This window comes from Brassica napus, chromosome C4 (assembly GCF_020379485.1).
Source record: "Brassica napus cultivar Da-Ae chromosome C4, Da-Ae, whole genome shotgun sequence".
Lineage (NCBI taxonomy): Eukaryota > Viridiplantae > Streptophyta > Magnoliopsida > Brassicales > Brassicaceae > Brassica > Brassica napus.
Genome location: NC_063447.1, coordinates 41,080,992 through 41,142,302, shown reverse-complemented (window position 1 = coordinate 41,142,302; position 61,311 = coordinate 41,080,992). Strand labels below are relative to the sequence as shown.

Here is a 61,311-nt window from a genome sequence, read left to right as displayed (position 1 = left end):
TAGTCAAGAAATTAACCGCATAATGTGTTCCATATATTTGTTCGAAATTGTTCTTTATTTTTTACTCAACAATAAACAATGTCTTCTTTTATCGCCAGTGTTTATGTGGCTGGAAATAGAGACGGTATTACACCCAAAATGATTTAATGCTTTACTGGCGGTGTGTTCATCTCCAAATCCACTCCAAACCCATATCGCCGCTATTATCGATATGGGTTCGGAGTGGATTTGGAGATGACCTCAGTGATACCCACCCCGCACCAACACCTAATCGGTATTCCCGCATTTCATATTCATCTCCGACCACCAGTCGAGGAAGATGAGATGGACATATTGCTCCATTGCTCTATAGGGGGTTTCGGGTTGAGAGAGAATGGGGCTGAGAGAGAATGGGGTTGAGAGAGAAATGGGGAAGAGAGAAAATGTGGTTGACAGATAATGGCGAAAACCCAAAAAAAGAGATTTAATGCTTCTCTTCAACGATTTTGGGGTGTGGGAGGAAAATTTTCAAAAAGTTGGGTGGGATAAATTTTGAATTTCTTTTAAGGGTTTTCGTGGTTGAAGTTTCACCAAGTTCGAACTTTTACAGAAATCATCAAAGTTTTACTTTACAAATTTTTACATTGATCTTAGTTTATACTGTACTTGAATGAGTGGTTTTATGGTTATGACAATAATAGTTTGTCTCTTAGATTCATTTCTCCTATCATCATGTAAAAATAGACTTCATTTCGTGACATATATAACTTTTGTAATGTAAGAAGGTGAATAAAAAAAAAGCTACACTAACACAATCTTTCTTATATGAATACAAAATTAAACAATGAGATGGAAAATTTAATAATTATGATTAAACCATAAAACTCATAAATAACTATCCTACTACTTTCATGACTTATTAACAAGTTTGGAATTTCGTATCTTCGAATTTGTATTTTAAGTCTTACTAAGTTTACATATCGTACTTATATCAGTAAAGCAAAAGTTTCACTAAGTCTTACGACGTTTCCCTTACAATAAAAACAAACATCAAAACTGAAAGGTTTACAACCTACTTCATCTTTTGTTTCTTATGTGGATGTTCTTTGTGTTCCTCAGCTTCTCCATATCCACTCTCACTCGCACTATGGTTCATACCGTATGAACTTTCTTTCTCAACTCTTGATAGTTGCTTGGTTATTGAAACTATTTTCAATTCTTTGATGTCCTTTTCATGCAAAATACTTCTTATTTGCTCTTTATCCACTGATGTTAAATAAACAAACACATCTTCATCATCCAAAATATATGATTGCCTCCTAGGTTTCACTATCAGTGGAATGTAACTAAATTTCAGCATCTTTGTATATGGATCTATGTCTATCTTCCTGCATATCCTCTCCTTCAACAACGGAAAAGTGATCTCCTCCAATGATGATGTCTTAAAAGATATAGCATACAAACGACTATCGGTTGGAATCCATTCATAATCAACTCCGGACTTTGAATAATTTCCATCATAATCAAAGTGTATGTTTGTAGAAGAAAATCACATTGTTTGTAATATAAAAACAAACCATTAAAGTTAAACATGGTTATACAGTTATACCATCAAAATTCTACTAAGTTGTACTAGTTATACAGTTATGCTACTAAAGTTATACTAAGTTATTCTTTGTTACACGGTTTTGTCTGTAACTAAGTTTTACAGTTTTACCATCTAATTTAACCAAGTCTTACCAAGTTTCTCAGTTCTAGATGTTTCTCCCTTTAATTCAAAATAATAATCAGCTTTGATTCCCGACATTCTATAATTTCCTTATGATTATTATACCAGTTATTGATTATCCGATTCCGGATTCCCCTAATAGACAGACCATCTACACTGATCCCTGATTAGTTGATTGTGAACACAAATATGAAATCCTATCTATCTAATATCACAACTAAAAATCTTGTAAATCATGTATGGTGGATTCAAAACATGAGGTGTTACAACGATTTAAGATACATACCAAGAGAATGACGAATTTACGTGAAGTTGAATTGAGTTGGAAATCAATAGCTCAATGATCCAAGCTAGGAAAGTATAAGTTGATTTGAACTCAATTCAATCGAGAATATTCTCTGATTCTCTCGATGAAAGCGAGGAGACCAAGTGATTTGAACTCAATTAAGTCGTGATTTCTCCAACTCTCTCGGTCAAAGCGAGTAAACCCAACAGAGTGATTTAAACTCAATTCAATCTAAAATCCTCCGAATCTCTCGATGAAAGCGAGTAAACCCGATGGAGTGAACTCTATTCAATCGAGATTGATTTCTCCGATTCTCTCGATGAAAGCGAGGAATCCCGACAGAGTGATTTGAATTCAATTCAATCGATCAGATTTCTCACGAATCTCGCGATGAAAGTGAGGAAGGAAACCCGACGGAGGAGTGAGAGAGACAAAGAAGGGGAATGAGCGGGCCCCATAGCTCGATTAATTTTGATGCGTGGCGAAAGAATCCTCGCGTGGCGAAGCCGAAGGATGATAGGGATACTTTCGACATTAACCATCAACATTAACCTCCAAATATTAGCCGACTCACTCTCGTATAAATACAATAGAGAGACCGCCTAAAAAACGATGCTCGCAATACACCCAAAATGACAAAGGAGATTATAATTTTTAGTAATCACTTTTGTAACCTATATTCTTGACGATTTGTTAATCTCTCCATTGATTTTAATATTATTTTTGTAAAGACCATTCATTTTGAATAAAAAAAATTTCAAATAACTTGTCTTTAAATTGGTGCCATCTTAGCATACATCGCACACATCGAACTTATACTAATAACTGGCACTGTCGGTGAAGTATTAGGAAGAAACAACAACATGAGATCAATGATGGCATGATCACCTATATGTGACGGAAATCAACAAGTTTGGGAAGATCCCACTCAATTTATCATTATGCCGCCTCAAACATGTGCCAAGATCAAACCGCGATTGGGGATCTGATGAAGGTAATTTTAGAACGTCTTGACCATCAAGATCTTGTGACGCGTGCAACCAATGATCGACTTAAATCCCTAAGAGCCGCACATGAGTTACCACCGCCTCTTCAAGAACTATGAGACGATCAACCCAATGGTGTTCCATGGAGAGCCTGGTTCAGGGATCCTGAAACCACTACGGGAATCGAACGACAGGCGGAATCAGACTGGTCAACTCAACTACTAATCGTGAGATAAAATAGATCAAAAGCTCCATACGTGGATTCTCGAAACCACTCCGGAAATGCAGTGACTTGGAGGAATCAGACAGGTCAACCCGACTGCTACTCATGAGATAGAATGGATCAAAAGCTCCAAATGGGACATCAACTCAAAGGTCCATTGAGAAACTAGATCTGCACTAGAGATAGAGTGTGTTATCATAAATACCTAGAAGACTCCATACAAAACGAAGATTACAGGAACATTAGTACACCACTAGGAGAACTCAGATCCCTAATATCACATGGCCAAATTTTCATAGCCATTCGACGCGCTCACTTCTCTTCCAGAAAATGCGACACCGGTTATTTCAAACTCTTTAGGGAAAACTTAAGTGGATTCGCCCTCACTAAATTCTCTAAGGCTATGAGCAAAATCGCTCGACAACTTCAATCAGTTGTCAACTGAGTTTATAAAACACTGTTCCATGTACATCCATGAAGGAGCATCAAACTGAGTTTATAAAACACTGTTCCATGTACATCCATGAAGGAGCATCAACCGCAAACCTCTAAGAATGGTTCAAAGGCCAAAAGAGTGTTGAGATTTATTAAATTCATGTCCAACTCTTATATTGTTCGACTAGATTAAGATCCGCGTCTTGCGATGTTGTATATACATACAATTTTATGTTTTATTATTTATTTGCGTTTTTTACTTATATTAAATTAATGAGAGGTTAATGACTATTACATATATAACTAAATTGGTGCAGACATATAAATCAAAATAATCATTGTTATTTACAATCATTTTATGGTAAATAAATCCAAATAATAATTTTTATCATTTATATTGTTTATAATTAAATTCAAATTATATGAACATTGATGTATAGTATATATTTTTAATATGACTATTTATTAAATAATTGTTTTCTATTCACATGGTTTTATGATCAATTGTATTTTTATATCAAAAAAATTGAAGCATTGATAGCAAAATTTTCAATATGGAACTTTTAAGATTTTTTTATTAATTTATAATAATTTTTAAAATCAATGAAAATTTTGAAACTAAAATATTAAATTCTTAGTATTTGTTCAAAAAAATGTTGAAATTTAAATATTTATGCATTTTATATAATATATAATTTAATTTAAACAATATTAATATATATATATAATCTTTTTTTTAACACCTTATTTTTATCTAATATTTATTAAATAAGACATCTTACTCATATAATTTTATGAACATTTGTATCTTGTTATAAATAAAAATTAAACCATTGATCACAATTTTTCAAAATGCGATTTTTAATTTTTTTATTAATTTATATTCATTTTTAAAAGTTCAAAATATCACACATATAGAAAAATCATATTTTTTATTATTTGGTTAATTTGGTTGTCTAATTTATTTTAATAATATTAATATAAAAAAATTATATAGGATGTATAAATTATTATCGAATCTTTATTATTTAAAATCATTAATTAACATAAATATTTTGATCAGATTAGATAGTTCCGTATGTTCTATTTAAGGATATACTAATGAATATTTTTATATTAATAATTAATTATATGACTAAGGTTAACAAAAAATATATTATATGTTTAGATGAACAAACTTATTTTTCTAAGAATTTTGAAATTGATTCTCATGATGACATGTATCATGGTTCAAAAGTTGTAATGTTCCTCTTTTAATATGTAGGAGATTAGTACGATATTGTCCACTTTGGACCTTAGGCAAGCCCGCGTGGTTTTAGTTTTGGTTTTCCTTCCCAAAAAAGTCTCATACTAATTAGAGTTGTATATCTCTTTATATATTAGACATTCATTCGTCTAACTTCCATTGTGGGACTTTGTTTGATATCTCACATTTTTCCCCTCAAACTAAGGACCACAATCATCTCGTGTGTTTCTTTCCTTTGAGAATGTGTCTCCCACAACATCTCGGTCCTTTGAGAATGTCATTAGAGATTCCATGATCTTGACATGTTTCTGCCACAAACCTCTTCTTCTATATTTAGGTCTTCTTACAGATCTTCGTCAACCTGGTGCTCTGATACCAATGTTTAGATTTATTAAATCCATGTCCAACTCTTATATTGTCCACTTTGATTAGTACGATATTGTCCAATTTGCGTCTTAGGCAAGTCTGCATGGTTTTACTTTTGTTTTTCTTCCCAAAAGACCTCGTACTAATTAGAGTTGGACATCTCTTTATATATTAGACATTTCTTCGTCTAACTTCCAATGTTGGACTTTGTTTGATATTTCACAAAGAGTGTCTATAAACTTTACGGAGAGACTTAAAAAGGTGGAAGGCAAAGTACCAGTACCTAATGGAACATAAGTGAAATCACTCCGTAACACATTATAGATCGACTCAGCACATCCACATAACCTCCACACAAATCGTTACGATTCATTGAAGGACGCTCTTCATCCTGCCATTACTTCATCGATATTGAAGAGGAGAGGACTAGGTTCTAAGCCAATCATACCACCATGAAAACACAAGATAACACCAAGTCGACTGAAACCTACCATGAGCCACACCAACATTACGTCATTCTGATTAAGCGGGTAATCATCCTATTATGATATCATCAGCACTTCAGTGAAACCAGCTACTATTTACACTCATATGAGGATTCTTGGAATTATTTCTTATAAGCATGATGGTTTAGTACTAAATAGGATAAGTATGAAGATAAATGGATATTTAATCTCAAAAGCTTTGTGATTTTTGGTTAAACAATAGAATTGAATATATGGTATTTCCACAATAAAAATTCAATAACTTTGAAAAAATATTATGGAAAAACAATGAGAGGACCATTATGAAAAACTATACACACACGCATGCGCCACCACCTTCACCGAGCTTGGTCGGACTTGGGTTTGTATCTTTGTTCTAGATGTTATTTTGGAACAAATAATTATCAACATTTTTGCATAATATTAAAGATAAATCTTAAAAATTATGGAAAAATAAATCTTAAAAATTGTATCCATAATTTTTTTGGAAAAATCTAAATTCATAGATTACATCGGGATACCTAAACAATATTTATATTTTTTGCATAAATCTTAGCATTTTGGATCAAAGAAGTTCTTTAAATAAAGGTATCACCTCTCAATTCAAGATACACTATTAAATAAGCAGAAAACTCCATTAAATCTCTGACACTTTTTTTAAAAAACATTGAAGATTTTTTGAAAATCTAATTTAGATAATAAATTAGCTACTATATTTATGTGTTCCAAAATAATCATAGCTAGTTGTATTTTGGAACATAAAAATTGCATAAAAATGTTACACATTACTTCTGGACTCCATATTTTCTCTTTTCAGAATTGTTTCAGTATCTTGTTTAATATGTGTTTCTTATATTATTGTTTGTATAAGTGATTTCATTGTTTCCATTCCTGATTTTTGTTGTAGATTTTTGTAATCATAAATTTACACACTATGAAAAATACTTTAATTGTGTGCAATTAAGCATCTACATATATCTAATACAATAAAGAAACAAGTTCACTTTGCTAAAGAGGTTGAAACTTTGAAACCAACTGAGAAAAAATGTTAATTATGTCAGTGATACTGGTTTTAAAGGTTATTATAATCAGAGATCTCAGTTTCGGAAACCTTTTCAGGCTAACATCAGTTTCACAAGGAATTATTGATCTTCTGCATATCAGAATTATCATGCAGTAACTCTAGAGAGTAGAGTAGAATCAATGGCCGATCAGATCCTTGAAGAACAGCATAAACAGGCTGTAGAGTTCAACCAAAAAAATCGATGCTATGTATACTGATCTCAATTGGAAGTTTGAAGCTTTGAACATTCATGTCAAGAAGCTAGACACTCAGGTTGCATAGACTGCTCAGGCTGTGAAAACGTAAGGTGGAATTTTCCGTCAGAAGTCTGATATCAATCAAAAACACTTTGTCAATGTTATTTTGGTAGAAGAGGAAGTACAACACAGATTTGGAGAACCAAATTAATTGAACGAAGGTGACTTTCCAGTCACGAGTTCAATGTCCATCGACATTCACTAGTGGTATTGATCAACACCCCATGAGAATCACAAATCTTCGAATTTTTTTCAGAAGAAAATCGACCATGAATTGGCAAATCGATTGTCACGAGTCGACACTTGAGAAAGTTTTGATCGACATCCTTCTTGTGTCGATTGACACCTTACGGAAAATAATCTGGAGAAATTTTGAGACAAGCTGAAACAGACCACGATCGACACAAAGGTGTCGACACCAAAGATTGGTGTCGATCGACGCTCATCTAGTTTCGGTCAACACTAGTTGGATGCATTACCCATTCTTTTTATCACGTCTAGGCTGGTTGATGAGAGGCTATACAAGCCTAAGGTCCGGTACCCTGTGGTATCAAAGCATCTTAAAGAGCCTATCTGCGCAAAGGAATTGACTGGATTCTACAAGAGTCTAATTTTAAAGATGCTTACAAAGAATTTTGCTTTACTCAGTTCTTCAAGAACACTAGAATAAAAATGGAAGAGATCAAAGCATTATATGATGAAGCTAGAAGTGCAACAATTGGGATCAAGAAGCTAGTACAACTATTAAACGTAGGAAAATTTGTGGTTTCCTGCACTATTTCATGAGTCGAATTTCCTATTGCTCTCTGCGATACTGTCTACAATTAGCATCATGTATAAAGAAATTGATATGTCATGAATTTTACCCATTTTCACCTATGATTTATATATGCTTTTAGAGTCTTTACCCATAAAGTACAACAAAAAACCTTGCAAAGTTGTGGAAGAAGGGAACTCCAAAAAAAAAAAGTGTTAAAAGTATGTAAAACGAAAGAAAACCAAAAGGGAAAAAAAAAATGAATTGAAAAGAGTCTGCTCTGAAACAAATTACAAAAAAAAAACTGTGTTCAGTTCTCCCAGTCTGTTGTCCATAAACAAGTAACCAATAAAACACCCTCGACGACCCAAATCTAAGTGAAGAATGCAAACATCATCTCACAGCACCAATACAAGTAAAAAAAAAGGAGAATATTTCTCCGATATTTATAGAAGGAACTAATTTCTAAAGCTTGGTTTTAAAGAACAGAGTACAAACCAATTACGAGGCTCTCACTTCCAATCTGCCAGGGACAAAGCTCACACGGGTACACTGTTTTAACCGAGCAACGGCATCTTCCGACCTACCCACCATGAGATCGATGTAGACCGCTGTAATCGTAGCTTGTACATTGCTCGGTAGGAGAGCTAAAGCGTGTTGAATGAAAGGTCTGGCCTGGTCATAATGCCCTTGTGTTGCAAAGAGGGCGGCAAGGTTTGCAAAAAGTGCTCCACGAGCTTCTTCTGGCTTGAGTGAATCCCGGGCATTTCCTGTGGAACAATCCGATGTCTCCTCACAGTCGGAACTCATGTTCATCCGCCACGGGTCAAAGTCTTCTTGCGCAAATGGTAGTTTAAAATCTTCCTGTCCGAGTAGATAGGCAGATAAATGCGCACCAGCTTCACCGGGTCTGTTGAGCAAGCAGAGAGCCTCCGCTGCGTAAATATGGCCTAAGAAAACATATATCTTTGAACAATCTGGAAGTTGCAGGAGTGAATTAGCAGCAGACAAGGCTTTGATAGGATTCTCCAACTCCAATTCAACGTAAGCCATATTGGCAAGAAGAGCCTGTTTGAGCAAATGATTCTCTCTTCTACGGATATCCTTGTAAGCGGAGAGGGAGTTTTGAATTATGTCCTGGTTCATTCCTCCTTTTGCCTCCTTCAATTCTGAGTTGGTATCAGCATCCCCATGATCAGACCATGATGCCTCCTTGGTCTCATTTATCATCACGGATAGTGGTGACTCAAGATCTGATTTAGAGTAGTCATTCATGAGAGACACATTGAGCAAGTACATGCTATTCGAGAGACACACCCGTGCTAGTGGCAATGAAAGCTTTGGCCATTGGGCACTTCCACCAAGTTCCACGAATCCATTCTCTTCCATCATAAGTTGTCTCCACTTCCCTTTCCCAATCACATGGACTCTGATTTCTGATCTATCCGAAGAAGTGTTTCCCTCTTCCAAAAGACCCTTTTGTAAAGCCAGTATACAGCATTCAGCTATACGGAGCCAGAGGAGGGGCTGTCTGCAGAAAACTAGGCTTGCCTTCTGGAAGCATTGAGCAGCAAGTAGAGGCTTTCCACAAGCTAAATAAAGCACACCGCAGTTGTAAGTGATCAACAGAGACTTATCCTGTGAGAGAGAAAACAACTTCACCGGATTATCCTTTCTTAGTGATGAACAATTCCTTAGAGCTTTCGAAAATAACACAGAGGCGGCTTGATACTTTCCAAGCTGATAGTATATGCAACCAAGGTTGTTGTTGAAGATTCCTGAAGTCCTCAATTCTTTTTGAATACCGGAGACCAACAAAAGCTTTATAGCCTTTCGATGATTCCCATGAGCATACTCAAGCTGAGATTTCAAGAGGAGAGCCATAGAGGAGTCCCTTTTTTGAGCAATGTTCATCGCATGTTTAACTTCACGCTTAGCCAGTTTTACGTTTCTCGTAAGAAGTAAGAACCGGACCTTGTAAAGCTGCAACTCAAGCTTCACATCAACAGTCAAGATGGACCTTTCTCCTATTGTCTTGAGAAGATTGTTTGCTGGAATATGGCCAACTGGCTTCATTCGTTTCTCGGCCTCAATTTCCGCTAGAACATTGTCATACTCTAGACCTTCCTCACACAAACCACTTTCAGCAGCTGCTAAATCAGACTTCAAAGCATCTGAGGCCGCCGAGCTGCTCAGGAGAGAAGATGTTTTTGACACCTGATTTGAAGAAAGTTGCATTGTGCTTCCAATTTCCTCATGAGTTCCAAAACCAACACCAAAAGATTTGTCCAGATGGCCAAACACCTCCTGTAAAAATAACTACTTGTCAGATACAGATAGAAAACGAAACATATACAGAGAGAATCCATGCAATGACAATACAAACTGATCAATGCATTGCAAAAAACTGATTTCCTATTTCTCATGGCATTTCATACTAGGCAAAACAACAAGTTCTGCCTAGAACATGTTTAAAAGTAACAATAGCAAGCAGAAGAAAGAAGCATGGATATTGGCTGAAGAAGCAGATTTGAAGTACAAACAATACTTACCAAAAATTTGACAGCATCATGACAAGCCAGCGCACTATCCAGCATCAAGAAGCAGATTTGAAGTGCAATAGTCTGCAAATAAGCTGCAATAAAGTTGGGTGCCCCCGTAGGAAGGAATTAACAGAAGAGATGGAAAGAATACCTCGTCTAGCGGCTCAATATTTAGAAACAGAGGATCTAGAATGGATAAACATTTTGCATACTGATGCAGATGAAACCAGGTAACTGCCTGCAGAAGACAAGTGAACATCATCAATACTTAACCTTGACAAATGTGGAAGGCATAGCTGAGACTAAGAAAGAAACATGGGGAATATTGCTGAGAACATACAATGTTGAGAGTTGTTATAGTACTATCAAACTGATGCTTGGACACAGAGACGTTAGATCCAGGGTTTACAGCTTCCAGTGGTTCTTTTGCAAATTCTTCACTCTGTTTCTGAAATAAAAAAAAAAAAAAAAAGGAAGAGAAGAAGAAACCATCTTATAGACATTATTAACATAAAGAGAGTAAATAACTTTTTCCTCTTCGAGTAGAGAGAACCCAAATAGAAGTTTACCTTGACAGTGTTAAGATCTTCGAGTAGTTTCTTGGAATTAGAGCAAGCATTTTTGAAGTACTCTGCAATTGCAATATTGTGAAGAACCTGCTCAATCAATTGAAACAATTCAAAAGACATGATTTGAAGGCTTTGTCTGATAAGCTACAAAGACCATTTCTACTTTGCAATTGAGTCAGTCAACTATCTAAGAAGAAACATAGAGAAATGATATCTAAACTGAATGATGGATCCCAAAGACTTAAGAAACAGTTTACTTCAATTTTCTTTTTCCTTCCCATTGAACAAAACACTCTATCACTTAAATACACAAAAGATGTCAAGCAAATAACTGCCAACTAAACAAAAATATGGAACATGGTAAACAAGTGGAGAACACAAGTCTTGTTATGATCTAAAAACGAGTGAGGATTAATATCAAAGGCAAATCAAGAGCTCAAGTGGGTGTCTTTCTTACTTTTGGTTTAAACTAAAAAAAAGAGTTCATCTTAGTGTTATTTTCATTGCTTACTTCATGTATTCAACTTTACCAAACTAAACTATGTGATCTAACAAATCACATCTTGTATCTTTGTCCCCTTTTTCATTAAAAAGAAAAGAAAAAAAAAAGCAGACCTTGGGATCGTTCCGTTTCTTGTGGTTGAGCTGAATCAGAATGTCGATACACTCGTGGAATTTGCCAGATTGGAAATAGGAGAGAGCGTCTTTAGCGAGTGCAGAAGTTACAGACAGAACGATGGCTTCGTCGCAGATTGACCCATCTCTAGCGGCGTCCGATGATATCGAATCCATCGAGGAGGAGGATTAAACCAATCCGAGATTTTGAAGACAAATCCCAGAACCCTAGAGAAAGTAATTGGTGGAGAAGAAGAAGAGCGATGCACAGGCGCAGTTAATTGCGATGGGGAAGAAAGAGGTTGACACAAACGGTTAATGGGCCAGATTGGGCTGCCAAGATCCGCTCAGACCTTTTTTATATATGTATATATTTTTGATTCTTCTTGTTGTGCTTTTTCTTTTTTGATCAAAATTCTCGTTGTTGTGTATAAAGAAACAAAAAAATGAAGAAGAAGAAGAAATTGTGTGCTTATTGTATTGCGTGACTAATAAGCATATACTAGATTAAAAAAAAAAATCTATTAGTGTCCGACATACGGGCATCTGGAAAATACATTTCGGCTAACCAAAGAAAAATCAATTCTGAAATACCGAAAAGAAGCAAAACATTCCAGCAATAGATCTCTCTAACCTCTTTCTAAAAGCTCTATGTATACAATTTCGCGTTCAGCGGCGGTTGTGTCTGTTGGGGTCGAAAACGGTTGCGACGAAGTTAACGTCCAAATCCCCGAAGAAGAAAACGTAGAAACCTTCTTCGACAAATACTTTTTCGAAATAGATTCTTCTTTACGAAAAGCTTTGCGGAGGAAACGCGAGTCATCGGAAAAGAGCTCGAAAAGGATCGCTACGCAGCGACCGAACACGTGCTTCGCTCGGTCACTACGTAGCGACCGAGCTCGAACCGAAGTTCAGTCGCTACGTAGCGATCGAGCGCTCGGTCGCTTCCGAAACATCGATACGACATTAGTCCATGCGTTCTCATCTACCCTTCGACGCTGTCTCCCGAAGACCGTAGCGAACCCATTTCACGATTCCCCGCCATTCTAAGTTATCGATCAAACTTTACCGTAAAAACCGCGGAAAGTTCGTTCTTTATCGAAAGAAGCCGTAATAAACACTTCGAGTCGGAAGACGGCCCAAAGGGACCTAAGACATGACTCGAGGCCCAACTTATGATTTCTTAACCAACAGCCCGTAAGCCGCATGACGTTTTACGCTTGGTTCGCGAGGAAAGATAAATATCAAGTTTCTGCGGATAAATACGAAATTTTGAAGATAATTACGAAGATCGGAAAAAATGGAATATTTCCATTTTTATGCCATGGCGGCTTAAGGGCAGAAGGGGAAAAGCGTAAACCGACCTTGGAGCCAGTATATAAGGAGTCCTAGGCGAGAGGCATGGGAGGGGACTTTTCACAGCAAACTTAGCACTTAGAGCAATTTTAGGCAATTTTCCGTTTTTGTTATTCGAGCTGCGACTCAATTAGGTTTTTACCGTCTTAGGGTTTTAGAACTAGGAATCTCGCCGACAGCTCTCGTAGCCCAGGCACTTACCTTGTTGTAAACGCTCAAACGCAGATTCGGAATAAGAACTATCTTGCTCTCTTTTTCGATTTCTTATTTTATTACTATTCTTGTTTCGTGTTCTGATTTCTTGGCGTGTGGTATTAGCAGATATCCGGGACCTCTGGGAAATTAGGGTTTTCCTAGTTTCCTTATTTAAACGGAAATCGACAGTGCGAATTTCGGTTCCCACAGTTTGGCGCAAGGAGGGGGGGGGGTACAGATCAATCTAACCCGGAAAAGCCACTCAAAGATCAGGAACGAAATGCAAGACTCAACGTGCGCGAACGTCATCTCGTTCAAGGGGGAGCAACGGTCGATCGAGCCAAACCTCGAAACGGTCTCCTTGTTATCGAACTGACGATCCGAGATATCGACGTCGCTAGGGTGCTAATCGACATCGGAAGTTCGGCCGATATCATCTTCAAAGATACTCTCGAGAAAATGGGGATCGATCAATCTGAAATCGTGAAATACCCTAGCCCACTATTGGGACTTTTGGGAGAAACGACCATGGCCTAAGGGTCGATTAATCTCGCAGTCAAAGTCGGAACTGTGACAAGAGTCACAGAGTTTCTAGTCTTTGACCGTCCCGCATCTTACAACGTTATCATGGGAACGCCATGCGTGCCATCCCATCAACGTACCATCTTTGCCTCAAGTTTCCAACCCCTAACAGAGTCGAGGTAATATGGGGAAACCCAAGAGTATCACAGGTGTGTTACGCCGCAGAACAAAAATGAAAAAGACCAGACCTCGAGACCACTCCAAGAAAAACGGAGAAAAAGGTCTCCGACCAGGGTTCGCGAAATCAAGATTCGGCTGAACTCTTCTGGCAGTCTCGTAACTTCACGGCCCTAGAGGAAAAACGCGAACCAACTTACGAACCTGTGGTCACAGTCTCTCTCGACGAAGCATCTCCGGAACGATACGTCGAGATCGGAGCCAATCTCCGCGAGCCTTTGAGGACAGAACTCATAACCTGTCTAAAAAAGAACGTCAATACTTTCGCATGGGCCACGGAAGATATGCCAGGGATTGATATTAACATAACGTGTCACGAATTAAATATCGATCCAACTTTCAAACCCGTCAAACAAAAAAGGCGGAAGCTAGGACCTGAACGGGCTTCCGCGGTCAACGATGAGGTCAAAAAATTGCTTAAAGTCGGGTCAATAACGGAAGTAAGGTATCCAGACTGGCTCGCTAACCCTGTAGTAGCCAGAAAGAAAAACGGAAAATGGCGAGTTTGCGTGGATTTTACCGACCTAAACAAGGCCTGTCCAAAAGATGGTTTCCCCCTGCCACAATCGATCGATTGGTAGAAGCAATGGCGGGAAACGAAATTCTGTCTTTCATGGACGCCTTCTCAGGTTACAACCAAATTATGATGAACCCTGACGATCGCGAGAAGACTGCGTTCATCACCGATCGCGGGACCTATTGCTACAAGGTAATGTCCTTCGGCCTCAAAAACGCTGGCGCAACTTACCAACGACTCGTGAACCGTATGTTCTCTAAACAACTCGGTAAAACGATGCAGGATTATATCGACGACATGCTCGTCAAATCCTTCCAAGCAAAGGATCACGTATCACATCTCGAGGAATGTTTCGTGCAGTTAAATTCCCATAACATGAAGCTCAACCCGACAAAATGCAGGTTTTGCCGTGGCGTCAGGGGAATTCCTCGGCTACCTAGTCCCATTCCACGGCATCAAAGCTAATCCAAAACAGATCAACGCACTGATCGAGATGGCTTCGCCAAAGAATAAGCTGGAAGTCCAAAGGCTGACCGGTAGAGTCGCGGCACTTAACCGGTTTATTTCACGATCAACAGACAAGTGCCTGCCTTTCTATGATGTCTTACGGGGGAAAAAAAAATTCGAATGGTCGGAAGAATGCGAAAACGCTTTCCAACAGCTGAAGCGGTATTTAGCTTCCCCTCCAGTCCTCGCAAAACCCGTGGAGGGGGAGCTTTTGTTCTTGTACATCGCTGTATCAGCAACAGTTGTGAGCGGCGTGCTGATCAGGGAAGAACGCGGCGAACAGAAACCTATTTTCTATATAAGCAAAACCTTGCTGGATGCCGAATCTAGGTACCCGCTAATGGAAAAATTAGCATGCGCGGTCGTAACATCGGCCCGAAAATTAAGACCGTATTTCCAACCTCACACGATCGTCGTCCTCATGACTTTTCCCCTATGAACGATTCTGCATAGCCCGAGTCAATCAGGCCGGTTGGCCAAATGGGCGGTGGAACTGAGCGAGTACGATATCGAGTACCGAAAGAGAGCAAGCGCAAAGTCACAAGTGCTTGCGGACTTCTTGGTCGAATTACCGACAGAGACAATAATCAACGAGGAACCAAATTCCACTTGGCTCCTTCACGTCGACGGATCCTCGTCCAAGCAAGGATCAGACATCGGAATTCGCCTCACATCTCCGACGGGCGAGATCTTAGAGCAATCATTCAGGCTGGAATTTCACGCCTCAAACAACGAAGCCGAATACAAAGCACTCGTCGCTGGACTGTGTTTGGCTCACGGCTTGAAAATACGAAACGTCCACGCTTACTGCGATTCCCAGTTAGTGGCAAGTCATTTCAGCGGAGAGTATGAAGCCAGGGACGAACGGATGGACGCGTACCTCAAATTGGTCCAAAAACTAGCATAAAAGTTTGACTGTTTTGCCCTTACGCGAATTCCTCGTTCCGAAAACATCCAGGCAGATGCCCTCGCGGCCTTAGCATCTAGTTCTGACCCAGGACTTAAAAGGGTAATTCCGGGCGAGTTCATCGAACATCCGAGCATCGGACCACAAATCGTCGCCAACCTCATAGAAGGCCAAAATGACGAAGAAGAAGAAGTTACGATACAACCGCAATCAGAGCAATCTGATAACGGCTGCGATACCCCATGGCTGCAGACAATTCGAGACTACATTATCAACGGACACCTGCCCATCGAGAAATGGTCAGCCCGCAAAGTCCGAACACAGGCTGCGCGCTACGTGCCTGGAAGGAGAAAAAGCGAGAAAAGTGATGGAAGAAGTACATTCCGGGTCCTGCGGCAATCATTCCGGCGGAAGATCATTGGCAGTGAAAATCAAGCGCCATGGATACTACTGGCCGACGATGATCGGAGATTGCGAGAAGTTCACACGAAAATGCGAAAAATGCCAGAGGCATGCTCCAACCATCCGACAACCAGCCGAAGTTCTCTCCTCCATCACATCGCCCTATCCTTTTATGCGCTGTGCCATGGACATCGTCGGTCCCCTTCATAATTCAAAGCAAAAGCGTTTCCTTTTAGTCCTCACCGATTTCTTTTCAAAATGGGTAGAGGCAGATTCGTACGCAAGTATAAAAGATATCCAAGTCGAAAGTTTCGTATGGAGAAACATCATCTGTAGGCATGGAGTTCCTTACGAAATCGTAACCGATAACGGATCTCAGTTTATCTCGACCCGGTTCGAGGCTTTCTGCGAAAAATGGAAGATACGGCTTAACAAATCAACGCCCAGGTACCCGTAGGGTAACAGACAAGCTGAAACGATTAATAAAACCATTCTCGACGGACTGAAAAACGCTTAGAGGCCAAAAAAGGCAGGTGGGCCGACGAACTCGAGGGAGTCCTCTGGTCCCACCGTACCACCCCGAGGCGAGCAACAGGAGAAACCCCTTTCGCCCTGGTGTACGGAACGGAATGCATGATTCCCGCAGAAGTAGAGTTCCCCGGTGTTCGAAGAAGATTACTTCCCGCAGGAGCTCAACAATGCAATGCTCCTCGACGATCTCGATCTCATAACGAACACCGAGATCGAGCGCTCATCCGGATCCAAAATTACCAACACGCAGCCGCAAAGTACTACAATTCCAACGTACGGAATCGCAGATTTAATCAGGGAGATCTAGTCCTTTGCAAAGTCTTCCAAAACACCGCTGAACGAAACGCGGGAAAACTCGGAGCAAACTGGGAAGGACCCTATAAAATCGAAAAAGTCGTCCGACCGGGCTCCTACGAAATAGCCAACATGCAAGGCATAAAAATTCCAAGGACCTGGAACGCGATGCATCTCAAATAATACTATCACTAAACAAACCAATTCACAATTACCGAACTACGAGACGGCTTGATCTCCATAAGGAGTACGTAGGCAGTTTGTCGAAAGGAAAATTCAGCAATATAAGCCTCTCCTCAATTTCCTGCTTTGTAATATGTTAGTATTTTAAAAAAATTTCAGAAAGTTGCATAGGTCTTAGTCGAGAAAACTCAATGGTATACCTGAGGTGCAGAGGTGATAACATATTCGTTTAGCTCCGCAAAAGTCAGTGGCTTTACCTTCGCAAAACAAACGCCGCCGAACGCGAAATTGTATACATAGAGCTTTTAGAAAGAGGTTAGAGAGATCTATTGCTGGAATGTTTGGATTATGTTATATTACTGAACCCATATAAGGTTTATGTTATAAATATTCTTATGATATTCGTCATCTGGTTCACATGTGTTAATAAACAATAGTTCAGGTTGTGCTTACTTAATTTTAGGAGTTCATAACAACAACCTCTCCAACTGGGGTTTCAAATCAGTTATTGTTTTTTTTTAAATTAGTCCTACTTATTTCAACAGGTTTAGAAAAAAGCAGCAATATAAAGCCATTGCAATGGATCGTACTACTGACTAGGGATTTTTTAAAATTATACAACAAATCAGCAAAAACAAAATTAACAAATTTTTAAGAACCCAAATGTTATACAACCCGCGCAAAGCTCGCGCAAAGCGCGGGCACACCACTAGCATTACATCAAAAAAAACAAAAACAAAAAACAAAAGATCGGTGGTGACCGACGACACTGTGGGAACCGAAATTCGCACTGTCGATTTCCGTTTAAATAAGGAAACTAGGAAAACCCTAATTTCCCATAGGTCCCGGATATCTGCTAATACCACACACCAAACAATTAGAACACAAAACGAGAATAGTAATAAAATAAGAAATCGAAAAAGAGAGCAAGATAGTTCTTATTCTGAATCTGCGTTTGATCGTTTACAACAAGATAAGTGCCTGGGCTAGCTGTCGGCGAGATTCCTAGTTCTAAAACCCTAAGACGGCAAAAACCTAATTGAGTCGCAGCTCGAATAACAAAAACGGAAAATTGCCTAAAATTGCTCTAAGTGCTAAGTTTGCTGTGAAAAGTCCCCTCCCATGCCTCTCGCTTAGGACTCCTTATATATTGGCTCCAATGTCGGTTTACGCTTTTCCCCTTCTGCCCTTAAGCCGCCATAGCATAAAAATGGAGATATTCCATTTTTTTCGATCTTTGTAATTATCTTCAAAATTTCGTATTTAATATTTATCCGCGGAAACTTGACATTTATCTTTCCTCGCGAACCAAGCATAAACCGTCAAGCGGCTTACGGGCTGTTGATTAAGAAATCGTAAGTTGGGCCTCGAGTCATGTCTTAGGTCCCTTTGGGCCGTCTTCCGACTCGAAGCATTTATTACGGCTTCTTTCGATAAAGAACGAACTTTCTGCGGTTTTTACGGTAAAGTTTGATCGATAACTTAGAATGGTGGGGAATCGTGAAATGGGTTCGCTACGGTCTTCGAGAGACAGCATCGAAGGGTAGACGAGAACGCATGGACTAATGTCATATCGACGTTTCGGAAGAGCTCGGTCGCTACGTGGCGACCGAACTTCGGTTCGAGCTCGGTCGCTACGTAGCGACCGAACGGAATGGACGTTCGTTCGCTACGTAGCGACTGAGCCTTGGCTCGAACTTGGTCGCTACGTAGCGACCGAGCGGAGCACGTGTTCGGTCGCTGCGTAGCGATTCTTTTCGAGCTCTTGTCCGATGACTCGCGTTTCCTCCGCAAAGCTTTTCGTAAAGAAGAATATATTTCGAAAAAGTATTTGTCGAAGAAGGTTTCTACATTTTCTTCTTCGGGGATTTGGACGTTAACTTCGTCGCAACCGTTTTCGACCCCAACAGTTAGCCCCCCAGCTCGTTAGAGTCGAGACTCTAGCGGGCGGTTTGACGATTTTGGCAAAACTAGGCGTATTGAACGAAGTTTACTTCAAACTCTGCGGGAGAGAATTCTCGAGAAAGTGTTTATTAAAAAAATATAAAATTTCGAGCCCATACTTCTATAAGTAGTGAGCTCTTGTCATTCATTTGCTCCACACCTTCCTTTCCTCAAACCTCCAAAACCTCTCTAGCTCCAAATCTCTTGTTTTTAACATGTCTTCTTCCCATGGTGACAAGCGAAGTACCGATGTGGAGATGGGCGAGGCCACCTCTCCGGTGCCGATTCCGACTTCTCTGGTCGAAGCGCCGGCTTGCGTTGCCGACCATCTCTCCTTTCGAGAGACATTAGTTCGTCGCCAAGCCGAGAAAGAACAGGTTTGAGCCGGCGCCGAGTTACCGTCCTCTTCTGCACTGGCCGTTGCTCCGGGTCATGGGACCGAGGGCGTAACTCTGCGAGATACGGGAACTCTCGCAGGCTCGGTCATTCCGGATGCTTCGGCTTTACCTGCTGGATCGTCCATGACTCCGATTCTCGTCGAAGATAAGGAGAGGGTTGCTGACTCTATGCCACCTCCTCCGGCCAGGAAGGAGATCGTTCTAGCGCTGCATGCTCCTAGTGTTGTTCCGGTTGCTCAGCCTAAGGGCCGAAAGAGGAAGTTTACCAAGGGCGTTGACGGGGAATCTTCGCAGCAAGGAGACTCGAGCACAGCGTCGGGGCTTCGCGGAAAGGTTTGTCGCTCACTTACTTTCTTGATTGCTACATATTTTTCTAAAAGACAAAGAATCCCTAACTTTCTTCTCGTTTCGCAGTTCATGTCGTTGATCGACGGGATGATCAGCGAGTGCGGTTCTGAGACCAGTCGTCTTGCTGGGGAGTTGTTGGAGCTGCAGGGTAGATGGTCTGAAACCGAGGCCATGCTGATGGCTGTCAAGGTTTCTCACTCCGTGAAAGTGTCGAAACTTGAGGTCGCAATAGGGGAGCTCGAGAGGGATCTCGGGAAGACGGCGAGTTCATTGCTTAAGGATAAGAAAGCCAGGAAGGCCAAATCTTCGGAGGTGCGTCGTCTTCAGCGTCAGATCGAGGGCGATGTAGGATTAGCAAGCCGCGGGATTCGAGAGGCCAAGGACGCTCTTCGTTCTGAGTTTCAAGCTCGCTTGTCGAATATTTCCGCCTTTATGGGCTCTCTCGAATGCATCCGGAACATGGATTTAGCCTTGGCGACGATTGAGGGTGGGATGGCCGTGGTTCAGTTGTTCCAAAGCGAGACTCCTCCGACCTTAGAGGCCGAAGAAGCCCGACTTTCCGGCTGCAAGGGAGATTTGGCAGTCGTGGATGGAGATTTTGATCTCATCCTAGCTGACCTGAAATCCGCGTGATTTCTTCCGACGTATTCAGAAGGCCCGGAGGGGAAAGATCCGGTGCTCGGAGAAGGCGGAGGTGATGCGGCTCCAGGTTTGAATGAAGTGACGGGTGCAGAGGGAGCGTGAGCTCTGAGGATGACTTTGGTTAGATCTCTTGCGGGAGATTTTTTTTATGTTTGATGTTTCGGCCTTAAATGGCCTCATTTCGTGTTTCGGGACTGGCCGTATGTGGCTTTGAATCCCTGCCGCTCTGCGGCTTTTTTTTTTTATGACAAGATGATCGAGTTGCAATTTTCATAAGCTTACGTATGGCGTGGAAGAAGGGTGATGAGTTGTCGTCTCATATCCTTCTTCGATGTGAAATGTTTTGTTCGAGATCTGTTTCGAGAGTTTTTCCGCGAGATATCGACTTCGCGAGATATCTGGAGATGTCGAATATAAACATAGAGGCATGGTTTTGGGATCTCGTATCTTTTGGATATCATGCCTTGAGATGTTAGAGACCAGTGTACTGGGTTTAGGGCAAGACCTAGGTTTACTTTCGGTTTTAAGATTTTATGCGGTGACTAGCCGGCTATCGATTTATCTGTTGCGATTTTAACCTGATTCATACCGTTTTAAAGTCCGCGATAGGTTCTCGGCTTATATGACTTGTTAGATATGAATCGAGCATCTCTCCGGAGACAATTTTTAAGCCAGCCGGAAGTGCTGGACCAAAATTTCGTGTTTCTTTTATAGCGCCATTATCCTTGTGTCGGATGTACGAGAGTCATCTTAGTGAGATGGCTATGTCTGTTTAGGACGTTCAAGAATTCGATGTGATCAGCACCGAACTTGGCGGCAGGTGCCGTCGTTTAGAGTTTTTTGCGCAAGATATGTGTTAAAATGTTCATCATTTTTTTACGGAGTGTCCGTTTTCGTCGTTCGGAAGACGTAACCCTCGAGGCATCTCTTGCGACGTCTCGCGATGCCAAAGGCTGCTTCTTCCTAATGGATGATTTATTTTTGAATATTGAAAATGTTTTGCGGATAAAAGATAATTTGCTTGGTTAAGATATGTTGGAAACATCGAAGGCGCGGTCGGATGTTTTCGAGTTTGAGAGTATACGAGTATACGTATCCACTCCCCCCCCCCCCCCCCCCCCCCCCCCCCCCCGCTTTTTAATGAGGGGGGACAGCTGAATTTGCCTTTCGACAAACTGCCTACGTACTCCTTATGGAGATCAAGCCGTCTCGTAGTTCGGTAATTGTGAGTTGGTTTGTTTAGTGATAGTATTTTTTGAGATGCATCGCGTTCCAGGTCCTTGGAATTTTTATGCCTTGCATGTTGGCTATTTCGTAGGAGCCCGGTCGGACGACTTTTTCGATTTTATAGGGTCCTTCCCAGTTTGCTCCGAGTTTTCCCGCGTTTCGTTCAGTGGTGTTTTGGAAGACTTTGCGAAGGACTAGATCTCCCTGATTAAATCTGCGATTCCGTACGTTGGAATTGTAGTACTTTGCGGCTGCATGTTGGTAATTTTGGATCCGGATGAGCGCTCGATATGGGAACCAAAATTCGCACTGTCGATTTCCGTTTAAATAAGGAAACTAAGAAAACCCTAATTTCCCAGAGGTCCCGGATATCTGCTAATACCACACGCCAAGAAATCAGAACACGAAACAAGAATAGTAATAAAATAAGAAATCGAAAAAGAGAGCAAGATAGTTCTTATTCCGAATCTGCGTTTGAGCGTTTACAACAAGGTAAGTGCCTGGGCTACGAGAGCTGTCGGCGAGATTCCTAGTTCTAAAACCCTAAGACGGTAAAAACCTAATTGAGTCGCAGCTCGAATAACAAAAACGGAAAATTGCCTAAAATTGCTCTAAGTGCTAAGTTTGCTGTGAAAAGTCCCCTCCCATGCCTCTCGCCTAGGACTCCTTATATACTGGCTCCAAGGTCGGTTTACGCTTTTCCCCTTCTGCCCTTAAGCCGCCATGGCATAAAAATGGAAATATTCCATTTTTTCCGATCTTCGTAATTATCTTCAAAATTTCGTATTTATCCGCAGAAACTTGATATTTATCTTTCCTCGCGAACCAAGCGTAAAACGTCATGCGGCTTACGGGCTGTTGGTTAAGAAATCGTAAGTTGGGCCTCGAGTCATGTCTTAGGTCCCTTTGGGCCGTCTTCCGACTCGAAGTGTTTATTACGGCTTCTTTCGATAAAGAACGAACTTTCCGCGGTTTTTACGGTAAAGTTTGATCGATAACTTAGAATGGCGGGGAATCGTGAAATGGGTTCGCTACGGTCTTCGGGAGACAGCGTCGAAGGGTAGATGAGAACGCATGGACTAATGTCGTATCGATGTTTCGGAAGCGACCGAGCGCTCGATCGCTACGTAGCGACTGAACTTCGGTTCGAGCTCGGTCGCTACGTAGTGACCGAGCGAAGCACGTGTTCGGTCGCTGCGTAGCGATCCTTTTCGAGCTCTTTTCCGATGACTCGCGTTTCCTCCGCAAAGCTTTTCGTAAAGAAGAATCTATTTCGAAAAAGTATTTGTCGAAGAAGGTTTCTACGTTTTCTTCTTCGGGGATTTGGACGTTAACTTCGTCGCAACCGTTTTCGACCCCAACAGACACAACCGCCGCTGAACGCGAAATTGTATACATAGAGCTTTTAGAAAGAGGTTAGAGAGATCTATTGCTGGAATGTTTTGCTTCTTTTCGGTATTTCAGAATTGATTTTTCTTTGGTTAGCCGAAATGTATTTTCCAGATGCCCGTATGTCGGACACTAATAGATTTTTTTTTTTTAATCTAGTATATGCTTATTAGTCACGCAATACAATAAGCACACAATTTCTTCTTCTTCTTCATTTTTTTGTTTCTTTATACACAACAACGAGAATTTTGATCAAAAAAGAAAAAGCACAACAAGAAGAATCAAAAATATATACATATATAAAAAAGGTCTGAGCGGATCTTGGCAGCCCAATCTGGCCCATTAACCGTTTGTGTCAACCTCTTTCTTCCCCATCGCAATTAACTGCGCCTGTGCATCGCTCTTCTTCTTCTCCACCAATTACTTTCTCTAGGGTTCTGGGATTTGTCTTCAAAATCTCGGATTGGTTTAATCCTCCTCCTCGATGGATTCGATATCATCGGACGCCGCTAGAGATGGGTCAATCTGCGACGAAGCCATCGTTCTGTCTGTAACTTCTGCACTCGCTAAAGACGCTCTCTCCTATTTCCAATCTGGCAAATTCCACGAGTGTATCGACATTCTGATTCAGCTCAACCACAAGAAACGGAACGATCCCAAGGTCTGCTTTTTTTTTTCTTTTCTTTTTAATGAAAAAGGGGACAAAGATACAAGATGTGATTTGTTAGATCACATAGTTTAGTTTGGTAAAGTTGAATACATGAAGTAAGCAATGAAAATAACACTAAGATGAACTCTTTTTTTTAGTTTAAACCAAAAGTAAGAAAGACACCCACTTGAGCTCTTGATTTGCCTTTGATATTAATCCTCACTCGTTTTTAGATCATAACAAGACTTGTGTTCTCCACTTGTTTACCATGTTCCATATTTTTGTTTAGTTGGCAGTTATTTGCTTGACATCTTTTGTGTATTTAAGTGATAGAGTGTTTTGTTCAATGGGAAGGAAAAAGAAAATTGAAGTAAACTGTTTCTTAAGTCTTTGGGATCCATCATTCAGTTTAGATATCATTTCTCTATGTTTCTTCTTAGATAGTTGACTGACTCAATTGCAAAGTAGAAATGGTCTTTGTAGCTTATCAGACAAAGCCTTCAAATCATGTCTTTTGAATTGTTTCAATTGATTGAGCAGGTTCTTCACAATATTGCAATTGCAGAGTACTTCAAAAATGCTTGCTCTAATTCCAAGAAACTACTCGAAGATCTTAACACTGTCAAGGTAAACTTCTATTTGGGTTCTCTCTACTCGAAGAGGAAAAAGTTATTTACTCTCTTTATGTTAATAATGTCTATAAGATGGTTTCTTCTTCTCTTCCTTTTTTTTTTTTTTTTTATTTCAGAAACAGAGTGAAGAATTTGCAAAAGAACCACTGGAAGCTGTAAACCCTGGATCTAACGTCTCTGTGTCCAAGCATCAGTTTGATAGTACTATAACAACTCTCAACATTGTATGTTCTCAGCAATATTCCCCATGTTTCTTTCTTAGTCTCAGCTATGCCTTCCACATTTGTCAAGGTTAAGTATTGATGATGTTCACTTGTCTTCTGCAGGCAGTTACCTGGTTTCATCTGCATCAGTATGCAAAATGTTTATCCATTCTAGATCCTCTGTTTCTAAATATTGAGCCGCTAGACGAGGTATTCTTTCCATCTCTTCTGTTAATTCCTTCCTACGGGGGCACCCAACTTTATTGCAGCTTATTTGCAGACTATTGCACTTCAAATCTGCTTCTTGATGCTGGATAGTGCGCTGGCTTGTCATGATGCTGTCAAATTTTTGGTAAGTATTGTTTGTACTTCAAATCTGCTTCTTCAGCCAATATCCATGCTTCTTTCTTCTGCTTGCTATTGTTACTTTTAAACATGTTCTAGGCAGAACTTGTTGTTTTGCCTAGTATGAAATGCCATGAGAAATAGGAAATCAGTTTTTTGCAATGCATTGATCAGTTTGTATTGTCATTGCATGGATTCTCTCTGTATATGTTTCGTTTTCTATCTGTATCTGACAAGTAGTTATTTTTACAGGAGGTGTTTGGCCATCTGGACAAATCTTTTGGTGTTGGTTTTGGAACTCATGAGGAAATTGGAAGCACAATGCAACTTTCTTCAAATCAGGTGTCAAAAACATCTTCTCTCCTGAGCAGCTCGGCGGCCTCAGATGCTTTGAAGTCTGATTTAGCAGCTGCTGAAAGTGGTTTGTGTGAGGAAGGTCTAGAGTATGACAATGTTCTAGCGGAAATTGAGGCCGAGAAACGAATGAAGCCAGTTGGCCATATTCCAGCAAACAATCTTCTCAAGACAATAGGAGAAAGGTCCATCTTGACTGTTGATGTGAAGCTTGAGTTGCAGCTTTACAAGGTCCGGTTCTTACTTCTTACGAGAAACGTAAAACTGGCTAAGCGTGAAGTTAAACATGCGATGAACATTGCTCAAAAAAGGGACTCCTCTATGGCTCTCCTCTTGAAATCTCAGCTTGAGTATGCTCATGGGAATCATCGAAAGGCTATAAAGCTTTTGTTGGTCTCCGGTATTCAAAAAGAATTGAGGACTTCAGGAATCTTCAACAACAACCTTGGTTGCATATACTATCAGCTTGGAAAGTATCAAGCCGCCTCTGTGTTATTTTCGAAAGCTCTAAGGAATTGTTCATCACTAAGAAAGGATAATCCGGTGAAGTTGTTTTCTCTCTCACAGGATAAGTCTCTGTTGATCACTTACAACTGCGGTGTGCTTTATTTAGCTTGTGGAAAGCCTCTACTTGCTGCTCAATGCTTCCAGAAGGCAAGCCTAGTTTTCTGCAGACAGCCCCTCCTCTGGCTCCGTATAGCTGAATGCTGTATACTGGCTTTACAAAAGGGTCTTTTGGAAGAGGGAAACACTTCTTCGGATAGATCAGAAATCAGAGTCCATGTGATTGGGAAAGGGAAGTGGAGACAACTTATGATGGAAGAGAATGGATTCGTGGAACTTGGTGGAAGTGCCCAATGGCCAAAGCTTTCATTGCCACTAGCACGGGTGTGTCTCTCGAATAGCATGTACTTGCTCAATGTGTCTCTCATGAATGACTACTCTAAATCAGATCTTGAGTCACCACTATCCGTGATGATAAATGAGACCAAGGAGGCATCATGGTCTGATCATGGGGATGCTGATACCAACTCAGAATTGAAGGAGGCAAAAGGAGGAATGAACCAGGACATAATTCAAAACTCCCTCTCCGCTTACAAGGATATCCGTAGAAGAGAGAATCATTTGCTCAAACAGGCTCTTCTTGCCAATATGGCTTACGTTGAATTGGAGTTGGAGAATCCTATCAAAGCCTTGTCTGCTGCTAATTCACTCCTGCAACTTCCAGATTGTTCAAAGATATATGTTTTCTTAGGCCATATTTACGCAGCGGAGGCTCTCTGCTTGCTCAACAGACCCGGTGAAGCTGGTGCGCATTTATCTGCCTATCTACTCGGACAGGAAGATTTTAAACTACCATTTGCGCAAGAAGACTTTGACCCGTGGCGGATGAACATGAGTTCCGACTGTGAGGAGACATCGGATTGTTCCACAGGAAATGCCCGGGATTCACTCAAGCCAGAAGAAGCTCGTGGAGCACTTTTTGCAAACCTTGCCGCCCTCTTTGCAACACAAGGGCATTATGACCAGGCCAGACCTTTCATTCAACACGCTTTAGCTCTCCTACCGAGCAATGTACAAGCTACGATTACAGCGGTCTACATCGATCTCATGGTGGGTAGGTCGCAAGATGCCGTTGCTCGGTTAAAACAGTGTACCCGTGTGAGCTTTGTCCCTGGCAGATTGGAAGTGAGAGCCTCGTAATTGGTTTGTACTCTGTTCTTTAAAACCAAGCTTTAGAAATTAGTTCCTTCTATAAATATCGGAGAAATATTCTCCTTTTTTTTTACTTGTATTGGTGCTGTGAGATGATGTTTGCATTCTTCACTTAGATTTGGGTCGTCGAGGTGTTTTATTGGTTACTTGTTTATGGACAACAGACTGGGAGAACTGAACACAGTTTTTTTTTTGTAATTTGTTTCAGAGCAGACTCTTTTCAATTCATTTTTTTTCCCCTTTTGGTTTTTTTTCGTTTTACATACTCTTAACACTTTTTATTTCTTGGAGTTCCCTTCTTCCACAACTTAACATATATATATAGTACACTTTTAATATGGATATTTATTAAATGAAGTTTCTACTAATATGATTTTATGATTATTTGCATATTTGTGTAACAAAAGTTTACACCAACGAATTTTTTTTTTTAATGTGGGATAATTTCAATAATTTATAATCATTTAAAAAACAATGAAGATATCAAAATTAAAATATTAACTTTTCAATATATGTTCAATGCAAATATCAAAATATAAGTATACATTTTCATATCACGTATAGTTTAATTTAAACGATATGAAATATATATATTATATATTAACATAAAAACCTATTAAAATAAAATTATTTCTTCATATGGTCTTATAATAATTGTATCTTAATATAGAAAAAAAATTTAAACCTTGATCATAAAAGTTTATGTGAGACTTTTAACAGTTTTAGTAATTTATACTCGTTTGAAAAATTCAAAATACAACATATACAAAAAAAAAATCTAGATTTTTATTATATGATTAATATAATTATGTAATTTATTTTAATAATAAAGAAATAAACAAAAATGATAAAAAGTATACAAATTGTTATCAAATCTTTATTGTTTAAAATCATTAATTGCTATATATATTTTTTAATCACATTAGGTAATTCCGTAAGTTTTATTTAAGGAAAGTCTGCGAAACAATAAAGATTTGATACATGCGACCAACTATAGCCAGCGAAATATTATTTTACTAGAGGGTATAAAATGTTAGACTATAGTTTATATAAAGTGCTCTAGAATTCTTTGAAATAGGATTTAGAAGGTATACACAAGTATCACATAGGATGAGGTTTTTTTAATATTTACAGAATTCAGGTTATAACTTTTTAAAAGATCCTCAATTAATATATTGGGGATGTTGTAGATAACGACTATTATTCTTCTCCTCCCTCTTTGAGCGAGACAACTCTCTCCGCATCTTCTTCCCTTTTGTCTTAATTCTATCTTTTAAAGGGAAAGAAATCATGGGGAAGAGATGAGATGTTTTGTTTTCTGATTGATAGATATGATCTATGTTACATGGAAACGGAAGCGGGTATGTGGAAGCGGAAGCATATAGAAGCGCATAAGCGAATTTTTTAAAAATATTAGGAAGCAGATACGTATTGAAAGCGTATATATAAAATAGATATATATATATATATATTTATATATATTAAAATATAAGAAGATTTTATAAAATTTAAAACTAAAAACTATATGATTTAAACTTAAAATTAAGCATTTATTCATTTATAATCAACATTATAATGAGACACTTTGCTCACTTCTCAGCGCGCCACGTAAGCGTTTTGTAGGTCCCACTTTTAAAAAATGTGAAAAAGATTCATGGTTGGAACCCGGATTATTAAGATATAAACACCAACATTTATACCTACATTATAATGAGACATTTTGCTCACTTCTCAGCGCGCCACGTAATCTTTTTGTAGGCCCCACTTTTAAAAAGTGTGAAAAATGTTCATGGTTCGAACCCGGGTAATTAAGATATAAACACCAACATTTATACCACTAGACTAAAGGATACTTTGTACATTGATAACCGAAACTAATATATATTTATGAAGGTCGGAAGCCCTTACTTTCTTCGGCTTCCTCCGAGGGCCCTACAAGTATATTGTGGGTTTCATTTTTAAATGAGATTCATCACATTATATGAAAAAAACTCAAGTTTGCAACAATTATAGTTTTCCCATATTTTGTAATCTATTTTTTCACCGGTGAACTCTTCATCTCCGCATCTTAAATCGCTTGATCATAAATGTTCCTGCTTTGTAGCCTCTCTGTAAACCCTATATATATTATTCTCATCTTTGATGAACCCAATCTGCATCTCCACAAAACTCATTGATTCCTCTTAGCTTTAACCATCTTCTAGAAAATGTTTCTCTCTGCCTCTCCAGTTCCTCAAACTGGCGTCCCCGGTGTCAATCACTCAATCTTCGAGTCTCTCCGTCTTAGTCGTAGTAGTTAGAGCATAGCATCTGGCCTCCTCCCCTTTGGGATTCCCTGAACTTCAAGAAAGAGTGAGTTTATGGAATCACGGTTCTCTTCCTTGACGAAAAGGTAAGTTAATCTTTGATCTATCACACTTATTTAACATAATTATTTTTAATTGATTTTCTAATTTTTTGTTGAATAATATTATTTGCAGATTCCGTGATTCATGATTTTATTCCCGCCGGACGTGCTAATCATTACAGGCCATCTTTGAAAGTCGGTTCTATTGTGAAAGTCGATCGTTTTGAGGTTGCTAGGTGCTCAAACATGTACAAGATAACTGATCATCCATTCCTAATTTGTTTCATCTCACCAACTCTAACTGATGAAGTCATCACAAGTGCTCCTGAGATCAATCTCCAGTCATATGATTAGACTGTTTCGACAATCTCCAAGTGATTGCGAACACAAACCTAGAACTCACAGGTATATTATCATATTGCATATGGGTTTATATTATATTTCGATATCATAACTGCTATTTAAACTCTCAGATGTGGTTGGGCAAATCCATTATGTCCAGGGCTCTGACCTCAACAAGGAAACAACTAAAATCGTTATACGTCTCTTCATTGATCCGTAAGAAATAATCAACACACAATTCCCTTTATATTACTGTCTATATTGTGGTAACATCAATAATCAAAAATATTTTCTACCCAAGATCAGTGGTCGTGTATTTATCTCCGTTACTTGTCAAACTATTTTACACAAATCTTTATTTTACAGCTTATAAGAAACCATAACAACCTAAACAATCAAAACACCAAAAACTTGAATTAAAAAAAAACGGATTATTAATGATCACCTCTCTTTCTTTTCTAATCTAACAAATAAACTTCAAAAGAAATATACCAAACCAATCACCTCAACTAAAAATCAACGACACATACATCGAGTCAACTAAACAAATACCAACTACGCGGCCAGCTATTTAACAATTTACAAACTTACTTTCGCAAATTCTTACGAAGAAGACGATGACGACATCCAAGATCAGTGAAATTACCTAAACAAAAAAGTAGAGTAAATTATCAACTCTGATAAATACAACTAACAATGATTTTTGTTTACATATTACCCATCAAATAAAAGAGAAACAAACACAACCACACTAGGAGATACAAAAGACAATTCCGAAGACACAAAGCCGGCAACAACATCTCCATCTGCTTACTCCTCTTGTTTTATGAAAATAGCTTACATGCCCAATGTCAACAAGCCAATGCTATTGTCTTCTTATAAGAAATACATAAATTCGTTTAAAACCCATTAAAGCCCAAATACTTAGAATTGTCACTCATTTTATAGTTATTTCTACAAGTCTTCATGTATTTGTTTTAAAGGTCCGGTAAAAATTATTACTTAATACACACAACTTACACAACTAAACTGGAGAAAAATATACATAAACAAAAGGTACTCTCAGGTAATATAATTTATGTACTCTCAACAGTACAAGAAACAAATTAAAAAGACAAACAAACAATAAGTCTCAGTGACACATCAAACAACACCACAAACTATATCAATCACATTACTAACACAGTTTAGTCCTTCATAAATGGAGAACAATGCAAACAGCTCATCATCACAACTCTAACCCTATGACAATAGAAAACTTGAAAAACAATGATCAACCCAGAACGCAAAATTCACAACTACAATAACCCTAGCAAATATTGAGATGAAACAAGAACTCTGTCCACAACTCCGCGCTTACGCGGAGGCAATGCCCCTAGTAATTTTAAAATGATTTCATATTAAAACTGTTAAAACACACATAATTAAGTTTAAAAGAAATTATTATATATATTAATTATTTTAAATACTTCATAAATAATTGACACAATACAGTTGAATCTAGTCTCTAAGGCCATCTCCAACCCAACTTCAAAACACTATTTTAGTGTGATTTTGACACTTAAACTTTTTCCAACCCAACTGCAAAAATCACACCATTTTAGTGTCACACTATAATTTTACACCAAATTTGGTGTGACACTATTGACTACACTATAACACTATTCACTCCACTAAAACACTATTCACTTATTTTATTAATAAATTGTACAATTAAATAAATGACAAATAAAAAGTTAAATACATATAATATTATAAAATAACTTTTAGTGTGAAATTTAGTGTTGTGGTTGGAGAAGAATATTTTTTTAGTGTTGAAACTACACCAAAATAGTGTAGTTTTGACACTAAAATAATGTTATGGGTTGGAGATGCTCTAAGACAATATGGATATGAACATCTTCCGTAACATTAAGTGCAACTTTCCTTTCTTTGGAATGCACTTATTTCTTTTCCTTTAAGTCATAAATTTGCTCTTCAAGTTTATTTATCTTTTTTTATCTCCAAGCTACTCTCTTGCTCTCCAAGTGTATACGACTCCAGTTCAGCAACTTGATTCCACGTGGTCTTCACTACTCAGCACGACGTCTGCTTCAGCAAACTATGTCAGCGACTACTTCATGGCGAACATCTTGCATCTTTACACTCCTCATGGATAGCCGGAGTCTTACAAATCACTCTTTAATAGAAGTTAACGAAGGTTTGTGGCTACGATTAATATCATTTCAACATACTCAAACATGTTATACCCTCCGCGAACGATATAACGCAATCACATAAATATATGCATCAAAAACATGTTATATACCCACAAGCCTAGGCCCAAACGATATATAATATCTCTCACATGTGCATCAATCATAATCATCATAATATCTCTCGGGAAGTTCCGAGTCTCTTACCTCTATCTCACGGTAATTCAGTTCAGTTCATGGAATGTCCCAAGCTTAAGTTCACAAGAGAATACTACAGCTAATGTAACATCGTCTTTTTTATAAAAAAAATCTCTCTCCTTCGTTTTCTTATGTAAGAAATTTATTTGGATCAAATAATATAAACATTGTTATATATGCGAAAACGTAATACAAAAACAGATGAATAAACTTAACAAATAAACGACATAAAAAGTTTAGCATGGTTTATCGAATAGATCTATCCATGGGCAAAGAAATCTCGATACTTGGAAACCATTTCGAATTTCAAAATCAAAAAAGTAAAAGTAACAAAAGGAGGATATAAGTCTTAGAAAGAGTGTTCATGTAGGCGAAAATAATCGGCCAATGAAAAACTATATTTTTGTCATGTCACCTCCTCTATTTGTTTTTACAAAATGATCATTTAACTTTTTACTTAAACAATTATAACCGAAAATAGTTTTTTAGTGGAATATATTATTTATATAAATATAATTATATTTTTTATTTACAGAATAGTTTGTAAAGAAATATTTAGTGTAAATAATATCATAATTTTATAAAATACTAAAATAAATTGGGTTGGTTTTCAACTTTCACAAATAAAAAGTATTATTTGTAAACTTAGAAAAAAAGTATTATTTGTAAACTTATAAAAGAATATATCAAGAATATTTTTTTCAACGAGAGAAAATAGAAAAATACATCGGAGACAAATCCATCTCTATTATGAAATTCCTCTATTTTAGAGAAAAAAAATAAAGGAATACATTGGAGATGGTCTAAGGCATTGGCGACGTAAATGATCGGCGTTGAGATTTCAGCTTTTCTGATTCTTATTATTCTAATGTTTCAGTATAATTTGAATATTCCCTTTGCTTTATAATATAATTGTTTAAAAGTATTTTTTGTTTCACTATATAATTTTTTTTTTATATTTCAATGTAACTTTATACTTATTGGATATTGTGTGGCCAATTAAATTATGTAAATTATTGTGTAATTGATTAAATTTATATATTAAATGACAGTTTTATAAATTAATAACTTTTAAATATTATAGATTTTAATTAAAACTGGAGGATATAAGCCTCATATTAGAGTGTCCACGTAGGCGAAAATAAACGGCCAATGAGAAACTATATTTTTGCCATGTCACATCCTCTATTTGTTTTTACAAAATGATCATTTAACTTCTTGCTTAAACAATTATAACTGAAAATATTTTTTTAGTGAAATATATTATTTATATAAATATAATTATATTATTTATTTACATAATAGTTTGTAAAGAAATATTTAGTGTGAATAATATCATAATTTTATAAAATACTAAAATAAATTGGACTGGTTTTCAACTTTCACAAATAAAAAATATTATTCGTAAACTTAGAAAAGAATATATCAAGAATATTCTTTTTTAGGAGAGATAATAGAAAAATACATCGGAGACAAATCCATCTCTATTATGAAACTCATCTATTTTAGAGAAATAAATAGAGGAATACATTGGAGATGGTCTAAGGCATGGCCGACGTAAATGATCGACGTTGAGATTTCAGCTTTTTTGATTCTTACTATTCTAATGTTTCAATATAATTTGAATATTCCTTTTGTTTTATAATATAATGGTTTAAAAGTATTCTTTGTTTCACTGTATAAATTATTTTTATATTTCAATGTAACTTTATATTTATTGGATATTGTGTGGCCAATTAAATTATGCAAATTACTATGTAATTGATTAAATTTATATATTAAATGACAGTTTTCTAAAGTAATAATTTTTAAATATTACAGATTTTAATTAAAACTGATTATATTTTGAAACAGATAGAATAATCTATAAACTAACTCTATATAGATATGAGGACAAAATTGTAAAGTGGTCTCACCTTGAATTTTTTTCATTCTGTGCATTCTTAATTGGAAGAAGATAATCAACATCTAATATTATGTTACTCTCAGTATTTTAGAAATGGTCGAACCGTAAACCAATTAAGGATGATGTAAGGAAAACATGAAGATGTATTTCAAGTTATCACAAATATAGAATCAATTGACAACAACTTAATTATGTCTAGCGTAGGACAATAGAGAAGAGTTTTCATACCTTCTAACATTATAATATTTCACTATATTAGTGGCTAAATCAGTTTTCTCTAGCACAAATACTCACTCCATTATTGGAGTTTAAGCTTTTCTATCTGATGATATTAGTAGTTTGATCCAAAAAAAAGAAACGGTCGAACTGTATGTTGTAATTGGAGAAAGAAAACAAATAAAAATCAACCGAAGACTTTTAAGGTATATGGAACAAAAATTGAAAATAGCAATTCTCTGCAATTAAAGAATAAGACAATAAAATTGTAAAAATAAAAAATAAAACAAAAAATATACACAGAAAGAAAGATTTAGTAAAATAAAATCATACTATAATTTCCATAATTGATAGTGCTCAGTTACACTAAAAAATTCTAAATTTACAACATATACAGTTTTATTTACATCTTTAAACCTATTATCTAATTAAAATGATTCTAAAAAAAGTGCCAGCATGAAAAGTTAGAAAATATACGATAAAATATAATACATAACGTTAAAAATACATTATCACTGATCACTAAAAAATCATGTTAGTAGTAATAAAAATGAAATGACAACACATTTATTAAAACCATAGAACGGCACTCAACAAGGTGTTATTAAATATACAAACTACAAATTAAATATGCTCACCGCAAACACACATAAAAATGAGACAACATATTTGGATATATTTAAATAAATAATTTTAAATATATTATATTCTTGATAATTTTAAAATTACTTAAAAAGAATCTAAATTATTAAAAAATCAATATACAAATAAAATTAAAGCAATATTTTGTAACGTCAAAACAATAAATGAATACAAATTATATTATGTTAATAAAATAGATTTTAGATTTTAAAGACTTCTAATTCATGTAATATTACAAAATTCAAAATTTGTTTATTACAATTAATATTTTACCATTAGATATATTAAAATAATATTCTACATCGATATTCAATTGTCAGTTTTCAACTATTACAAGTAAAAAAATATTATTAAGTACGCTTTTTTTTCGAAAAGGAGATTTTATATTTTAAGTAGGTTATTGGAGTATTTTTTTCTTTTCGTGAATTTATTCGAGATGAGATTCCGATCTTTTAAACTAAGATAATTTATGTTCTATACATAATTATATTTTTTGTTACATAATTCTAAAATCTCGGACTTGGTTCTTCATATTTTATTAGTTAATTGTGTTACATATAATAGAAATAGTTACTTCAAACTAAAAATATTAAAAAAAAATGATAAATGTAACAAATTTAAATATATTATCCGCGGAGAAAAGATCCGGTACAATTAATGTTTCAAAAACACTAGCAACAGGATGGAAAATACTGTACTTGTCATAATTGTTAAACATATACACGTACGTATACCTTCTCTAAGGACTGGGATAAAAATTGGAAGATTCTGTAATGAAATTTGTCTACAAAAGATAGAGCCCATTTCTTTTAAAGTGAAAAAGAAGACGTCTAGATGCATATAAAATTAGTTTGAAATGATAAAGACAATCTATAAAAAGATGATTAAAAAGAGAGTATAAAGGTTTTTTTTGTTGGACTGCATTTGCTAAAATTAGCATATTTAAACGCGTCTCTCTCTCCAAATTCGAAATATATAAACTCATCGAGTATCTATTAGTTGCAGAATCAAAACAGAAAGAATGTGCGAGAAAAGAGAGGAAAGCATTACGTTGGCCATCGACAGAGACAAAGAGAGCCAGAACGCTTTAAAATGGACAGTCGACAACCTTGTTAGCAAAGGACAGACTCTTACTCTTCTTCATGTCAAACTCAAACAATCATCTTCGCTTCCTTCGGGTACGTCACCATCTTTCTTTCTTTTTTTTTTCCAAATGCAAAATTACTTTGATTGATTTTGTTGTTTGTTAATGCAGGGAATAAGTCAAGCGATGATGGCGCAGAATTGTTTCTTCCATTCCGCTGCTTCTGTGCTAGAAAAGATGTGCGTTTTCGTTGCATCTTATCTCTTCTTTCAAACAATCTTATTCATTTGACCGACTCTTGTAACAGGTCCTCTGCCAAGACGTGATTGTGGAGGACATGAGTGCGGCTAAAGGAATACTTGACTTTGTGCAGAAGAATGCAGTCGAGACGCTAGTAGTCGGTGCATCCAAGATGACTCTTTTAAGGTAAATAGGCAACTGCTTTCTCCCATTTTAGACAAGACATGAGCATACTTATATACATTACTTTTGTTGGTAGAAGGTTCAAAGCACCAGATGTTTCAAGCACTGTCATAAAAAAGGCACCTAGTTTTTGTACAGTATATTCAATCTCTAAAGGAAAAATCTCTTCCATGAAATCATCGACATCTTCACTTCCGAGTTCCACTATGCGGCAGCGTGTACAAACTCAAAAGAGCAATATGAATAGTATATATTACCCCTTTTAAATTTTTTTCTAACATCTCTTTTGTTACCCTTATTGATTAAATGGCTTTCATGTCCCAGTTCAAAGGAGGCAAAGTACAATGCAACGAACACATGACGAGATCGAGATCAAGTACGCTGGTTACCTATGTAACATGTTTCATTCGTTCCCATAAAAAATAAGTTTTAAAACTTATGAAAACCACCAATGTTGATTAGGTCTCCCTTTACGAGAAGAGGATACGAAGGCACATACCAGGCCTCGATGATGGACTCCGATATATCGTTTGTGAGTAGTGGAAGACCTAGCGTGGATCTTATGTTCCCTTCCTTTCATGACCATGTCGACGTTCCGCGCCTCTCACTCAACTCTGAATATGAAGAAAATCGAATTAGTATTGCGACATCTTGCTCGTCAGATAAGCAGTCCATAGATATTGGTTCTTCATATGCAGCATTTTCATCAAGCTCCCTTGGAAGTGGGAGACAATCATGTTCACTATCGAGCCAGGTTAGCTTACTTTCACCACTGATTGCACATGATAAAGTTTTTTTTCATTTGTTTAAACTAAAATCTGACAGGATGAGATGGAAGCCGAGATGAGAAGGTTGAAAATGGAGCTAAAGTATACAATGGACATGTATAACACTGCCTGCAAGGAAGCAATTTCTGCCAAAAAGGCGGTATGTTCGAGTTTTGAACGATAAATAAATAAAATAATAATTTCTAGTCAGATAGGCGCACGCAACTCATATATGTATAATCAAAATCCGATTCATCTACAATCAGGCTACTGAGTTACACAAGTGGAAAGCAGATAAGGAACTGAAATTAGAAGAGGTAAGACTTGCCAAGGAAACAGCGATGCAAATGGCGGAGAGTGAGAAAGAAAAGAGTAGAGCTGCTATGGAAACTGCAATGGCATCCCACAGAATAGCAGAATTTGAAGCTCAAAAGAGAAAGCATATTCAAACCGCAGAGGAAAAGAAGAGGGCGACGAGTTCTTTGGCGAAAACTGATTTAAGATACAGGAAATACATAATCGAGGAGATTGAAGAAGCCACAGAAGATTTCTCTCCCAGTCGCAAGATTGGAGAAGGAGGTTATGGACCTGTTTACAAGGGATCACTAGATTACACACAAGTGGCAATAAAAGTTCTAAGACCAGACGCGGCACAAGGAAGGTCTCAGTTCCAGCAAGAGGTTGAAGTACTAACCTGTATGAGACATCCGAACATGGTTCTCTTACTTGGAGCCTGTCCGGAATACGGATGTTTAGTCTACGAATACATGGCAAATGGTAGCTTAGAAGACTGTCTGTTCAGACGAGGAAACTCTCCAATTCTTTCTTGGCAGCTAAGATTTCGCATAGCAGCTGAAATTGCAACCGGTCTGCATTTCCTCCACCAGATGAAACCGGAGCCTTTGGTTCACCGTGACCTTAAACCGGGAAACATTTTACTTGACAAGCATTTCGTCAGCAAGATTTCTGATGTTGGCTTGGCAAGGCTAGTCCCTCCATCGGTTGCAGACACCGTAACACAATATAGAATGACGTCAACAGCCGGAACATTCTGTTATATAGATCCAGAATACCAGCAGACCGGCATGCTGGGGACTAAATCAGACATCTACTCGTTCGGGATTATGCTTTTGCAAATACTTACAGCTAAGCCACCAATGGGTTTGACACACCATGTTGAGAAAGCAATCCAAAACGGAAAATTCGCCGAGATGTTAGACCCTATTGTTCCTGACTGGCCAGTCGAAGAGGCCTTGGTTGCAGCCAAACTTGCTCTAAAATGTGCAGAATTAAGACGCAAAGACAGGCCTGACTTGGGTCACGCTGTTTTGCCTGAGCTTAACAGACTGAGAGCACTAGCCGAAGAAATCATGCCATCTGTTAACTTTGGCAGAAGCCTTCGACCTTCACCGAATACTACTACGAACCGGAATAACTGCCACATACAGCGTCCAGTTGCCACAACTTCACTATATGTATGAGTCCATTAAAGTGTTTTAGCAGATTTTAAACATTGCTTGGTTAGTAAGCCATATTTTCACTTTGCAGGATATTATGAGTGATCCACAGCTACAATAAGGATCCGATAGCTCTGGTTTCCAAAAATAATCTACATACTGAAGAGGAAAATCCAAGTCGAAAACATTGAAAGACGAACATATACATCTCGAGAATTGTTTCTACCCATAGCGGCGTATTCTGTACATTTCAACAGAGTAATCTATTTATATATGTTGGTTTTTAGAGTTCCTACCATGTTGCCCCTGTATACTTCATAATCTATACTAACTTTGATTGTTGTAAATGAAAACAGCTTGTTCTTAGCAACACACAATAGCTTTTATAATGTTTGAATGTCTTCCACCACTCTGGACGTCAGAGATATCTTCTCATTTTGTGTGGTCAGATATCTCATATTAATTGAAAAGTATTACAACAATTTTTTTTAGCCACATATCATCATTAAAATTTTTTAGAATCTTTAGAAAATAGGTTGGTCAATCTAAACATATATTATACTTTTTATTAAATTAACTATCAAATTAATTAATAGTGTATAAAATAATATTTTATATTCTTTCCTTAAATAAAAGCTACGAATTAACTAATATGATATATGATAATTAATGATTATGAATAATAAATATTTGATAACAATTTTTATATCATCCCTCTTTATTGTTTAACTTTATATTATTTAAAAAAATTAAACAATCACATTAACCATATAATAAAATATTTAAATTTTTTTTATATGTTATATTTTAAATTTTTTTAAACGATTATAAATTACTAAAAATGGTTAAAATCTCATATCAAAAAATTTGTGATCAGTAGTTTAACATTTTCTTTATAACAAGATACAAATGATTATAAAATCATATTGAATATGAAATCTTATTTAATAGATATTCATATTAAACATATATACATAAAGTCATATGAATATATACATGTCTATTTTAATGTCATTTAAATTAAACTATATACCGTATAAAAATACATAAATTTGCATTGAAAAAATATTGAGATCTTCGTATTTTAATTTGAAATTTGCATTGAAAATTTCTCATATAAAAAAAGTTGTGATTAATGGTTTACATTTTTTGTTACATCAAATAAACATCTCGATTGAATTGAATTGTGCTTTTGCTCGACATTATATTCTTCAAATATTACATCTCGATTTGACTCCAAAGTCTAATTCATTGTAACAGGAGATGGCAGAGTAGCACTTAGTATTTGCAAAACTAGGATTAATCCGAGATTGTATAAAACATGACATGATTGCAATAAAAATGGAGATTCTTCTAGAAGAGAAGGTACCAAAGAAGATGTCATCGCCACCTACGAGACGCAATAATCATAAGCTCATGCAGATGTCCATATTAGACAAAAACGACAAAAGTGCTACCTTCACAAGTACGAATGATACTAATGGGACTGTGGGAGGAGCCTGCAGGTAGGGCAATACCATTTCCCTTTGAATCTGGTTTCGGGGGTGAGGCCAACGCATGTATAGTGAAACCATTCACCTCCTTGACACTATGGAAAGGGAAAAACGATTACATGGTTTTGTAGTAACCAAACATGAAATGGAAAATAAGATGGTAACAGAGCAGACTCACATTCTCATTGTCACAGGCAATCATGTCCCCAAAGGACACCTGAACAAAATAAAATAAAAATAACAAGCGTTAATCAAAGACCACAACAACCTAAAGCATCTTGCAGAATTTATATATATATATTCAGGACCTGATGGCAGACACAGTAGGTCGGTTCGTTAGGATCGATAGGCTGCTCATCAATAGGGGTGAAGTCTTTCCGATGGCTTCCTGGAGGAGGCATGAGCTCGAAGTCCCTGTCACGATCCCACTCTCTATCTCTGTAATCAATCTTCTTAGGCTGAGGTGTGCCATAAAAAGACTTGCGCTTTTCCTGCTTAGGAACTATAGGTAGTGGAGGAAGAACAGAGGGCTCGTCGGTTGGAATCTTCCCCTCTGATAGAAAAAATAACATATTAGAAATAAAGAGGACCCCCACGACAATGAACAGGTTTAGCTATGATTTGAGGGTTTAAGTGGTCTCTATAGCTTAAAACAAAATTGCAGTGCCTTGAGGTTGATCTAGAAGAAGTTTACAAGAGAGGGTAATAAAATAAAGAGCCCGAACAAGATGAATACACAGATTCCAACACTTGGCCTAGCTCCTTAATTCATTTGGTTATCTAGACAATAATCAACGTGAGAAAAAAAAAAAACAGGACTGTAATTACCAACCGACAATTCTCAATCAATCAATCCAGGTCAGATTGACTCACAAACTAGGAATAAACTGAGCGTGTAGCCATTAGAATATGAAAAGACATAGTTTTCTAATCGATTATCCTTGAGAAGACAGTAGTAATTAGAGATTACATACCTTGCTTCAAATCTTCAGAAAAATTATTGAGATCTTCATCAAGTCGTTTTAAGTGACTATCAATCTGAAACCGGAGTAAGTATACATGATGATAGTGTACTTGTGAGAGACAATAAATCATGGAGCTTACAAGATCATAGGCTTGGCGGGCCAATAAGACCTTCTCCGTACACAAACTTAAAGCATTTTCCTGGCTGGACTCAATCTCTTTACGCATTTTGTCAATGGTTTCGTCGTCATCAAGACCAGTGTTGTAATGATTATTATTGCCACTGCCCTTCTTGGAGGCAAGCCCTAAGCAATACTTGGTTTGCTGCCTCGTCTGGTTTATGAGCGCTTCAAAAAACAAGAGACAATCATCAATCAAACAAAACACACACTAAGGGTTTATCGATCTTTTACATTGAGATCTCTCGTCCAGTTCGCGAACTGTATTTAGCAATCTCTGAAGCTCCGCAGGGAAAGTGCTGGCATCTACACGACAAAAAATGAAATAAAATTGAAGCCCTAAATCGAAACAACGAATCAGAAAAAATAGGAGAGGGTGGATCGATCTTACACTCGAGGTAATCATCAACGTAAACTCCAGTTCGCGCTATTGCCATCTTTTGGAATCAGACCCACACACAAACAAACAAACAAAAAACCTAAATCACAAAACCTCTTCACTTTGCCTGTTCTTCTTATTTATTTCCCCTAGCAATCGAACGAACAGAGAGCACAAGAAACACGAATGAACCCAAAACTACACACCCTTGAATCCTAACCTTTCCTTCTCCAAAGCTCCCCCCGCTCCCGTTTCCAATTCGGGGTAAATCTGATCTACCCCCGCAAACTCTTCTAATTTTCTTATATGACCCTCTTCGGAAGTGTCTTTTTATGTAAATTCCTCATAAACCATTTTAGTATTCATCTTATCTCTTATATATTAAACATAAGTCACAATGTGACTTTTTTTTTTTTTAATGGACCTAATTATTTCTATAAAATCATGTTACATTTAATCTCTAATTTTATCATTTAAATTTTGGGCATACCAGAAATTTTTATTGAGCTATCAATAATTAGATTTAAACAATAGATGATCCATTGGATTTATAGATAGTATAAATTAAATAGATATAATTTAATATTGTAATTCTATACCTCTGATGTTAATTATTTAAATATTTGTCGATGTTAACTTTTAAAATTATAAAAAAAAAATTTTAAATAAAAAAAATCATATTATCTAACAATGATTAATCTTTACTACCTTAAACCAATGAAAACAAAATTTAAATTATATAGTTTATTTTAAAAATTAAACCAAAACTTAATGTTTAATTATTTACTCGATAATATAAATCTATGAAACGAAAAGTTTAATTTTTTAAAAATTTTCTAAATTTGTGAAATGTTACTATATTTTTCAATATGACAATAAAATTTTTTTTACTAATCTTTATATATATAGTTATGATTTTAATTGAAATAATAATCCAAAAATATATATATAGAAGAAGATACAAATACATGTGAAAGTTTGAAACAATCTATTCAATAAAAAAAAATATACCGTAAACTTATTATGTTTTAAAAATTGATAAACACATATATATTATAATATATATTAATTTAGAATTGAAAACAAAAATCCGTGCGGTTGTGCGGATCGAGATCTAGTTTATTTTAAAATACAACGCATGTTTTTTTATCAATACAACACATGGTTAATGATCATAAATTTTTGGGTGCAGATCCCGTTAGAATTTTGCAGTTAGATGTGTTTGGAAGATGGTAGAAATATTATAATAGGTGCTCAACTCAATATGTCCTTACTGGCCAAAAGTTATTCTCGTTAGCCATGTCCAATTCTTACTGACCTTATTATTATTATTATTATTATTCTATTAAATAGTCATTTTTATGTTTTCTTTTAACAAAAATAACTCTCAAAAAAGAAAATGACCAAAATAATCCATTTTTATTTTGAAATTTTTAAGATTTATTTTTTATTTTTTAAAATTTGAAACCCTATCATCAAACTCCTACCCCTTAACTCTAAATGTTAAGTCTAGATTAGTTAACCTTAAGATAAAAATACATTTTTACACTTTAATAAAATTTATTTTGATCATTTTCTTCATTGGAAGCTATTTTGTGACAAAAACTTAAAAATAGCTATCCTAGAGAATTTCTCTTATTAATATCATTATTATTATTATTATTATTATTATTATTTTATTTTTGGTATTTTTTCATATAACCAACTTTTTCTTCTAACAATTTATTTTTCTTTATCGTACTGTTTTTTTATTCAATAGTTTTCTTATTTTGCTACAAAAAAATACAAATAATTTTAAATATATTTCACTTTAATTTTTTATTTATATATTTAATAATATTTATAAAAAATAAAATAGTAAAATAAATGATTTGTTGTATTTCAATCATCAATTACTTTAAACAAATAAATCTAATAAATCATTTACATAGTTCTTATTAAAGTCATTGCTCAAGCACTACCAATGTATGTCAAGTTTTCTGTTTTCTTTTGAAATTTGCCAAAAATTAACAAGTACCATTGCAAGGTTTTGGTGGAGCTCGAATCCACCAAACAGAGAGATAAACTAGGCAAAATAGGAAAATTATGATGTCCAAAAGAAGAAAGGAGAATTGGTTTCATATAGATCATGAATTTAATCTGGCATATTATTAGCCAAACAATTGTAGCAACCGATACAATTCCCAAATTCTCTTCTAGCGAGAGTTCTTTGAGAAAAATACCATCGTACATGTTCAATTTTACGTGCAACAGGCATGTATCATATTCCTACATATGGACTAGCTTGATGGAAGCAAAGCCCTTACTATCATTAGGGATAAGACGAGTGGTACATTCATGATATCAAATTCAGGTCTGGGATGATCCATGGATCCTTACAACTCTGGCTAGGCCCACTATGCCAGCTGTCCCGGTGGTGCACCCACAAATGATGGCATCTGATTTTTCCAAGGGTACACCAAACTGTGGAATGTCAGGATGTCAGAGCAATTTGTAGCTCCAAAGGATATTCTCCTTATTCGAAGCTTGGACATTAGTCAAGCGTATAGTGATGATAAATATAGTTGGAGTTATATGAAGAGTGGGTTGTACACAGTGAAATCTAGATATTGGATGGCAAGAAATATAATGTATCAATTCTCCAAGGAAGTGGTATATGACCCTAGTATAACTAAGCTTCAAGCTTATGCCTAGAAGATCAAGGTGTCAAAAAAGATGCAACATTTGATTTGGGAAATGGCTTCAGACTATCTGGCAGTAACAGAAAATTTGACACGACGTCATATGCGTTTTGATAATCACTTTCGAAGATGTGGAGAAGATGATGAATCAGTTAACCATGCTCTATTTGAATGTCCTCATGCTTTGTTAACATGGGAATTAGCTTCCATACCATCGTGTCTTGATACCTTCCCAATATCAAGCGTTTACACGAATCTGGACTACCTCTTTTGGAGGAAGAGTGATATAGAAGATCTGAATCTAGACAGAGACACATATCCATGGATTATCTGGTACCTATGGAAAGCAAGAAATGATAAGTTATTAAAAGGAATAACATGTGAGGTAGAGGAACTAATCAGACATGCCCAGAGTGAATGTAATGAACCTCGAGGGGAACCAAAAGTCAAGTGATGATGAAGATCCACCACACGATACTAGTTTAATGGTGATCAGTCCCCGGAAATGGTGCCAAATTTGATGTGCTCAAATTACCCCCAAGAGAAACTCTCTCCAATAATAGCTCGATTGTAATATTTGAGGATCGTATCCACAGAAACTTGATATCTGACACAATAGACTTGAGTTTCAGATCAAGCTAGGTCAAATAGTATAAAACAGTAAATAAAGAAGTAAAGTAAATAATATAGTTGTTTGTTTGTGATGGAAGGAGAGTGCTAGACTTTCATTCAGGTTATCAGAACCATAATATATAGATGCTAAGGGTTGACCCTAGAACTGAAATTCAATAAGCAAATAATCCAGCTCTCGCATGCAATTACTAATCAGATGACTAAGTCTTTGTTCCAGCTCTCACATGTGAACAAGAAATGAGTGTCGATTGATACTATTGACTAAGTATCGATCGATACTTCCTTAGATAAACACTAACGACCTAGCTCTAGATGTATCTAACAACCTAGCTCGGTAGAATTATTATCAGGGTATGAGCCTACGTTCGTAGTTGTCAACAACCTAAAATCATGATTCTATTTAGCTACTCTAGAATACAAGCAGTTAGCTCAATTCTGTGAAGGATTCCTAAACCTAACAGGGAATATATGAAGACATGATAGTTGTCACATAAACCATAGATGAATAGTTGAAATAGAAATCAATAATAAAAACCAAAGGAGTTCCAAGAGAACTGTGAAGGAGTTTCAAGAGAAATGTGAAGGAGTTCCTCTCTTCTCTCTTAACCTAAGAGAAAACCTAAAATAATAGAATAGAAAGCATAGCCTAAACAATGGCTTAGAAACACACATAAATAGGGTTTTGAGTCGGCCAAGAGAATTCTGGTAATTTAGGGTAATTTCTGGCCTCAAGTCGGTCTTTAAATAGACTCGGCCCGTCTTCTGGCATCAGTGTCAAGCGACACCAATGGTGTAGTGTCAATCGACATTCCTTCATATCTTCGTCAGCTTCACGAGGAAGCTGACGTACCACTCTCAGTAGAACGAACATAATTTTAGATCTAACCATCAGATGGATCTCAAACTTGTGGCATTGGAAAACTAACTAAATTTTTTATCTTGTGTCAAAAGATAGGCTCAATCAAACCGTTGTAAGGTTTCCATCCATGACTAAACGTTTGATGCTTCTCTGCAGTTCTGCACCTCAAATAACTTCAAAGTCACCAAAGTTTTCCAAAACGCACTTGAACCTAAAATACTGTAAAACAGACTCCAAACACATATAAGATACTCAATAAAGAACATATACCATGGTCTAAATGTGGTAAAATCTATCGTATATCATTGTACAAGAGAGTGATTTCCCCTTTTCCCTTTTTTAGAGTTGGTAGAGCACAGAGGAGGAGCTCTTGCTCTCGCCGGTTCTATTTTGAACGATATCGATTACTGGTATGGTGGCTATGCTTCGGTGTCGTGGTGAACCACGCATGTTTCCTTTGCTCGAGGATATACTTATCCAATGGGTCTGGCGTGTGTCGGATCTTGTGTGGTGTCTCACTGTGTTACGTTTTTGTCATCTATGGCATCTTCATCGTAGTTTGGTGGCCTTCCTTTCATTTTATATTCCACTTCTCTGTGCTATTTCAAGGTTCAATGTTTGAAGCTTGTTGACAGTTTCTTTCTTGTTTAGCTCGTAGTTTACTTGTGAGGATTGATCCGTTAGTCACCGGGTTCAATGTTTGGCTGGTTAAGATAGCCTTTGGGGTTCTCAAAAGAGGCGTTTAGCGGTGAGTGTAGTGGGTCCAGGTTGTCTGTGGTCCTCTTACCTAATCGGTGACCCCAACCGGAGATACGACACATTCTAGTGTCGTGTATTGTCACTTGACGTTCCATGGTAATGTTGTTCTCAATTCCTTTTAGCAGGTCTTCGAGCTAACAATCTTCTTAGGTCTTCGAGCTAACGATCTTCTTAGGTCTGTTTTTCTGCAGGTCCTTTATTGTCGGACGCAGTTTTGGTTTCTTTTGCTCGTGCAACGTTTGGCGATGGATACGAGGTTGTATAGTTTGGCTCTTGGCATTTTCCTACGGTTAGTGTCCCTTGCCCTCTCTCTCTTCTGTTTGTCTCGTGCTTCAGAGTCGGGGGTAATTACAAGCTTAGATAAGCACACTAAGATTTAGCAATAACATGAGAATTTTTAGCATTTGGATCTCACCTTCTCGTGGAAGATAAAGAATGGTGATCAATTCTCAAAAATATCAAAACCGAACTAGTAAAACATGTCGAGGTGATACTTAAAACGAAGCTAGCTAGAAATTTTTGAATTGAAATATTTTGTGTAAGCCAGATTTGTAAATTCCGATTGATATATTATAATTCATTAAAAAAAGAACTTTTATAAAAACGATCGAGTTTGTGGAAACCCTTTAGTCTAGCGGTTTGACTAATGGATCATTAATGCTTTTACACCAAAAGATATAAGGTTCAAACTCCAGAAAATCTAAATTATGCAGATTAAGGAAAAAAGAGGTTACAATAGATCTTCAGCACGTTGCAGGACGTACCATCGGACATTACCTCATAAGGCGGCTCGGAGTGACGTAATCAGATGTATATTCACAGAAGGTATCGACTTTCTCATCGTTGTAATAACATAATTAACCGGACATCAGGAAAAAAAACGATCGAGTTGGAACGCACCGGAATTTTAAACATTAAAACCACAAAAGCTAGGAAAATTTAATATACAGGAAATACCACTAAAATCCACGTACACACATACAGCAGAGGAAACGCCCACCTTAGAAAGACTGAAGCGTAGGGAAGAGAAAAAAAAAGAAATGATGAGATATCCGAAACTATTTATACAACTTCCATATCTGTTGTTGCACTCTGGTCCATCTTTTGCGTTTGGTCTCTCTCGGTTATAAGAATCCCACCAGCTCGGTTTTCAGACGCACCCACTTCAAGAGCTTCTATGTACAGCACTTTGACCAAGTTCATGAATCTACGACGAAACGTTGGTATCCTTGACATCGATGCTACCATTCCCTGCAGCCTTGCATGAAAAAAAGAAGAATATAAAAAAAACCACTTAGCATCAAGCGTGGGTGTGAGAACAGAGGCCCCGATTAATATGTCTTTCTTCAGGGCCCCAAAATTTAAAAGAATTTCGAGTCTATTGGTTTAGATTTATTTAAATAAAAAACATTTCTACGAAAATTAACTAATTCACCTTCTGAATTCACGTATTTTTTCTATATGACATAATATAGCATATTTACGTAATAACTTATTCTTTTACGGTGTTAGACGTGTATTTGGTGAAAAAAATACATCATATTAGAAAATTGTTTTCATCACAGTTGTAAATAAGTTTATTTTTAAAACTTGCCTTAGGCCCCTAAAACTCTTCGCACGGCACCGTGTGAGAGCACTGATCTAATGATTGATACTTACCTTCTAATTATGGCCTGTAATTGTGCTTTCCTCACTGAATCACTCGAGGGGAACCCGGTGCTATCCCAGTTTTCGGTTCTTTCGTTTTTGTATACCATTACCAATTTCCTTAGACAATACTCTTCATCCTCAGTCAGCTTCAGATTCTTTATCTGCTCCTTCATTATCAGTAAAGGCCCAACGAGCCACACAAACACTCTGTCTTTTGGGCTGTTTAGTTCCGTAAGCTCCACACCATCAGCTGCCATAAGTTTTTCACAAAATCATAATTAGCGCATGAGAGATCATCTTTGCGAGGATACATATATATATACTTACTGATCACCAACCCGGACGAGTTAGACTTAGCCGATGCAAGGAGACATTGTAACACGGTCCAAGCGGGTAGTTGGAAAAAGAGCTTCTTACAATTACCCCTGACAAGACATTGCTCTACATCTTTCACATTTATCAAGCCATCTCGAATAAGGATCCTCCCATTCACCTCACAAGACTTAAACAACCATTCCCATACCTCAAAGCGAAAAACAAGATGCTCGTTTTATATTTGTAAAGTCAAGAGGATATATGAAAATTTCCAAGGGCTAATATACCTGAACTGGTTTATATAGTGTGATCGTTTTTTTCAGTGTCCTCGACTGTTCTGAAACAAGCCGGGAGCCGTTTATTCTGCTATTGAGATCAACGTTCTTCCTCTCTCCTAATACTTTCTTCCCATGAACAGTGTTTGTTTTCGTCCTATAGCAAGGCCTGGCTGTATACTACACGGTCAATCAACCAATACTGAACATAGAAATGAGACACTATGTACCTTGGGAGGCAAGTTCCTTCTCTTATATAGAGTAAATCATTTACGTATTCGTCAAACAGTGATACCGCAGCTATTATATAATTACACCCCATTCTGAAAGAGTCCTCCTGAAAAGATTTTCGAACGATTGTAAGGATAGAGTCGACCTAGCAATCGATTAAAAAAAATCCAAGCAAAGAAAGATCTAAAAATAAATGATTTCCCAATAACCAACCAACTATGCAAGATGAATAAAGTTTAATCGGTATCTGTTGCAAACCTGATGAACGATGACTCCACTGTAGAGTCCTAGAAAGAAACTGGAGAAGGTCGAAGCTATAACAGCTCCCACGACAGCTAGTGGCCACAGACATATCGCAAGACCTGCAAATGGAACACAGACAGTCTCCAAGAATGGGCCTTCCCTACCAACAAGGTCTTCTAATAGCCTTTTCCATCCTTTGAGCAACATATATGGACTTTTATAAAGAGCAACAACTGTTATCAAAACACCATCTACCACCACACCTATGAGACCTGCAAGCAAACAACTCGGCACCAGCGACAACCTGGAAAAAAATGAGATTACGTTATGTAACCATTTTGTTTTCAAACAAAGAAAGCGATTGTCACCTTATCTCTAAAGGTTTAGCATCAGCGGAAACCATTTCTCTCAACTCATCCATGTAGGAGAAATAAGAATGGAAACAGAAGTCAGTGAAGTCCGTAACCACAGTGCAACTCCCTTTTATAGTTGACAAGGAACCATCAACAATACAATGGTAGGATTTGCTAGTAATAGACTCCCCTACAGCCTCGAATGTCGCCATAAGGGGAGTGAAAAAACCGTAAGCGATTCCACCTAGGAGACTTCCTGCAATACCAGTAACTGGCCAGAGTAGCAAAGGCAGTGGAAAAAATATCAACGCCAAGGTCTTCAAAACCAGCCCGATTCTCTTGGTTCTAGGGTATTTACCACAAGAAAGTTAGTGGAAACACAGAGAAACAAAATGGGTTTTTGAATTTGATACAAGAATTTAAAACCTCGCCAAGCAGTAGTAGGTCCAAATGAAATGTGCCGGCCAAAGGCCAATGATCACAGAGGAATTGCCAATCAAAATTATAGCAGATGAGATTGGACCACAAATCAGGGCTGTGAAGACAATAATAAATAAAAAACAAGAGTGAAAACTTTGCATAAGTTTCAGAGCTTATTGCTACATAACCAAAATCTTGAGTAGCAACTAAAGTGGACCTAAGTAAGGATGAAGGAGTCAAAATACATACCCTTGAAGAGGCCAAGAAGCAGCAAAAGGAAGAAGAAGGGAAGGAAAGAGACAAAACTCCACAGTTTCTCCAGAAACCCTATTGGGACCTCCATTACTTTCTTGTTTTGGTAAAACCTCCGGTGATCAAATGCTACAGATATAAAGAAAGTGGAGGTGGCTGTGTGTACGTGTCACTCCCCTGGGACACGTGGCGACTCAAAAGGGTCTGTAGCGGGATTCATCCACTCGCACTTGTTGGTAGGAAGAATGTTGTTTGTTCCCTACCGTAATGGTAGACTTCCGGTTAAGCTTAGTTTTGATCTCCTATTAGGTTGATTGGCAGTACGGTTTAAGACGTTTCAATTTTGTTCAACCGTTCACATAAAACCTGCCTTATGATGATGCATTATCTATCTAATCTATTAAAACAAGAGTACAAATAAAAATTCTCACTTTTTCTAAATATTTACAAAGGATTGTCATTGGTATAAACCGATGCTAACACTAAACTATACCTCCTAAATTCAATTGTTTTATCTTATATACTATTAAAATAGAATCACTCCTATAATTCTACCCTTGGTTTTTTAAGTTATTTACGTCTCAATGCCATTGTCTTATTTTCCAAAAATCCATTCGGCCATTTATTCCACCAACCATATTTAGCCAAGTTTTATAACCAATCACATCCATTGATATTCCTTATTTTTCGGAAAAAAAAATTTGGCTCTCTTTTATTCAACCAATAAGATGTAACAAATTTTTAGATTTAATAATTAGATATTTATTATATCACAAGATTCTCTTATAAAAAAGTAACTGAATTTCAGCCATCATCAATTCTGTTTCCTTAATATTAGACATATAATATATTTTAGATCTTTCAATAACCGGGTAGATACAAATACAGCATATGCTAGGAGCTTTTTCGAAAATCCTAAACACCTTAACTTCACTATAAATATGTATTCATCGTTTCTTAGACAAACCACAAATTTTACAAAATCACTATGGCTTCTAATAAGAATTTTGCTGCGATTATAAGGCCTTCGAAAACATGGGTGTGCATGTGAAGGTGCTACACACATGGAAACAGCAAGAAGGTGAAACAATGCAAATCATCTTAGCCGATGAGAATGTAAGACCCATATGTATACTTTTTTCATAGTATAGATGTTGACCTTAATTTTCCTCAATGATATGAATAGGCCCTAATTGTGTAGCCTGTTATTCTGTTACAAAGGACTATATGATATTTGAATAATCTTCATATCTTCCAAATGCTGCAAACAAATATTTTATTAAAACGATCAAGTCAAAGTATAAAAACTTACATTCTCTCTGGTCTGGTGTACTTCGTATAATAGTTCGAGTATGATTCACAACATGTAAAGGAAGACAAAGTTTCTGGAAATAACTTATCCTTTATAGTAAAGTCATGTTGTTCTTCACAGAAGAATGAAATCCATAACCGTTGTATTTGTATCATGTAAATTATTCTTTGAAACTATATTAGTCCTGAAACAAACAAAAGATGGTAAGAATAATATATTAACCATTTTTAGTTTTATTGCAATAAAAGTATTTTTGTTATAATGAATGTCTCAAGCTGTAAACAATAAATTTAACAGTATATAGAAATTGTCAAATGTGTGTTTTACGATTCTTTACCAATATTATTTGGCTGGTTGTTTTCCAGAGATCAGATTTTGATTGCTTTAGATCTTCTTTGGACACTTCGAAATCATTCCAATCTTATCAGATTAAACATACAATTAATCGGGACTCACATGCAGAACAAATCAGAAAAAATGTTAGATCTAACCGGTTAGTTTTTTGAAAATCAGATTTAAAGCATTACTATGGATCAAAACAAAAGACTTGGGATTAGATTTATCTTTTTGTTTTCATTCGAAAGTACTTATGACTTCGTTGAAGAGATTGGAAAAGGAGAAGTCAGCAACCATCTCAAACTCATCGTTCTTAACACATAAGACTTCAGATTCGACATGCAAAGCTTTCTTAAACATTTTTTAAGGAACTATATCGATTTTAGAGATGTAACTACTATCTATATAATCTAAAAGAAAAAGTGAGAGAATATCACCTGAAGAGATCAAGGTAAATCAGTTTGCAATTTTTTGGTTTGTTTTTTTCAGATAAACTTTTTTTTAATCAATGAATTATTCTGGAAGTATAACAGTTTTTCAAGATGATATTGTACGTAGACAACATTTTTTTTATGGGCTGGGTTTGTGACGTGATTTTGTTAGCAAACTAACAACTCAATTAAAACCCAAAATTATAATACATTACATACACTAAGGGCATGGTTTTTCCGCTATCATCCGCAAACGTAGTTTTTGCAGTTGGTAGTGGTTGTTGACGTTAAATAGCTTAAAACCGCTCTAAACCTCTTAAAATCAAAAGCTGTTTCCAGCTAGCGTTTGCGGTCGCGGACGGTTGCGGTAGGGTATTTAAAAAAAAATTCAATACAAAAATAAATTAAAATAATAGAAATACTAAAACTTTAAAACAAAAATATTTTTTATAGTTTAAAAAATTAATAGTATAATTTTATAAATATAATTTTTATATTTATTATAATATTATGATTTTTAATGCATTTATAGTTATATAAAATATAAATATTGTTAATTTATTATTTAACAACTGCTGCGTTTGGTAGGTAACCAGTCATAAGTATCCCGCAAACGCAATAATTTCTAACCGCAGTACCAGTCGTGAAACTCTCTTAAAATGTTTAAAAACGCAACCATCTGCATTCACAAACGCACGCAACTGTTGAGGTTACACTAATCATACCATTTAACCATAAGAATAAATAAATTACAAAAGAATTAGTATACAATAAAAATTTATTATATTTAAAACACAATTGTAAATAGATTAAATCATCTTATATAGAAACACATAATCTTATCATTAAAAATATTTTTAAAATTTTAAACTGAAATAAATACCGCGCTTTTAAAGCGCATGTCAAAATCTAGTCTATACTATTAAAGAAAAATCCCTTATGGTATTCTGCCTTTAGTTTTCATTAGATATTACGAGATTTGCCATTGCATTTATTTATAAGTATATTTAATATATTAACAAAGCAGTTTAATAAAAACATATACGTGATATTAACAAATATATATTCAAAAAATCTAGATCATTAATTGTAGGTCTTTTAGATAAGTAGTATATATCACTATGGGTCATGTGAATTTCCATCTATTATGGTTTGTATTTATTTTTGTTATATTTTGTTATATGTGTGATTAGATTGCGAATGGAATTGATATGGGTGATAATGGTTTATGTCATAAGATATGGATTAGGTGGATGGTTTCATTGGATGAGGGATTATATATGGTAGATTTATTTTATTTGACTATTTCTCTATCCATAAATATTTGTTTTTGAGACTTGTTTCTGAGAACAGCTCCAGCGTTTGTTCAGGTGTCTCACCAAGACCAAACCAAGGTGACTATTCTCTCATCAGTGAATTTTTTTTTCCCGTTTCTTTGACACATCATGTAATTAGTCCATCACTACTGTTTATAAGGTGATTCTGTTAAGTGGGTGGATTTATTTTCTTTTGGCATGTTTTCTAAATATTTTATTTATTAGGATGTTTTGTTCTGTTATGAATGATTGTCAATTTTGAACTCTTCCGTGAACATATTATGTATGTTTTTTGTTACTGTTTGTTTGATGTTGTTAATTATGGAGTCAGTTGTGACGATTACAAGAAAAATGATGTTTTTTTCTTTCATTTATTGGGGTTACATTATTAGTACCATGAATGCAAGAATGTTCTTTTCAAGAAAAAAATTATGCATTTAATACGAATAATTGTTAATTTGATCCAGAAAAATGAATTTGAGAGGGGACATGATCAAATCGTCACTTTAAGAAGTAACAAAATCTATAAACATGGAAAAAGAAAAAGATTAAAATTATGCTCTAAGCCAATTTATATATATGCAAATAAGTTTCTAAAGGTAGAATGAAGCTCCAATAATTGTTTTACCAGACTAATGTTACATTTTTGCAACAGATAGTTCAAGTGATTGCTAAAATTATAATATGTTATATTAAATTAATTTTAAAATTAATTATATTTGATTTTGATGTTTGTATCTATATTAATAGGTTGCGGCGTATAACATATTATATTGGGTGGATGAGGTGTAGGTGGTGTTCTTGTTGTTTGTTTTTTTTTTATAATTATGAATCCATAACTGGTTGGTTAATTGTGAATTTATATTTTAGGCTCTCAAGAATAGATTTGTGGTTCTCATGATTATCATTTGTATGAAAGGATTGAGCATAAGATGATTGCGTATTGTTACGTTTTATGCTAGGCTGAATATTATATTGAAGACCTGAGTAAAATATTGAAAATGTAAGTCAATTGTCTATATTATAAATTAACACTTAAATGTATATTTATAATATTCTATTTCAAATATTTCAATTCGTTTAAGGTCATTGTCTAGTTGTAAAGAAAATACATTTTGATGCTTAAGTAATTTACGATTTTTGAAGCTAAGTTATATGTGTTTACTATTATGTAAACATTTTGGTTTTATTTTTCTATTAGTTTCTTAATTTATACAGTTTTAATTTAATATTTTATAGTTTTTTTGTAAATGAATAATATTAATTTTAATGTTTTATTTTTTGTTCAATGTAGTTAATTTTTTATATTTAAAATAAGGTTATATTTTATGGAACCAAAGATACGCAAGTAACAATAAAAACGATAAAGATAGATATAAATTATTTTTTTCATGTAGTTGAACTCCACTTATTTTTAATTTTGGATGTGGTATATTTTTTTGTTTATTATAATATTTTTAATTTCTTATTTAGATTTTTAATGGTCTTTATAAATTTAATTTTTAAAATGTAAATATGATGTCACGATAATATAAAATAATTCGATACATTTATGCATTTTTTATAAATTTAGAAAAAAATGATATTTGCTAATATAATGATGTCAGTAAATTAACGAATCAATTATAAAAATTATTTATGAATTATTTAACGTTTTTTAAAAGATTTGGTATAAAAATAAGATAGATTAATAAATATGTTAAACCTAAATTAATGTGTCGTGCTCATGTTGTCTGAGAAAGCATAAATTGTTCTGAAAAAAAAAAGGTATAACTTTTCATATAGATAACATTAGTACATACTACGTTTAAGTGGTTTAGAAAAAAATCATATCGTTAACGTAAACTGTTATTATTGTTGTTGTTACTAATTAAATAGAAACAGAACATATAATAACAGGAAAATTACATGAATCCAACACCTTCAAAACACTATGCCACAAAGGTTCTTCTCCTTCACCTTCTTTTGAAATTTCAGGAACTTGTTACAATAAGCAAAGACAAAGTCAAAGAGTAGTATCCATCCTATGTGGACAGCAGCTACAACTCGTAAGAAGTCATGTTCGAGAACCCATTTGTCGGCAACATTATAAGGCTCATGTCTCCGACATCAGCATCTGCACTATCGAATCTTTTTTTCCTACTTGAGATGTGAAGATACCGTACGACATTCCAGCAGATTTTTCACGGCAGATACAGTACGCCGTTGAGCAATAGCGGGTTGCAGCGTTAGTGGCACCGAGGAAAAGTGTATCAGCATACATGACTGATGACTCCAAAGAAGTTATTCAGGTCCTGCTCCTTTTCTCTGCTGTGGTTTTGGGATGAATCACTCACGGTTTAATAAGATGATAGTTTAATAAGATGGAACATATGGAAGCAAGCTTACATTTTCGTTCCAGTTTCTAGAAAATTAAACCAAACATGACGCCAATATTGCCATGAGAAACCGGATAGCATTGTACTGAAGATATCTCCAGTTAGACCAATACTGTTTCAAGAAGCAAGATTTGATTTGAGTCAAAATGGCTATGAGTACTTAGCTTGGAAGTAGAGATCTTTCGATCATGGTGGTCTAGTATTGAGCTCTTTGATGAGTTCCTGGTTTCTCCTGAAGTAGACATCGATGTTGAGGTTAGGAAAGTCAAGTAACACTCTGGTCTAATACTAATATTAACGTTTGACTTTAACATACCGATGAAGAGAGGGGTTAGTGAATAGTTGAGCAAAGATCACACTCATTTGTGACTCCATTGAAGAAGTAGCGACGTCAAGCATCAACTGTATCCATCCTTGATCTTTGGTACCCCTTCAGCAGCCTGCAGAATAAGGCTATTATTAGTTTGACTATGAGAAGGACAAAAATAAAATGTTTTACATACATCAACAACAGCAAACCTCTTCAAGAGCTCTTTCTCCCTATCTCTCAGATAACTTAAACGCTTAGATCTCAGTGTGTGCTTCCACTAAGTCTCGATCTTTATATGCATCCTAATAGAAAAAAAAACTAATAAATCAAGCAAACACCAACAACCAAAAAAGATGCATAAAATTATAAATCAAATCGATGTGTAAACAACTATAGATCGAGCTAGAATTTTCTCCAAACCTCTATCTTCGTTCCTGTTTAATAAACGCATATATCCAGTATTCCAAATTTCATGAAACCTATTAAGGGAGGAGGACAGAGACTTAATCAAGAAAAAAAATCTATGTCAGACAAAGATCTAAACAGGAAATGTTGGTAATAAGGATTCAACACGACGAGATCGTAACAATTAGGATCCGATACTTAAAACAATATGAACTGAAGCAGAGATTTAAAAGTAACCAGAAAATCCAGTAGAAGAATATCCACTTCCATGAGTTCGCCACTGCATCGTACGTTTCTGCCTCCCAGAAACGGAGCATCAGGACTTGGACTTGAACTGGTAGAGATTGATAATAAGAAGCTGAAACATCTCTCAGAACTCTGGTTCTATCGCATTCTCGAATGACTGAGACGGAGACGAAGAAAAAATAAACCCTAATACGTAAAGACGTTCAATGCCGTGTTTCCAACTGAAAAACACCTCGATGGGCTGGCATAATCAAACAAAAGAAAGGTCCAAGTCAAATAAAAAAAACCCACGTAACAAATAGTTTAATGAAGTGATGCGTTTTGGCAAGACGGACACGTGTCGCAACGTCAAGAAACGACTTTCTGACCTGGAATCCTAAATGGCAGCACTAGGAGAGAAAAAACTTTTCTTTATATATAAAGATTAGGGCCGGCTCGACCGTAGTGATATATTTTCATTGTATTTATGTTATATTGGCATTTGCAAGAGAAGTATATAGACTGCAAAGGGTGACATGCGGAACAACTACAGACAAATGCTTTGTGGTTTTAATAGTAACAAAAATATATAGATACATAGGTATATGTAGAGATTTTTGTTATTATTCACGGTGCGGTGCAGTCGGTCACCACTCGAAATCATAAAATCGGATGATCCTTATAGATAATCAATTAGTGATTTATATTTTACTAAAAAATTGTGGGTTTATAGTGTGTCTTTTTTTGGACCTTAAGATATAATTCATATGTTTATAATCTGACTTAAATAAAGTTCATTGATTTTAAAATTTTAGCCAGTCGCCTAATACGTTAGTGAATGTGTCTTTTAAAGCATTGTGTTTTGTGTTCTAAATTTTGACTTGTAAGTCAATTTAATATGAGATAGTCAATATAATGCTCATTTTTAATATTATTGGAGTTATTATGAATTGGCATTATGAATAATGATTAATGGATCTTGTTTTGTTATTCTTTTTTAGAAAAGATCTTGTTTTGTTATTCATTTGACTTATTTGCGCTATAAAGTGCTGGATTCTGCATACTATACGTTTGACTAAATCTTAAGAGTAAGGACTGATGTTTTTATCTTTTTCACGTGTATTGTTAGATTTTGGGATGGGCTTTGGAAGCTTGGGCTGTTATCTACTTTCTGGACTTGCCTCTTCTACTTTATAATCAATCAAACGAATGTTGACCCAAAAAAAAAAAACGTTTATATGTGTTTAATCGCATATACACGTGGAGTGTTCCTTTAGTTAGGTGAGACTGAATTCAAGAAGAAAAAAAAGAGAAATGACCAAACTGCAAATAAGTGTAACTTAAGTTGTTTATCAGATCTAGGATCTTCCACATTTATTTAGGCCGATATTAAACTCTTCACGGGATGAGGCTTGTTGCCTGATGAAGGAAAAAACACGGCTTGAGCTCCTCTGCAATTGGAGGTGAGAGCGATGATTTTGGGAGCTGAGATGGCTGTTGGTCGTGATCTTAGAAGATCGAAGCGGTGAGAAAGATGAACGCCCTCACGCCACTGAGAAATCTTAAACACGACAAAGGAATGAGGTAATCACGGTTGGACCACCGGAGATCAATCGGAGCGGCAACAAAGATGACTGGAGAAGTCGCAAGAGAAGTTGCGGGGGTGCCATGGCGAGGAGTCGAGGTCGCTGAGACGAATAAGGTATGAGAAGCACTTTTGACTTTAGCCATTTCTCAGAGATTAAGTTTACTTTGCAAGTTAATCAGATTGAGAAGCTGATTTTGAGAGGAGGATGTCGAACTTTTTTATAGTCACAGGTATACATCTTCATATTAAATAATAAATTATGGTGGATGGAGTCATGAAGGGCTTTAAGATGATGTATCTGTCAATGAGGAAGAAGATTGAATGACGTGAGAAAAATCTCTACCAACAGATTCATCGCACCGACTTCGTCGACTCAATCCCTAAAATCAGAATCGCCGTGTAGAGATGTTACACGCTCACTATCGGGATGGGTTTTAGCCTAAAACCCACATAAAAGCTGTAACCCATATCTCTTCAATTTTTTTAAATGAAACGCAACGTATAAGCAAAAGTGGACAGATGTCGCTTTAAGAGAGCACAAATTGATGAGCTGGAATTCTAGGTGGACACCTGAGAGTGATTCAGGGGTCTTCTTTATATATAAAGATATATTCAATCTCTTTATTTAAAAGATTATCAGATGACCAATTAAATTAATTTAATCTCTAATTTAATATCCCCTCAATCCTCTTATAAACATTTTCATAATAACATGTACATGTTTGTTGATTATATAAAATGTGTAATCAAATTTGGGTAAAATGGTTGGACAAAGTATATTAAATTCTATTGGTTCAAAAAAGTATATTAAAATCTAGAGAGTTAATATAAATGAACGTCGAAATCTAAGAAAGTTTTGTTATTTTAATTTCTTTTAGTTAAATTAGTACCTTTCATATATTTAGTTTTTTAGATATTAATTTTAAAAATTAGCATATTTAAGTATATAATTGTGATTCAGATATTTTCAGATTACTCAAAATATTTTGACTCAAGTTGGGTATGGTTCCATCTATTCGAATATTAATGTTTTAGACCATTCAAGTGTTTTCCCAATGTGGTTTGGGTTCGGTATACTTTACGGGTTTGATTCGGTTCTTCATACAAATATTTTTATTGATTCTAACCAAAACTTAACAAACTATTTATAAAATATTTTTAATTTTTTACTTTTTTACTTTTTGATTTTTTTTTATTTTAACCAGAAACAAATAGGTTTGCCATCGGTTAATCAAAAACGAATACAAAATCTAGTCCACACTAAGCAGAATCCCTAATAGGATTTTACCTTCGGTTTTGGAGTTATTTACAAAGTTATGCCACTCCTTTTCATTTAACTCATTAATTATCATTTCTAAAAACATAATTATATTTTCAAAAGTTATTTAAAAACAAATAAGTTAAAAAAATTAATAAAAACACACTTCTAATATAGTTTAAAAATCTAAAAATAAATTTCAGAATTTTACTGAAAATATTTTAAACAAAATAACATAATTTTACGCATTTAAATGAGTAAATTTATTAAATTTTAAAATTAAATAAGTCAAAATTATTCAAGGTTTAAATGTAGTGAGTCCCAAATGAAATGAGTCTAATTTTATAAATCTTAAATTTCAGGTTTAAGAATTTTATATGGTAACAATATATCGTTAATAAAACATTTTTTCAAATAAAAAAAATACTATATTTTTATAAAAAGTTTTCAAAAACATTATATGGTTATAGGTATCGAAAAAATAATAACAAACAATATTAGATATAAACTAAATGAAGATAATTTTAACTAGATGATAATAAGCACATATTTATATATGAAATATTCACAAAAGTATTTTTACCATCATTTGAGAAATGGTAACAAGACAAGTCAACCAAATTAATTAACTAATCGGAATTAGATTTCTTTTTGGACAACTAATCGGAATTAGATTAAAATAATTTTAAACTTACAAACTCAAATTTAATTAAAATAATTTATTTTACAATTAAAAATCCAAATAATAGTTAGTCCACATATATAAGAAAATATGAAATATGAAATTATAGTATTTGCAACAATAGATTTTTATAATAAAAATTAAATTAGATTTTTAAATTCAAAAAAATTCGTGCTTTCAAAGCGCAGATTAAAATCTAGTGAACACTTCAATTAAAAAGTGATCTGATCGAGCAAAATACCAATTGGTTTATGGTTTAGTTGGACCAAAACCAAATAGACGATGGTCATTCCGAAACTTTTAAAAATTTTAAGTTTTTTTAATTTAAGTATTTTCCAGTTTTGAAGGAAAACAAAATATCTGTTTTTTTGACGAAAAACAGTTTTTAGTAGATTATTGTTTTACTGCTTAACATTTTGTCACAGAAAAATATAATTTTGAAAGAAAACAAAAATTTACGGTTTTGGAAAAGAATAATTTACAATATTGATGGAAAAAGGTAAATTCACAGTTTTAATGAGAATATAATTTTACAGTTTTGACGAAAATTGAAATTCGCTTACGAGAGTTAGAATCACAAGAGTTACACATCTTATTAGTAATTGCACGCAAGAGCTGAATTACTTGTTTTTTGAATTAGAGTTCTAGAATTAAAACTATAGCTGACAAAAAGAAAAACAAAAACAAAAGAACTAAAGCTATAAAACATTAACATTCTTGATTTGTGTTTTGAATCTCTTGATTGATAAATCCCTAGATCAAGCACTTTCT

General features: G+C 35.8%; 5 protein-coding genes and 1 long non-coding RNA gene across 8 annotated transcripts; 3 read left to right on the top strand and 3 right to left on the bottom strand.

Moving 5' to 3' along the window:
* Positions 1-8,058: 8,058 nt before the first annotated feature.
* Positions 8,059-11,890, bottom strand: LOC111205350 (CCR4-NOT transcription complex subunit 10). The gene is made up of 6 exons (XM_022701039.2): positions 11,540-11,890; positions 10,925-11,011; positions 10,696-10,803; positions 10,507-10,593; positions 10,365-10,436; positions 8,059-10,119 (listed from the first exon to the last, which is right to left on the bottom strand). Exons 1-6 carry the CDS (start codon positions 11,714-11,716, stop codon positions 8,314-8,316), a joined length of 2,337 nt encoding a protein of 778 aa, XP_022556760.2. The 5' UTR covers positions 11,717-11,890; the 3' UTR covers positions 8,059-8,313.
* Positions 11,891-23,446: 11,556 nt separating this feature from the next.
* LOC106393763 (CCR4-NOT transcription complex subunit 10-like) lies at positions 23,447-27,278 on the top strand. Its single transcript, XM_048754728.1, has 6 exons — positions 23,447-23,799; positions 24,328-24,414; positions 24,536-24,643; positions 24,746-24,832; positions 24,903-24,974; positions 25,220-27,278. The coding sequence occupies exons 1-6, from the start codon at positions 23,623-23,625 to the stop codon at positions 27,023-27,025; spliced, it is 2,337 nt and encodes a 778-aa protein (XP_048610685.1). The 5' UTR covers positions 23,447-23,622; the 3' UTR covers positions 27,026-27,278.
* Positions 27,279-35,480: 8,202 nt separating this feature from the next.
* LOC106399121 (U-box domain-containing protein 34-like) lies at positions 35,481-39,956 on the top strand. The gene has a single exon (XM_048754727.1). It carries the CDS (start codon positions 37,499-37,501, stop codon positions 38,636-38,638), a length of 1,140 nt encoding a protein of 379 aa, XP_048610684.1. The 5' UTR covers positions 35,481-37,498; the 3' UTR covers positions 38,639-39,956.
* LOC106397059 (PHD finger protein ING2) lies at positions 39,710-41,971 on the bottom strand. Of its 2 annotated transcripts, none has more exons than XM_013837599.3 (9): positions 41,849-41,971; positions 41,641-41,686; positions 41,484-41,555; positions 41,212-41,417; positions 41,082-41,145; positions 40,416-40,660; positions 40,286-40,324; positions 40,072-40,202; positions 39,710-40,004 (listed from the first exon to the last, which is right to left on the bottom strand). In XM_013837599.3, the coding sequence occupies exons 2-8, from the start codon at positions 41,684-41,686 to the stop codon at positions 40,092-40,094; spliced, it is 783 nt and encodes a 260-aa protein (XP_013693053.1). In that variant the 5' UTR covers positions 41,849-41,971; the 3' UTR covers positions 39,710-40,004; positions 40,072-40,091. The 2 variants fall into 2 exon arrangements, with proteins under 2 accessions (XP_013693053.1, XP_013693054.1); XM_013837600.3 differs by having other exon boundaries at positions 41,835-41,964.
* A 5,473-nt stretch (positions 41,972-47,444) lies between these two features.
* On the bottom strand, positions 47,445-50,743 carry LOC106400314 (uncharacterized membrane protein At3g27390). 2 transcript variants are annotated; one of them, XM_013840687.3, is made up of 9 exons: positions 50,297-50,743; positions 50,054-50,162; positions 49,643-49,972; positions 49,290-49,578; positions 49,031-49,137; positions 48,813-48,969; positions 48,538-48,733; positions 48,220-48,460; positions 47,445-47,811 (listed from the first exon to the last, which is right to left on the bottom strand). In XM_013840687.3, the coding sequence occupies exons 1-9, from the start codon at positions 50,388-50,390 to the stop codon at positions 47,802-47,804; spliced, it is 1,533 nt and encodes a 510-aa protein (XP_013696141.1). In that variant the 5' UTR covers positions 50,391-50,743; the 3' UTR covers positions 47,445-47,801. The 2 variants fall into 2 exon arrangements, with proteins under 2 accessions (XP_013696141.1, XP_013696140.1); XM_013840686.3 differs by having other exon boundaries at positions 47,445-47,818; positions 50,297-50,721.
* Positions 50,744-58,042: 7,299 nt separating this feature from the next.
* On the top strand, positions 58,043-59,342 carry LOC125585513. The gene is made up of 2 exons (XR_007322477.1): positions 58,043-58,714; positions 58,825-59,342. It is a non-coding gene; the product is annotated as an uncharacterized LOC125585513 (long non-coding RNA).
* The last annotated feature ends 1,969 nt before the right edge of the window (positions 59,343-61,311 follow it).

Coding starts and splice junctions, on each gene's coding strand:
- LOC106397059 (XM_013837599.3), bottom strand. CDS start 41,686: ATGGCAATAGCGCGAACTGGAGTTTACGTTGATGATTACCTCGAGT. Junction 40,661..41,081: donor TTCTGAAGATTTGAAGCAAG/GTATGTAATCTC, acceptor TTTTTCTATCAG/AGGGGAAGATTCCAACCGAC. Junction 40,203..40,285: donor TTGCCTGTGACAATGAGAAT/GTGAGTCTGCTC, acceptor CCCTTTCCATAG/TGTCAAGGAGGTGAATGGTT.
- LOC106400314 (XM_013840686.3), bottom strand. CDS start 50,390: ATGGAGGTCCCAATAGGGTTTCTGGAGAAACTGTGGAGTTTTGTCTCT. Junction 49,579..49,642: donor GCTAAACCTTTAGAGATAAG/GTGACAATCGCT, acceptor ATTTTTTTCCAG/GTTGTCGCTGGTGCCGAGTT. Junction 48,734..48,812: donor CACTATATAAACCAGTTCAG/GTATATTAGCCC, acceptor TTTCGCTTTGAG/GTATGGGAATGGTTGTTTAA.
- LOC106393763 (XM_048754728.1), top strand. CDS start 23,623: ATGGATTCGATATCATCGGACGCCGCTAGAGATGGGTCAATCTGCGAC. Junction 23,800..24,327: donor AGAAACGGAACGATCCCAAG/GTCTGCTTTTTT, acceptor TTGATTGAGCAG/GTTCTTCACAATATTGCAAT. Junction 24,975..25,219: donor ATGATGCTGTCAAATTTTTG/GTAAGTATTGTT, acceptor TTATTTTTACAG/GAGGTGTTTGGCCATCTGGA.
- LOC111205350 (XM_022701039.2), bottom strand. CDS start 11,716: ATGGATTCGATATCATCGGACGCCGCTAGAGATGGGTCAATCTGCGAC. Junction 11,012..11,539: donor AGAAACGGAACGATCCCAAG/GTCTGCTTTTTT, acceptor TTGATTGAGCAG/GTTCTTCACAATATTGCAAT. Junction 10,120..10,364: donor ATGATGCTGTCAAATTTTTG/GTAAGTATTGTT, acceptor TTATTTTTACAG/GAGGTGTTTGGCCATCTGGA.
- LOC106399121 (XM_048754727.1), top strand. CDS start 37,499: ATGCAAATGGCGGAGAGTGAGAAAGAAAAGAGTAGAGCTGCTATGGAA.